This window comes from Symsagittifera roscoffensis, chromosome 5, assembly GCF_963678635.1.
Source record: "Symsagittifera roscoffensis chromosome 5, txSymRosc1.1, whole genome shotgun sequence".
In the NCBI taxonomy this organism is placed as follows: Eukaryota; Metazoa; Xenacoelomorpha; order Acoela; family Convolutidae; genus Symsagittifera; species Symsagittifera roscoffensis.
Window position 1 is genome coordinate 48,454,691 of NC_087066.1, and position 62,490 is coordinate 48,517,180.

Here is a 62,490-nt window from a genome sequence, read left to right on the forward strand (position 1 = left end):
TTGATGAATAATTTACTTATTCGTAAATTAAGTTTACAGCACTTTTAATCAATTATTGCTCTAATTATAATTTGACTTCACTGATATAGTTTATGGTTCATCGTCAGATGAAAGATCAAAAAGTCTAAATAGAGTTTAATTTTTATTTCTTCTTGTTTTATTTTATTCTTTTAAAGAAATGACTTGTGAAATCTTAAAGAAAAAGGTGAAACACAATTCTAGAAATGGTGGGTGATTTGTTTATTGGGGTTAGTGAGAAAATAAATTCATACTTACGAAGATTCTGGGTCGGCAAAAATTCAATGGGAAAGTTAGTTTTAATAATGTCGTAAATTGTTAAAAGCCTGGCAAGCATGCGTATTACACTTTTAGTGCGGAGCAGTGGCAAAAGAAGTTCAAGCGCTCTGATGATATTCACCTCTTTGAGGACAGCTGGAATTTTGCGGAGGGAATGTTGTATTAGATTGTATAAAATTTGGTTAAATTTACAGTTATGTATTTTTTCTTGTAGGGCTATTTCGATGGGATGTATATATTGGGATGATGATAGGCGGGAATCTCCGAGTAAGAAACTGTTAGTTAAGGGGCAAAAGATGTACATCTGACGGACAGGGTCGTACTTACGGAGAATGCCGTGTAAAATAGTGGATTTAATACAAAATGTGAAGTTTAAGAGGTAAGGAGATGTCTCTTTAGAATTAATGAACATGAAGCAATGATGTGGGTTGAGGGATATTGAACTGTGGAGAAAGTGTCGTTGGATGAAACAATAATTATATAATTGTGCAATAATTTAGTTTTCCACGTGAGTTCATGTGAACAGTGAATATATTTTTCTGTTGGTGTTAGAAAGTTAAATGTAAGTGCAAAGTGTTCAAAGTTACTGAAGAAGGGTTCGTAAGCTTTAGTGTTTGATATTGTGTGGTCTATAATATGGTCGATTTTTTCTCAGTCCTTTTTAGATGGAAAATATAATCTGAGCTGAATTATTTCCGCGTTGAATTTACGGTCAATGTCAAATGGTGAATCTTCCATTTATCCATTTATCTGACAACAATATAATTGTAATGATTAAGGTTATCTGTTAGCTTTTTTTGCAATGGATCTACTTAATGTTTGGTTTAGTCCTATTTGCATTCTGATTAACGCAAAGTTCGCTAGCTAATTGAAGAATGATAGAGTAAAAAAGTTCGTAATTGTCGGGAGTTTTTCTTATGGATTCTTTTAGTGGTTTAACAAAGTTATAGTAGAAAATCCTTGAAATTGTGGGGAGTAGGGAATGTTCATCTACACACTGTGCTCAATGGGCTGCGTTCTCTCCATTGTAGTAGGTATAGTGGAGGAAAAAAGGAAGGTTCTGTATTAAAAATTCAGGTGCATTCGTATGATATGGGTAGTGGGAATAAAATCGGGATGATTGTGGGCGGCCAATGAGCAGTTGTGGATTAGCGTCAGGGTATTTTGCGTTTCATAAAAATATGTGTGCACGCGTAGAGTAAAATAAAGACAGAGGGGAGAGAGGAGTCGGAGATTGAAGTTGAGTGGGTTAGTTGATGAATTGCTAATGAATTAATTTGGTAATGAATCTGCTGCTGCTGAGTAAAAAAGTAATCTAAATCATGCTCTAGTTGGTCGTCTGTGATTGGGCTGGTTGCAACGGGTGCATTACTTGAGAGATGTTAAAGAATAGCGGTAAAGTCAATGTGAGAGTAAGAAGAAAGAGAGGGTTTAACAGTTATAGGTGGAGTTCTGGGATCAAAAATTGCTTGAGAAAAATTAGTGGGACTGTTTCCAGAGTCGAGGAATTAATCGGTAGTTTCTATTAAAACTAGGTATGGTTTTGAAAACTGTTTGAAGTGAATCATCTGAGTCGATGCGTGCTGAATTACAAGAAAACTGGGTAAGGAGGTAGAGGTGAGGTCTGAAACTCTAATGAGGAAATTGTGGCGGTGGAGATTGGATGGATAGAAAAGGGAACGGGTGAGGGATCCCATTTGGCGACTCATCGTGGGCTAAAAAGATGATTGTTATGAGAACGAAATTTTCGGGTGTGCGGTTGTTCATCAATTTGTTCATATGTGTCGACAATTGTGGGTGGTTGGAGTGCTATATGAGATATGGGGCTTCGTTGTAAGTTACTAGAATGAAGTATCCGTTCGATGAACAAGAGTAATTTTCTATAACTTTGTTGGACTAGTGATAGAGGATGAATTTTTGTAAACTGTGTTGAAATTGATGGTGATATAGGTGTCGTATTTATATTTTCCTGCGGAGAGTCGTATGTCTTTAGTTTTGTAAAAAACATTTTTTTATATTCGCCAACTTTTGAGTCAAGAAGGATTTTGTTAATGAAGATGGAAAGTTTTCCTTAAAATCCTGCGAATAAAATGCGTTCTACGCTAGTTTCTCTATTGACTTGTGGATGTATTGAGCAAGTATTATAGATTTCTTTTATTAGTGAGAGGAGGATTTCTGTGGAATTAAACATTGGTATAATATAGTCAACCTTTCTAAGATATATTAGGGCCATCCTATAAATGCTAGGTTTTCATTTTTTCTTTTTAAGACACAAAAATTATTGATAGGTGAAACATCTTGTGGGCAAAATTATTCTCTGTTTAGGTATTCATAGTTTTTAATGTCTTAAAAATATCCACTGTAATCTTGTCGGTAGATGTCTGAAAAGAAGCTTGCTGTTTCATCGAGTTTTGTAATCAATGAAGTTAGAGCGGTTGCCTGATAAGTGGTATCCTGCATAAGGTAGTTTCAATCCAGCTAAAGCGAGATACTGTTGTAGTGTTTGTGTTCGCCATACACAATGTAGTTATTCTAATTCGGAAAGAGACTGTTCATTGTGTAATCTAATTTCACATCGAGGTGAATGTCGTAGTGAATTGCGCCAAAATATGTGTTATTCACTAGTGATAGTTCTTTTAGCCTGGCACCATCTTGATTTTTCCATGATTTTTTTAGTGTTAACGGGATGAAAGATGTTTTGTCTTCACTATTTCTAATTAGGTCGGTCAACCCTGCAATTAGTTTGCCTGTTTTAATGTCGAAACGTTTTTCTTAATCGACAAAAATTTCTGAGTATAGTGTTCGGAAAAATGGTTTGGATGCTACTTCAGTGTCAGGGTAAATTTTAAAACGTGTTTATTTATTTTCCATACCATGTATGTTTTCATACTGATTCGGGTTTGATCTTGTTCGGTCAGAGTTCATTTTATCAAAAAGTATGGATTCTATAAATTAGTTTTTTTTAAAATTTTTATCATTCTTGCGTGAATTAGAGCAACTTGAAATGTGGTACTTGTGTCATCAGGGAACCAAAATATGGTTGCCTGCGTTCGAGTGGTGGGATCGCAATATCCTTGATCATTTTTACAAGGCAAGCGAAGGCCTTGATATAATATTGTATCGTCTTTAAACCTCGTAATAATTTTACTTTTCTAGCTCCTATTGAAAAACAATATTACTTGGTAGCCTAAATTTTTTGCGTCTGCTTTACAGTTTTACGAATCATTTATTTCAAAAAGAGGTATCCATTTTTTATCATGTATATCGTAGGAACAAACGTTTGCATGAGCCAAAATAGGGTAAGTTTTTGTCTAGTTGGAAATGACCTTGGTGGTGTTCAATTTGTGCTTGATGTGCAGAGTCTGGAAAATTTTGAAAAGTTACTAACTTACGGTTTCCGTCTTTTTTTGTAATTACTTTAAAAAACTTTAGTTCAATTAAACAATCTTTCGGTTGAAGATGGGAAGTTATTTCTAGGTAAAAGATTCGTGATCGAGTCTATTCTTGTGTCTGTTTAAAACTTGTGAACAGTGTACTTTCTTTTCAGAGAATTTTCCTGTGAATTTATAGCCTGTTAGAATTGTGACTTGAGCTTTGGAATAAAGTGTAGCTACAACAGTTGTTGATTCATATGTTTTTGTTCAGATTCACATTGTGTGACCTGTTTAGTTGCGTATTTATGTAGTGTTTTTGTTGGGGCTCTTCACAATCATAATGTATAACTAGGAGATCTTGTAGTCTTGTTCGGGGGGAGGGGTTTTTGTGATTTGCGGATTCAGGGTTTACTAAAAGAAAAAGGGCTTCTATTGAAAAACCTAATAAGAGATACATGTGTATGATAGTCCTGAAAAGGGATTATCAACAGTTATATAACCTATACCCTTTTTTTAATATCTATCGTATCTTTATATAAGTTCTATTGTGATAAATGGAGGGAGTAAAGATTGAGCGGTGATGTCTAGTGGCGACAATGGTAATGAATGATGTACCAAATTGTTTGATTTTAAGTTTTGTTGTGAAAGTAATTGGATGTTATGTTCTTGAATGTCCTTGTGAATATCGTATTGGTAATGTAGTCTGTTTAGTGCCCAAGTATAGAGTCGACTACTATCAAGGTGTTGTTCAAAATGTGGAGGAGGTGCTACCAAGGAGTTCGAATATAAGCGTAAAGGTAATTTTGGACCTTGTAGTTTAAGGTATCTGTCGTCTAAGTGTCTTGTAGAGTCATAGGTAAATGTAGCAGATGATGTTTGACCGGTGACTGAAGAAATTGATGGAAGGGATAATGTTTAATGTTTCTGGTGATGATAAGGTGGTGTCTGAAGAATTGTCTATTGGATCATTCATAAAATTGTTTTCGCCTTGAGAAAAAGTTTGTGTCATCCACTTTGGAAGTCTTTGTGATGAAGTGGGGGGATTAAAGGATTAAAGGGCTTTTCACGAATTAGTTCAGAAGTAGGCGTTGAAACCAAGATAATTTGACGGAACATTCGGGCTATTTTGTTGGAAAATGAATTGAAGTAATGTAGGGGTGCTTTGTGTTGTACTACAGGAAAGGTCTAGAGTGGTCGATGATGGTAATGAGGGGATATTAAATTTAACTCTTGGTATTCTTAGGTTGCTATTGCGTCGGAGGTGAATAATTCGTCTATTTATTTTAGTTGCTAAGTTTTGGTTTTGGCTCAAATGTCTTGTTCTGTTAAGATCTTGTTGTAGTGAGGGTTAAATTGGTCCGCTTTGTGGTTCACTTAGCGGTGCTTGACGAATGGCTGGTATTAATGGTTCTGCTAATGATGCCTGTCTTTCTTCAAAAGTTTGGGGGTTTTCTACACACGAGATACGAGTAAATTGTTGGGGTTGATTTGTTTGACTGGATGTAGGTGTTATTGGGGATCCTGAGATGGGCTTTTAGGTGGTAAATCCTCAATAGGGTTTGAATGAGCAGCTTTGAAACTTACTGTATATAAATTTGTTTTACTTAAGTCTGAGTTCTTTATAATATACTTCAGCAAAAACAAAAATTAAAATTGTTGCTAATACAAAACCAATGACTGCTTTCTTTATATATTTATAAAGTGTCAAAATTAGAGAAGATAATTAGGCAAGAAAAATTACAAAAAAAAATTTAAAAAAAACTTTCTACTTAGCATGCTTCGTATCATTTATGAAGTTTTTAGTATCGTATGTAATTAGATCGTCAATGGTTTTGGAGGCAGATATATAAGTCTGGATGAGGGAAAAAATTATAGATAGTGTACTAAAAATTAGAAAAATGACTACGATGAATTCTAAAAAATTGGTTATGAAAAAACACAAAGTTGAAAAAGTGTGTAAAAGAATGGAAGAAAGTTTGAAAATGTTGTTTTAATAATTTGTTCAACTGATTTCGAAGGAAGCATTTGAAAAATGAGTTGCCTTGCCAAAATAATTTTTATTTTTTGGAGTTGAAATCAAGTGAGGTTGCGTTGTTTGTTTATTTTTGAGAAATGGGTTGGGTATGAAGAGTTTTTGGTGATGGTAATTCTGGGTTTTTAGTTATTAAGTTTTTAATTCTTGCTTTTACTTGTGAGATGATTAGGGGCTTTTAGGAGGTAGAGTGTCTACAGTCTAAGTGATCAGGCTAAGTTTTGTCTTTAGACTAATTTAACATTTTCCTTTTGGTGATATTTGGTGTACAAAGTGAGACAATATAGTTAATTTTTGTTTTGATCAATAGACGAGGGTTGTTACTTTCATACGGTATTTCTTTAAATTCACAAATATGAAGTTAGTGCTTATTTATGACCTGGAGGTTTTGGACTTAGAGATATAGATCTGGTTGAGGTTGGAGATATATCATCTATTAGTAGTGGTGGTGTTTGAACAAAAACTCTAATGATATCCAGTGACTTGATTAGTTTGAAAAGACAATGAGTATATGTGTGATGGAATTTTTTTTTTAGACGAATACAAATTATATTGATGTTAATCATTAATCGGAGAACTGTTGGAAATCTACTATTAAAAATTTTTAGGTTGTGGAAAAAAAACTTTATGATCTGTGCTCGATCAATTTCTGAGTCGAAATGATTAGCGTTGTTGTGATTTTTCTTTTATTTCAGAAATCAGAATTTTTTCTTGCGTTTTGCACTTAGTTTTTTGTTTTTGAACTATTTGTTTTGGAGATTTTCGAGACTTTTGTTTCGGAACTATTTGGGGTGATTGTAGTACGGGATGGAACTTTCAAGATGTTTTTTGATCATTAGTTTTCTTTGTTTTGTGAACATTGTGTAGTCCTGTAAAGGATTTTGATTGTATTAGTTCACGAAGGGCGTACTTTTTTGGATAGAATGATAAAAGATTATTTTTCTGCTATAATTTTTTTTATTGTGGTCTGTTAATTTATATGTGACGTTTGTGGGTTTTCAATAACTTGATACTGTCCGTTTTGAGTAGATTGTAACTGTGTTTGAGATTCTTTTTCCAATTATAAAATTTGGAGTCAAAACAAATGTTCTTTTTTTTAGGCTGGATGCTGGCGTAAAGCGTGAATTTATCTTGGATTGAATGATTTGTCTTTGTCAATTTTTATTTAGAACTTTATGATAAATTTCATTATGTTTTCATCTCTGTTTAGAATCCTTTCTGTGTGGGTTGCAGAGCTAATTTCTGTAATTGCTGACGGTGAAAATGATCTTCGTCATGATTGTGAGGTGGTAAGTTATGACAAATTGAATCTTTTGTTGGTTGAAAAAAAAACCATGTGCGTTTTTTGATGAATATGCTATGAACTTTATAGAATTCTGTGGTTTTTGGTTGAAAAATTTTTCATACAGTGTGTCCAAAATTTGTTGTAATATGAGAATTATATTCTAAAGGGAATAATTTTTATTGTTTCTGTTAATTTTAATTTTACTAGGGAATGGTTCATGGCGTCGACTAAACCGTTTGTCCATGGGGCATGTGATGTTTTATGTTTATGTCTGATACAAAGAAGATGGCATAATGTAATAGTTTTGTTGTTTTTAAATCCTGTTACATTGTCTGTGACAAGGATTTCAGTTGGTCCAGTTTTTGCTATCCAGTTTTCCTAAAGTGTCGTGTATGCATAATAAGCGTTACAATGGTGTACACGATTGAGTGCTACATAATGTGTAAATACATCTGCTTTTACCAATATACAGGAATGTTATTCTGAGGAGGGGGATATAGGTATTTTTGTATCAAACGAGATTCTATATTAAAGTATAAAATTTCTCCTCTAAAAGTTTTTTTTTTTGCAAATTGTTTTTGATGTGGAAAGGGTTTAAATACTCGGCAAGTAACACTGCCGTTGCAAGGTATTTTTATCCAAATTGGTGCAAAAATTTAAATTTTGAGTGAAATTGGAAAAAATCTTTTGTGATCCTACATGTCTTATTGTATTCAACGAAAGTGATATGTGAAGTGCTATGAAGATGAGACTAATGATAAACAGGGTAATTTTTTGTTTCAAGGTAATGGTATTCTAAGATGTCAGTATTTTCATATAGTGTCGTATACTTAAATTCGCGGAATTTTCGGAGTAGGATTTCGAAATCCTAAAAATGTGATATCGGCTTTAAAGTCTTTTGTTTTAAATTTCTGCCATGATTTAAGTTGTCTGATAACTAAAGTGTAATGCTTCTGGGGGAAAAATAGTTTGAATTTCGTTCTTTGATAGAGTTTCATTATCTAAAGGTTTTGTTGATTGTGTCTTTTTGACTTGATTTGGGAGGGTCGGACAAAATTATTCTGTCCGTGAGGTCTTCTTTTTCTACTAAAGGAAATTATTAATTTTGTTGTGTTTTTTGTTGATGAGTTTTCAGTTGTGTGTTATTTTTTATCAATGATGAAGATGGTATTGGTTTAAATACATCTTTATCTAATATATCTACTTCGTAGAGATTGTTTTGGCAATCTAGATATAGTGGAAATAGTTCTAACGTAATTCTCTGTTTGGTATCGAAGTCAATTTTTACTGCGTATTTACATTCTAATCGTGGTGATGTTCCCTTTTTTGCGAAAATTTTTCGTTTTTTTCTGTTAAAAGGATTCATGATCAAGTTAGTTTTTATTGCTGTTTGAAACTTGTGAACAACTTACTTTCTTTGCTGAAAAATTTTGGCGGTAAATATATTTCTAGTTACAGTTGTAGCTCGGGATTTTGAGTCAATTGTAGCTACTATAGTTGTTGATTCAAGGTCATGTGGTTCAGATTCGCATTGTGTTACTTGATTAATTCCTGTTTGATTTATCAAACAGGTATTATGAAAACGATTTTTTTTTCAGATGAGATCTGGTTTTTTTTTTTTTTTTTTTTTTTTGAGACGGTTTTCGAAAAATTCGCTTTCCCAAAAAACTACTCGTCAAATTCTCATAAAAGTGATACCAATGGATTCAGTAGCATTTCACCTACCTGCTTGCATAAAATTTAGGGCAATTTTTACCCTACCCCACCCCCTACGGTCTTAGAAAAGCTTCACAACTCGGTTCTTTTTTCACTTTTTGCCCATTTTTTCGGAAATTTTCAATTTCCTCAAAAACTACCCGTCCAGATTTGGGATTAAGAGTTTAATCGATAGACCAGGTTGTAGGAAACTCCCATGCACAAGCGGTTGGTCCCTAATTTGCTTAGGGGAAGAGCTATAGACTTAGGAAAAGTCACTTTTTTGATTTTTTTGCCTATTTTTTCGGAAATTATCGATTTTCTCAAAAACTACCCTTCCAGATTTGGAATTAAGGGTTTAATCGATAGACCAGGTTGTAGGAAACTCCCCCGCACAAGCGGCTGGTCCTTAACTTGCCTAGGGGAAGAGCTATAGACTTAGGAAAAGTCACTTTTTTGACTTTTTTGGCCTTTTTTCAAATCTTTCCGAGTTCCTCAAAAACTACCCATCCAGATTTGGGATTAAGGGTTTAATCGATAGACCATCGAAGGGCGCTATCGACTTGAGAAACCTGAAATTTTAAAACAATTTTAGAATAATCAATATTAAAATAATCAAACAGGTCTCTCCAGCTTTCAGCTGGGCCCCTAGTTTCGTATTTATGTAGTGTTTCTTGTTGATCAACTTCACAATCTAAAAATGTAACAAAGAAGTCTCGTGGTCCTGTTTGGGGGGAAGGGTTTGGATGCGGTATGGGTTCTAGAAAAACAAGTGAAGAATTGGTTTTGATTAGAAAAACTTTTAAAAGATTTATGTGTATGATAATCTTGAAAAACGATTATAGAATGTTATATGGCCTTTTGTCTTTTTTTTGTGTATCTATCGTATTTGAAGATAAGTTTTGTTATGATGAATGGAGGGGAGAAAGATTGAGCTGTTAATTTTGGTGGAGATAGTGGTAATGATTGATGTAATAAATTAATTAATTTCACTGTTATATCGATTTTATGGGCTTAGTTATGCTGGGTAGGATTTAGATATTTTGTTCTTGAATGGACTTGAGATTATCGCGACCATTTTGAAGTCTGTTGAGTTCCCAATTATGGAGTCGACTGCTATCGAGTTGTTGGCCAAAAAGGGGAAGAAGGTCCTACAAAGGAGTTCCAATCTAAGCGTAAGGTTGTAATTGTACCTTGCAGTTCACAATATCTATCCTCTAGTTGACTTGGAAATCTTGTAGGGAAGGTAGTTGATGGTATTGACCTGTGATTGAAGGTGTTAATGGTAGTGACATAGTTTCTGGCAATGATAAAGAGGTATCTGATGAAATGTCTTTTGGTTCATTAACTGAGTTTGGTTCAACTTGAGAAAATGTGTGTGTCATCCAATGTAGAGGCCTTTGTGATGAAGTAGGGAGGTTAAGAGGATTTTCACAATTTTTTTCAGAAGTAGCTGTTGAGCCTAAATAATCTGATGGAGTAATTGATGTGTTTTGATGGGAAATACAGGGCATTGTTTTGTATTTTAAAAATGTTGAGTGAATTTTGATCTTACATGTCCTTTTGTATGCAAGGAATGTGAAATAGGAAATGCAAGTGAAATTAAACTAAGTGGGAGATTGGGTAATTTTGTTTCAAGAGAGTGATATTCCAAGAGGTCACTGTTTTTTTTTTCGTCGTACTAAAAAAGTTCCGGAAGTATCGAAGTAACGATTTAGTTGCTACTATCAGGTCTTATTGGTATTGTTTCATATTTCTGCCATGATGTAAGTTGTCGGATAACAGGGTCAAAATTTTGGTATTCTTTTTTATATAACGGAAGTGTCATTGTTTCTGTGTTTGGGAGAAAAATATTTTGAATTTCCTTTTTTGAGAGAGGTATATTATCTAAAGCATCTTGTAAATTAAGTATCTTATTGGTTTTTTGATTATTGTATTTTTTGGTTCAAATGGGGGGGGGGGCTGGAAAATTTATCGTTTTTGTTAGGCTTTTGTTTTCCATTAATTGGAATCGGTTATTCCGGCGTGGTTTTGTTTAAATTTTTTTTGTTTTGTATTTTTTTATCCATGATGAGTATGGTATTGGTTCAAATGTTTTTTTTCCTAATAATTCTACTTCATAGTGGTTATTTTAGCAATCCAGATAAAGTGGGAAAAGTTCTAAGATATTTATTTGTTTAGTATTAGGGTCAGTTATGACTGCATATTTTACTTCACATTCTAGTCGTGGTGATGTTTCGTCTTTTGCGAGGAAGAAATTTAATTTTGTGGTGGTTTCTTTACAGTTGTTTTTCGTGTTACCAGCTCAGGTGGTGTGTTTAGGCTAAGTGTGTCTGGTAAAGCAAGTTTTTTGCCTGCTAATCAAGCTATATGTTTTTTTTGGAATTTTCATTAAAATGAGTTGAAATCTATATATTCTATGGTTAGGATAAGAGTACTGTGTAAATAGAAATATTTTTACTTCATGATCTGCAAATAAAACTGTTGGATCTTTTGATCCTTGATCCAATAATTAAGAATTCATATTCTGTTAATGTACATATGATGGCTGTTCATTCTTTCATAAAAGTAGAGAGTCTGAGTTCTGGTTGTGTGAAAAGTCTTGAGTTTGCTGATATAAGATTTATTTCATTAGTGCCTTGATGAGATTGTAAATGTGCTGCGCCCATTTCAAAATTGAAAACCTCGCCTATAGCGTAAAATGGTTGGAGTTTCATTTGACATTTGTTCTGTTAGAAAGGTTTTATTCTCATCGAAGGTCCATTCAAAACTTTTTTGACATTTGTTCTGTTAGAAAGGTTTTATTCTCATCGAAGGTCCATTCAAAACTTTAAATCTTTAAATGTTGTAGAATGGTCTGAGTTATAGTTACATTTTATAATTAAATTGAACTAAATGTAAAACATTCCAAGTAACTCTTAAATTTTTTTTAGATGGTGGTTGGAATTTCAAAATTGCATCGATTCGGGAATTGAAAAGTTTTATTTTTAGTGCCTTCAATTATATGACCAAGGAGTTTTTCACGAGTGAGATAAAAATATGATTTATCTGGGGCTGCTTTCTTGTTTTTTTAAAAAGGTTTGGTGGTTTTTTTCGAAACTTCAGAAAATTTTTGTTTTGGTTTGTGATTGTATGAAATTATCATCGAATTATGTAATGAAGTTCTTACTTAAAATAAATAGCCTAAAAACTTTACTCATAAAAGCCGAAGAGCTGCTGGTCCTATTGATATGTCGTAAAATAGTCTATTAAAATTGTATTGTTGATTTTCTATAAGAAATTGTGTCAGTTGACGGGGTTGTTTGTCTAATGGCATTTGATTATATGCACTATTCATATCTGCGGTGGTATAATAGTGTCCAATTAATTTCGCTAGTTTTATTTGCTTGGTTTTGTGGGGCCAATTGCATTTTGATTCGTCAATTAGAAAAATTAAATATCGTGAATCTAGAACGATTTTATGTGATTCTCCTTTACTCTTTTAGCGAGAATGAAAATTGGATTAATGAATATGTTTTCTTTGGGAGATATTTTGTCTTGCAAGTGTATTGACAGTTTAATTGTGCGTTATTTCTTGAAAACTGAATCGGTTTCAAGTGGAAAGTGTAGTGGTGAATGTACTTTCCATTTATTGAAAGTTAAAATAATTGAAAGTTAAAATGGTCAGAAATGGTTGTTGTTCATCTGTATCTTTTGAGATTTGAAATGATGGTTTAAATAAAAGCTCTTTGTGAAATAATCATCTGCGCTTCCTTTCAAATCTTTTGTATTATTAATTTATTAATAATCGATAGTTTTTCATAAATGGTTGTTGATTGACAAATATCTAGTAAATTTAAAACATTATTTACTCTATATGTTCCTTCTTGTGCAGAGTGAAATGATTGATTTGTTTGGCAACATCCTAGCACTCCTAAAGAATGTGTAATTTTGTATCGTAAATTATCAAAAACGTGTAATGTTATTATCTCTGTAATGAATTTTTATCATACTTTATAGAAAAAATCTTTACTCTAAATTTTTTTATGTATTGCTTTGAATTCAAGGTCAGACATATATAGTTTCTGTGTCTTCTGATTATTGGTTTTTTGATGATTTTGGTTGATGAAAAAGTCAAGTCCTGTGAGTGGTTTCAAATGTTTCCTTTGCTGATTATGTATATTTAAAAATTATAAAAAAATTGGGGTTTCTTATTTAATCTTTGAAAAAAATTAGAGATGTTTTATTGAGTTTTGTATTTTGTCTTTGATTTGCAGTTTAGTGTTTAGGATGTTCATAGTTGGCTTTGATATTGCAACAAACCTTATTCCAATTATATAGCGTTTAATATCTGTTATATGGAGTATTTGTTTGAAAAGTTTTAGTAAAATTTTAGTTTGTTCCATTGTTCGAGTTGATATAAGTAATAATTGGATCTTTCCATAGTTTGTATAGTTTGTTAAACATATGCCCTGTGCAGTGGCTAAAATAATGGAAGTTTTAGAGGGAAAAAGTTTTGTGTTTAGATTATGAATTTCATTCCATGTAGCATTTTATGAGGAGTGTAATTTGTGTTTTTTTGATTGTTTCTTGGCTGTTGAGGTTCTGAATTAAGATAATCAAACTGGTAAATATTCGATTCAATCAGTGTTACGTATTTATATTATATCCTAAGCATATTAATAATTAATGTGCTTTCTGTTTCACTTTCGTCATCTGTGCTTTCACAGTGTAAATGGTTTGGTTGAAGTTCTGAAGTTTCTGTATTGTCAAAACCTGAAGGGTCTGGGCTTGTTCCATTTAGAGATTGTACTTGATTGACATGTTTTTGCTTACTACTTCTTTAGTTTTGATTTCTTCGATTTGAATGTCTTGAATTTTTCGATATGGTGACTGAAAATAAGTTCTAAATCTGTTTAATAGTTTTTGTTTCTGTGTTAGAGTTATCACGGGATCTATTATTATAATTATGGTCTATTGTTAGAATAATTTTGTGATCTCTTATTAAACTAGTTTCTGTTTCGATTGTTAGAATGAATTCGATTGCGGTTGTTTGAAGAACTTCTTGTGGCTTTTTGACGATTGCGGTTTTTTGACGACTTTCTATTCCGAGGGTTTGGATATGAGCGATTTCTGTTATAGTTTGAGTAATTGCTCTATTAGAATTTGATCTAGAGTAATTATATCAATACTGATTTTTTGACTGTTTGATCTGCTATTTCGAGTTTGAGAATTTGTCGTCGATCTGATGAGTTTCCGCGAAAAATTATTAGAAAGAAGGGATTGTGAGCTGTTTTTACTATAGCTGTTTGGAAGTGGTTTTCCAGAGCTATTGTTACTCTGAAGGTTTTTACTCGGTTAAATCTGATCTTTTTCCATGTATTGGTAAAAAGATTTGTTTGGTTCTTTTTATTTTTGGTGGTTTCTTTGAGTTATACTGTTGTTCTTTGTCTGCATTCAGCAATGCTGTTTCCATATATGCGGCAGTAGAAACACCATTTTTCGAATGAAAAAATAATTTTCAAATTTGGTTCTTTTCATAGATGTTTAGATTTAGAGTCATTTTTTCTGCTAACTCATTGTCAGATTCTTGAATATTGTTTATATGTTAAGTTGTTGTTTAAACATTTTTTACGTTTTGTAGGTTTAATATTTCTGTTTCCTCTAGTTTCATTGTGATTTCAGCTTAGTCTGGAGTGTCCCCTAGTTTTTGAAAATCTATACCGGGTTCTCGTGTTGATGATGGATGTGATGCTCTCTTTTTTTGCAAGTTTTCGTAATTGTGGTGTTAAAGTAATCAAAAGGATTTCTGTCTTTTTCGTGTTTTGTAATCATGTTTACTGAGAGATTGAGGTTTTCGTTCTAAAGATCCGTTTTTTTGTGTCAGTTGTTTCATTTGGAAGTCTACAGTTTCTGTTGCACAAAATTCTTTGATGTTTTTTGTTTCCTTTAGGGTCAAAAAATTTAGAAAATTCGTTGTAATTCGTTTCCAATCGGATTTAATTTGTATGGGTAATATTGAAAACTTTTTTTAGTCTTCGCCATCGAGTGTGATGTTTTGTAGTATCGCTGTGCGCCTTTGAATCCAATTTTGATAAAGGTTGTACTTATAGGATCAGGGCTTATGTTTAAGTTTAATTGACTGTAATAGCCTTTAAGATGTCTTCTACTAAGTATTCAGGGTCTGTTGCCGTAAATAACATAAATGGTTCATTAGATGTTAAGTATGATTCACCCATAAGGTATGGCTTCATTGTCATTTGGAGTGATTTTGCTATGTTTGGTGTTTGTGCAAAGTTTGTATGTTGAATTTTTGTAATTTCTTGTTGTTGTAAATAGTGAAGTAACTTGATTTGGGTGTTTGTATAGATTTGCGATTGTGTGTTACTATAATTTGGTGCCAATTTATGTCGTTGAGGAGGTTGTTGTTACATTTGTCATGGTTGTTGAGAGTTTGTGTACGGTTAAAAAATATCTCGTTGAAGAATATCGTCTGGTTAATCTATATTGTTCCAGTGATTTTTTCGTTGATTTTTTTTGTTGTTGATAGTTTTGATGGAAAAAATTTTCATTTTTAGAATAGGGTGGTTGATTTCCTATTGAAGCAATAGTTAATTTTCAGTTCTGTCGGTCTCAGGCCTTTTTTGTCGTGAAACAACCACAGATTGAGATATTAGTTTTGGTGCCTGATGAGCAAAAATTGAGTTCTTAAGATTAATTTTGTGTCGTTTAGAGTAGTCTTGCTATCGGTATACTGAAACTGTTTTTAGCGAACAAATCATAGCTATGATTTGCAAAGTTATATCCAATTGAGTGTCTTTGCTTGTTAGATGGTTATTTTTTAGCTATTGGTGTATTTGTTTAATAATCCACATGTGAATATTTTGGAACGACTGATGGTCTGACTGTTGATTGTAATATCATTGGAGAAAAGGGAGTTTTTTTATTTTGTAGTGTTGTAAGTTTTGGATGAATAGGAAAACTTTTTGTTGTATTTTTATAGGTATTGTTTTAACCGTTTCCTCCTTTACGAATTGTGCTGGAGCTCGGATATCTTGTTGTATTAAGTTTCTAGTACCGTCAAGGGTTTCCTGTGTTTTGGTAGATGTGGAATTTAAACTATTGTTGCTTGTTTTTTCATTAATTTTTGCGTTATAATTTTTTGGTGTGGTGTCAGTTGTGAGTGAAGTTTTTCTTGAAGAATCTCTGTTGCGGTTGCTGCACTGGAAATTTAGTTTGGGATTTAAAGTAAAAAAACATGAGACCGTTCAGGGTCACATACATAATCTGTTTCGTATGCCGGTTTTGTTTCGTTGTTTTTTTGTAGTCTAAAATTGTTCATTTTTTTGAAAGTAGGACTAAATTGGGTAGGAAATAAATATGTAAGAACCATGAATTTTCTTTGTAGATCAACTCTAAATATTCGGTTCTCACTATCTTACTATCGATGCGTTAGTGATATCTCACTATCGGTTCGTGTCTCACTATTGCGTGTCGACGTGTTTGTGGTTGGGATAGATAAAAAGTTTCATATGCTTATGATATAGATACAAAACTATAAATGATGGCAAAAACCTCGTTTGTGAGATTTGAGTTTGCTCTTTGATGTTGATGTTGATTAGTTTTGAAATATTCCGTAAACACAATTTGAGAAATCCAATTATATATCATCTGCTTGTATTGGTTGTGGTGATTGATTTGATGGTTGCGGTGTTGGAACTTCCTGATAACTTATAGGCAGCGGTCAAGTGATTGTCTTACAATTTTTACATTGGAAATTCTTATTTATATCGACTTTTTCGTTTTTCAAATAAATTAACGATTAGATTGTGGCAACGTTGTGCTAGTCCTTTGAGGGGACCGCTTTGTGAAATAATAACAAAAAGAAGGATAGAGTCATGGTCAAAGTTATCATTGTAAGGAATCAATTTTCATGCGGAATTACTGTTAATGTGTAACTTTCACTATGTTTTATCGGTAGATTCCAATTGTAGAGTCTTACTGGCTTGCGAAGATTTAAATTTTTTGTTCTGCGCTTACTTTTTGTAAATAATGCTGTTGATGATTCTGGTTTTGTAATTTTTTTTTTAGTTTTTCACTGGTTTAATTTATTTTGGTACTTTTTTAATTAGATCTCGAATGTTTTGAAGTTCTTGTATTATTTTTGAGTCAGACTCCTATACTGCGTTTCGTGTCCTAAAAGTCATTGGGCTAATGGTTTGTATTTGTCTTGTGATTATTGCCTTTTTTCTTGTATGTTTTTTCGATCTAATGTATTCTATATTTTGTTTATGCGGTGTAAATAAAAGATCATCGTTTTTCTTCCTTAATTGGATGGGTGCAAAATCCAAGGGTTAGGTTTCCTATTTCTTAAACTGTTCGTCCTTACCGCTTTTATGAGGTTAACTTAACCCTGGGGCGAAAAACTGTCGAGTATAGATGGCTTGGAGACAGAGTATATCATTTCGCTAGATGGATTCGATACTTTCTCGAGAAAATAAACTCTATAAGAAGTTTAGTCTTTCTTAGGGTGTGATTTGTGATCAAGGGTTGGAGAATAGTAAATCAATCCACAAGGTTCTGTCATAATTCGAAACCAAGTAGATCGTGAGGTACTATTTTAAATCCTACTAATCTTAAGATTTGTTTTAGCCTAGGGTCGACTAAGAGGAGGGGCTCAAGTAAAAGATGAGTAACCGAAGTTCTTCATTGTTTACCCTAATTAAAATGGTTAATTATCTGAAAAATGTAAGTTAGTCCTGGGTCGCTGGTAGGTATTGGAGAGTGAACCGACGTTTGAGGTCGTTAGACACTTGAACTAAGAAGTGGGGAGAACAAAATTATTCTAATTGATCCAAGGAAAACTGATGATCAAGCAGTTTTAAATGATTCAAAAATAAAAATAAGTTGAAAAATAATGATCTAAGGATAGTTTTGATGATCTGTTTTTAAAAAATATTGGCTGTTTAAAACGAAGATAGGCCTTATTAAAGCTAAAGTTAAAGGTGAAAGATTAAGAAAAGATTAAAATTTTCAGAAAAAATTTGTTTAAAATTTATGATATAATTGATATTATTTTTTGAGTGATTTTGTTCATTATTTTAGATGAAGAAACGAAGAAGCACGATGGCTGAGAAGTTAAGGATATGTGTTTTTGAGAAGCAAGGAACTTTTTATAATTATGATACAATCAACTTTAATTGAGCTTATTAACTAAATTTTGTGTTTTTTTCTCAATTGTTTTTATTTTTACAAAAGTTTCAAAGTGTCTGCAGATTTGAAATAAACTTATTTATAGATTTAGATTAATCGTCTTGGTGTTATGTTCTAGCAGGCAAACATCACTGAAAGATATATGTCTGAAAAATGAATCTTACTGCTCCGAATCGTTTATTTCAAATTAGTGAATAAAAATGTACTGCATTGATAATCTTGTAGAGAAATAGTCGTTACAGTTTTTTTTTCACCGCGTAGAAGCTCGATCCGCTATTTGCGTTTTGACATGGTGTAAGCTTGAATACTCGTTGGTATTGATTAGACGTATTGAGACGTGGAGGTAAATTTTCAAAAATTAACATTTTTTGTTATGTGTTCGGATCTTAGGTCTCATGTCTATTTTGAATTTGCTAAAACTATTTTTTTTTCTAAAAATGTTGGGGTCTTGGTCGAGAATCTTGGTAGCCTCAGATGAGTTTAAGTCCGGGTTGGCTCACTCATAAAGTAACTTCAGATAAGATACACCAAAGGAGAACAACTGTCTTCTAAGTTATATTTAAATTAATCTGGTGCTGAAACTTCAAGTAATTTCAGCATTACAAACAATTTCTAGGTGTTAGTTATGGATCATGATTAGTTAGTAAGAAGTATTTTATAGAGATAGTTTGATCAATAACATAATTGGATCATGATACTAGTTTTAAACTAGTTTCAAAATTATTCCACTTATCAATTTTTGTAACAAACCGATAATATGAAAAAAATTTACACGTAAAATTTTGCAGGTGGGTGGAAAGGAAAAAAAGCCTACACTGTAATTTAAGAACAATTTGTTTTTTTCCTCAAGTTTTACTAAAAATCATCACAGTAGCGGATGTAGAGAAAGGGAGCTCCCGTTCTCTTCAGGGATTCCAGCCCTTGTCCACCCCAAAACTCCCCCTTTGTACTATTTTGAGATTTCCTTTTTGAATTAATTGTTGTCAAAAAAAACATTGAAAAAAATGACTCCCAGAATCAAAACAAAGAAAAAAGTTATTTTTTCCAATCTTTTATGCAAAGTTCTGGGAGTTCGAAAATAGCAAGTTTGGCGATAATCTGAACTACCTCATGCACACTTGCAAGATTTTATCCATACTGACGAAAGCGTAACGCAAATTTTTGAAGCGGAGTGAATTAACCCGCACAACAAAATCGTTCGAAATTGAATTGAGGCTAACTCGCAATTGGTTATAATAATTTCGTACGACTAATAGTTTGACACTTGACCAAAATTCACACTTTCCAAAATTAAAGTTTTCATAATTTACAATTGTCCAAATTTTATAGACCAATGAAAGGGCAGTCAGAACATTCAAAGCTTTGCCCTGATATATGAGTCTTGTTAGAGATCACTAAGCGGTTACCTAAAAAAAATTTGCACTACGCAACGAACAAGTAAATTAGGTTTGAACACACTTCTTCTTTGTGCCTTACATCGTAACGATTCTCACGGTTCTCTAGTAACCAGGCCCCGGATTTTAGTTGAATTACTATTTTTTGTAGTTAACCAACTATTTTTGAGAAAATAGAGGAAAAAAAAGCAAGGAGATGCCCTTTTTTAAAACTATTTCTGCTGAAATTCTCCAAAACCCAAAGTGTTTCGAAAATTATGCGCTAGCTTTGGCGTTTTCACCAAGGCCTTTGACCACATGCTGGGGTGGGGGAGGAGTTGGTTAGGTGCTGTAGATTACAAAACTCAGAACTTGAAAACTTCCCGGTAAATGTTATCAAAAAAGAAATACTCCCCAGACTCGCTACATTTTATAACAGAAAATTTGTTTAACTAGATATTTATGGCTGTTACTGCAGCAAATTTATGTCAAAACGGGAGTTTTAAATAAATTTTCTACATTTATTCCAATGGTATTTAAGGTATTTTTTAGTTAACTAAAACAATTCTTTTTACTTAATTAAAATCATGGGCCTGATCACAACCATGAAATAAGTTTTTTGGCTTTGATAAATTAAAAAACTTTGAACACAATTGAACAAAACTTGAAATTTGTTTCAGTTTTCAATTGAAAGCCTCCACGACCTCTATAATTTACAAAATGAGTTTTTATGATTTTTAGCATCTAGAAATACGATGACAATGAAACCAATCAAGTTTTCTTCATTCAAAAATCATCAAAACATTTATGGGCCTGATTAAATTGCTGCTTATACGTTAATAGTAAGAAATATATATCGCGTTAATTATCTCAAACTGACCAAATTATCAAATTCGCATACCATTTTTACAAAAAAAGGCAAGTAAAACATTGAGCTCAGTACATCCTTAATTTTCTGATGGCATACATTACGAGGTCAAACTGCGCACTGGAATTGTGCACAAGTGGTATCTGTAGGTATGTGGAATCAAGAGACAAGTCTTAAAAAAATTTAACATTTTGTCGCAATGATCAAGGAAAATGAAAGAACGAAAGAAGATCAAAGAGAACGTTTTTGATAGCGAATCCGTTTACAATTCACAAAAAAACACTGTTTGGCCTCGTATTATAAAAAACTCATTTTAGAAGAGACTAGTTTAAAAGTAGAAATTAATCTGAAGAAAAAATCCACAAAGCGAACATATATTCTGTTAAAAAAATTCTTAGAAAGTCGGAGCATGCCTGCAAAGAGAAGATTTTTTCGCAAATTACATTTTTGGTTACTAAAGCACGGCTGAAATTATTTGTTCATCAACATATTACAATCTGTGACTAGATCTTTTTACTTATAAGTTTTAAAACAAAACAAAATAAGATTTTGAAAAAATCGATAAATTTTTTTAATTAAAATTTATTGCTTTTTGAAATAATTACAAAAAAATTTAAAAATCGTTGTCGCTTGTTGCAAAGTGATTTCTTGTGTAGTCTTCAGTGACCTCATATTTTGGTTAGCAGAATGGCTCTTGGAAAAAGGTTGCAACATCCAAAGGTTCTAAGATGTCGATATTTAGGGGAAACTTCTTCGACTTTTTTTTAAAATTTCAATTCACTTCCTGTCCTTTCTGAAATATTGAAAAATCTGCACAACAATATTGCAAGAAGATACCAAATAGCCGACAAAAAAACTGTTGCTATTTGGCAAGAGGGTTTCAATTCGAGTTTGCAACGAGAAGATGTAACGATCTAGCAAAAATTTGGAAATTTATATTTATATCTTGATTTTTTTGAAAGATGAAAATCATTTCATTCAAATAGGAGAGTGAAAAACTTTATTCTTCCGATATTAAATTCTAAAATTTTTTCGCACGCAAAGTCAGGTAATCTGAATAATCTGGAGCGGCTCTTGGATTTTTTGGTCCAAAATTTTTGACCGAAAAAATTGCAATTTTTTGGCGCGCATTCTCTCAAACGTTGAGGTATATTGGCGCACAGGGTGCCTTAACAACATTTTTTGAGTTGGTCGGCGCAAAATAGATGTCATAAGTAAATACCAAAAAAGGGACCATTTGGTTGGTGAGTGGGTCGAATCCCTAATGAAAAAAAGTCCACCCCATCGCCAGGATCCGCTCCTGCAAAATCCATCAAATGGGTTGAAGGTATTTGCTTTAAAACATTTTAGGTTTAAGTCTTGATTCGAACAAAAAAAAAGTTTTTTCGTTTTAGTGTCGTTTTTTTACGTGTTGTGTTAGAAAAATGTGAACAAAAAAAATAGGACATACTCGACAGTCATTAAAAATAAGCCAATCGGAAAAGTTTTTATAGAAAAAACACTAGAAAAACGAAAAAAATCAAAAACTCAAACACTTTTCAAAAAAAGTTTCATTTTTTTGCTGAAAATTTTTGAACCTTGAAGTTTTTGATTCCCAAGTTTGCTCTAAAAACTCCAAAAGTTAATTTAATTAAGTGAAACTAAGTTTCTACGGCCTAAATTGAGCAGAAATATGCTTTTGTAAGCCTGCACACTAACCATATTAGGTTAAATTGAAATTAGAACAAAAGTCAAAAATTTTAAAATGTTATTTTTTTCTCGACACTAGAAAAAATTTTGAGGAAATTTTTAATGTTGTTCGAATCACGACATAAAAGGTTTTGTTACGATATATTACTGAACCCAGTCTGATCCTTTTTTGTGGTACCTGATTTAGCTTGGAAAACAAAAAGAAAAAAAACTAAAATACATCCGAATATAAAGTTCATCCCCCTTTTCAATGGTGGCATTAAAAACAAAAACTATCGCATGAAAAATAAAACTAAAACAATTATTTTCGTCGAGTGAAAAACTTATTCCACAAATACATTAGAAAACAATTTTATGCTTTCATAAAAGGTAGCAATACATTGGCAATCGCTATCCCCATTTTTCAGACAACAAAAGCAAAAAGAGGAAGAAACTGAGATACGAGATACTTTTCAAATCGAGGATGCATATATATTTTTTCGTTACAACTAGATATGAACACTATTCAAGTTCCTTTTCAAAAAAGGGCCTTTAATTTTGAGTATATCAGTTCAGGTTGGAAAAGAATTGTCTAAAACAAAACAAAAAATCGGAAACTTGGATGTAATTTCAAAAATAAAATCTGTGACGTGCAGCGTAAACAGATAAATGTTGAAAACCTAAGTTGGCTTCAAATGATTTGGCAACGGTGTGACAAGGAAGCTTTAAATGTTCAAAGGCTGAAGGAAATTTTTTGTTCCGACTTTCGATACGAAAGTAACGGAATATTTGTGCTCGGGGTGGGTTTTTTTTTCTTCGGACAATTTTCGACTTTGTAACTAGCCATTTTTGACGGAATTTTTTTATATCTTTCAAAAGGTATAGTTGTCTTGAGCTTAAATTTGAAAAGATATTTCACCTGTGATTATTTTTCGTAAAGTTATGGGGGTTTAAAGATTGCCGTTTTGGCCAATTTGGAACAATTAACGCGCGATATATTTCGCACTATTAACGCGTAAGCCGAGGTATAATCCGTCTTAGAAAACGTTCCAAATTGGTTGAAAGAAAGCTTATCTGCCATAATTGATTTGTTACAATGAGCGAAATCTATCCTTTTGTAATTTACATGGCGTTTGGCGGGATGATTTTCATAAAAAATTTCAAATTTTAGAAAAAAAATTTCATTTTATTTTTTTTACATTTAGTTTTTTAATCTTTTTACTGCTCCATAAAAGCTTAAAAAGCATTTGAAACATTCAGAGCTTCGCCCTGATACGAGCAGCCTTGTTTGGTTTTGGATTAGATTGAATTTAAATCACTGTATTTTCTCAAATTGTTTATCGTTCTGCATACAAGTTTTTGGTCCGACTTTTTTACTATAACAAATTGCCCGCAGTAGATAATTGATAAGAATTGGGAGAAAATAGAGCAATAACAAGACTGCTCGTATATCAGGACGAAGCCCTGAATGTTCTGACTGTCCCAGAAAAACTATGAAAAAATCATCCATTTTGTATACAATCAAACATGAAGTGTAAAACTTTGAGTAGTACTAGAGAATTCGATAGCTTCAATGGCCTATAAAAAATGTTTGGCAAAAACCATGATTTCAATCGCTCGCCCAAATTTGACTGTGAATCAAAAACCATCTCAAGCATAAATATTCCGCATTTCTTAAAAAATTGGACAAAAAAAATATAATCGACGCAAAAACTTACTAAGACTGTAACACCTATTATTCACTTAAAAAAGATGGCAGACGAAATATGTATTTATTCAATTTAGAGCTCAGGACAGCGATATCTTTAACATGGAATAGAACAAAACTCCGTTAAAAATGGCTATTAAAAATAGGAAAATTATTTGAAGGAACAAACCAAGCAACAACATTCCGTCAATTATCTCGAAAGCACAAACAACAGAAGACAACAAAATCAATTAAAAACACTTTAAAAAAACAGCCTTAAGCTTTTAAAATAGCATTAAAAATGTCATCAACTACGATAGTAAATGAAACCAAAATGTCAAGGAATAAGTTCAATAGTTTGAAGATAAAAGCTCTTCCCTTCCGCCTTATTTGTACACTAAAATCGGTTTATTAGATTTTGTTTGTTTTACATTTTTGTCGTTTTTGGTGCATAACTTGTTTTTAGAACATTTCCAGAATGATGTTTTTTCTGCTTTCTTCTGAATTTTGTGACGTGTTTCACATTTACTCCGCATTATTAGTCTGAATTTCATATGAGACTTCTGGTAACAACAAAACAGTAGAGGCAATCAGAAAAGGACTTATAATTTCAGCTCATAGCTAAAGCGGAAACTGGTTAAGGCCATAATTGTGTATTCAGATGGCGCTCTCTTTCGTATTACCACTTGCAGTGCTGGGGTTTGTTGACAATCGGGCTTTCTTTAATTGGCGAAATGCCTGTACCTGTTTTTAGAGACCAAAACTGAAAACACACTTTTCCACAGCATGTATTGTTATTCTAGGCGTTCGATATCCTAATAACATGTTTTCCCTTCTTACACAAATTGTATTTCTAAGTCATGAAGTTTCTTCAGTGTAGTTCGATTGGGGTTGCTAAGTTTGAATAAGGAACCGAATTAAGCGAAAATGAAACTTCTTAATCGCACTATTTAGTAATTTCTTCTGCCAAAACGAAGCAGACAGGTACTTACCAGACAAGTTATAATACTTATTATTGGGTCACTCTTCCAACCATAACCCTGCAAACATTCTCAGTTTCAATTCAAAACTCGAACGCAAAGCACCCTTAAGCTAAGCTCCGCTCAATAATTGTTTTATAGCTCCAGAACTAAATTTGGGTACTTGAATGAAACAATTTTGCCACACACTCCAATTAGATTTTTTGAATAAAAAACAAAATTAGTCGGATACGAAATTTACGCAAAATATTCGAAACTACGGAAAAAACACAATTATTCGACGGTGATTCATGTTGCTTTGTTAAATTTCTTTACCTATTGAAGTATCATAGTCATAATTTGATGATTTGACCTTTTTGAACAGGATGAGATAGTTTACTTTGTGGTATAGTTTGGTTAGCCCTCAACTTGCTTGCTAACCATTAACAAGACATGAAACCCGATTATCTTAGGCAAAGTATCAGTAATTTAACATACTAGATCCATTCGAAGCAAAATCCGACCATTTTGTGAATGTTTCGAGATTCGACGTTCTGAGAGCTCTTGCAAAACATTGACTTGAGCATCAGTTTTGCGTGGTGTTTTGACTTTGAAGTTCATTCACTTTCGCTCAATTCTTACTGTGGTTTGGTTTTGTGGTGGGTTTTGTTCAAATATTTGTTCGCAAACTCTGACTAAAACTAAACAAACTCCTAGAACGGAAAAGTATGCTTGGTAAAGTAGACCTTTTGTGTTTAGTGCCTTTATTATTCTGATGTTTACGATTTTATGGCCCATAATGGTCTTAGTTAGTTTACGATCTTTCACGAGTTTTGGACTGAATAAGTTGGCGATGTAAAGTATCGGCCATTTTGTTTATATTTTGAACAAACAAAAAATAAAAGTGTCTAAACAAAAACATCCGGAGTTAAGATACAGATACTTTCATTTCGAAAATATTGCCAGCATTTCATTTTATTATTCATCGCGTTTGTAAGAGTTTTCTTTCAAAAAAGAGCCAGAGTAGAGTTAAATTTGTCAACTACTTATTACACTTAACTCATCTTCAATTCGCTCCAGCAAAAAATCTGCGACTTTATCTACCTTTGGTGTTCAATCTAGCCAATAAAAAATAAGCTAGAAAAGTATATAATTGTGTCTTTTATATTTAAAATCGCATATATACTATCGAAATAGTGTCTTATGCCTTTTGTTTTGTTGCGGATTTGTTGAATTTTTGCATCCTTTCCCCTCTTATCATTTAATCCGTTTAATTCCGACGCACACTTTGCTGATAAAAATATTTATCTCTTTATCAACATAAACACTTTTCTCAATCCGGATAATCCTCAAAAAAAATCATTTTCATTTAAAATTCATCGCCTGAATTTCACACTCAATTTCCCTTGGCAATTTACCTTCATTTCGTTAAAACTGGAAGTTCAAGCAAACGTTGACCCTTCAGCGCATCAGAAAATCATTTTTGCTAGAATTTAATTATTTAAAATGAGTTGCAATTCTTATGCGTTATATTCGAATTTGCACCACTTTCCAATAACTTCAAAAATCCTAACTTAAAGTTGCCCGAAAATTTCAAACAAACATCCCTGTAAAAATCTGAAGTCACGATTGGGTCGCGTTAAAGTTTATCTGAACTATAATTTTAAAGACGAAAGAATTTGTGCAATATTTCTTCTGGTCAATTCTTTTGTGCACTAAAACAGCGAAATTCTTCTGAACAAAAACAAGCTCGCGTGGGAAACGAATACACCTCCCGGCAACATTTCAAACTCGACCATTCCAGCAAAGATAGCCGGAGGCACCGTGAACAAAAATAACGACCCAAACCGGATCCAAGAATTGCTCGCTTTTATTCCAGATCGACTACAGCTGACTGCGTAGTCGATAAAACACGCAAAATTCCCGAAATTTCGAATACCCCAAATTTCGCTACTAGTTACAATAACTTGGTTATAAAGTCAGAAGTGACTGATTTTTACTGTCCGACTGGAGACAGAAACGTGAACGAATTAGCTGACCCGAGGAACCTAGTTGACTCTCGGGAAGTTGTCGCGACACCTGAGCATCAATCATCAGAGCTGGATATTTCGGCATCAACCCTGTCGTCTCTCAGTGCCACCGCTGCGCCACTTCATCTTCATAACAATAACAATAGTCATAGCTCCGCGGGAACTTCAGTGCTACACTCGGGACAACAGCAGCACCAACAGAAGCAGGGTGGTAATAACAGTATCAACGCAGTGTTTTCAGCAGGAGGCGGAGCAGGAGTAGCAGGTGTGAACAACAGCAGGAAGAGACCCCTTCGCGAGTCTCCGGGGGTTGGAGGAGGAGTTTTGGACCAGCCGCACCAACACCACCCGTTGGCTGCAGCCGCAATCTCCGCCCACGAGGACCACCTGGACCAGAACAGTCCAAAACGACACAACATGGAGGGTGAGTGCCGAGCTTACGGTGTTAGAAATAGCAACGCAGTATCCTGCATATGACCCTGTACTGATAGGTAACAACTATTCACCAAGACACACAATTTGGCTATTTTTTCAATTATGTTTTTTAGGCAAATGAGAAAGGAAAAAAGTAGAATTGGCGCAATCACATTTTTTCAATCAGTTTCTCTAAACAAAGAGTTTTTGAGTGGCTCGAGCAATAGCCTAGCTTTTTTTTATAGCAAATGCAGTTTTTTATTCTTGAAATTTCTGCAGAATTCTTCTGAATTTCCTCAACAGAGTTCATATTGGTTCCCTAATTTGATAATATTTTCTTCTATATGAGTCCACTAAAAATTTATTTACACATATTTTGCTGCTATTTGTTTTACTATCTTCTCCAAATGACATACTCGGTGATATTTTATATGTAAATTTTCTTTCGCAAAGTATGAGTAATTTTTGGGCGGTGACCGGATACTAATCCATTAATTCATAAACAGCGCCAATATCAACTTATAAGAGTCGAGATAGTTTTGTTGGTCAGTTCAAATTTGACCAAAAATCGATTCCTATCTCCTCTTTGTCTCCCGGGCTATGAGAGCATCTCCTTTTGAAGTGACCCTTTCGCCCCTTTGAACAATGGGAAATCCATTAAAGTCCATCTTGACAAACGCTGGATATTAAACACGTGCTTATCATTACTTCAGTCGCTCTTTATTCGACCGTAGAACTTGTTGCATGGTCGATAAGCGTGTTCCCTCTTTCTCTGATTTAACTTCATCAGTCAATAACTCATTATAGACTCATTTAGTGCGAACCAACTACTTTTCGCGTGTTATTTTAAACTATTTTTTGTCGTTTTTCCTGTATCGTTTTCATGTAGCTTCCAACATGTAATGGTGTTGATCTTTAGTGATCTAAGTGGTATCACATTTAACATTACAAAATTAACAAACTCGGCATTTGTTTTTTTAACTTTTTTTTTTGATAAAAACAATACATCGATAAAACTAACAACTTCAAAGACGAAGTTTCAGACAAGTGATAGACGTAAATATAGTACAAAACGTGGCTTTTGATGCATGTACTCTTTTGATAAGTTGTTTTTAAATAGTAATCTTTGTTGTTTTTTGCGGTACCACCGACTGATGCTTGAAAATGGTTTACGATGGTGTCATTTAACACGATGATGATAGATTATTTGCGAATAGAGCTTTGAAGTTACCTTGTGTTGTGTTGTGTTGTGTTGTGTTGTGATAGTTTTGTGACCATTTGGAAAGCGAACATGGTAAAAAATATATAGTTAAGCATGGTATGAGCTCACAATGATTCACCACCGCTAACACCTCAACAAGACGGCACTCATCAGGGCAAATTTCTGAGTTTTTTCATGCCTCAAAACTCTCGAAGAGGGTTTGGGCAAAGCAAAATGACTAATATTAGAAATCAAAATTTAATTTCTAAAATACGTACGTCTCCGTGATGTAAACTTTTATGAAGTTAGTGGCATTTGTTTTTTTTTCTCCAGACCAATTGTGGTGATAAAAATTAGTTTTAGCGGATTTTTTAAACAAAATCAAAATAAATTTTTTTAAAAATTATTTCATTTGCAAAAACAATTGAGTAAACTTATTACGGCTGGAGTTTGAAAAGTTGAGTGCTGGAACTTAGCTGAAACACGATACGTAAACTGATACACGCTTGATATCAATTTATTGTTACGACTTTCGATCAAAGTGATGGGCTATTTGGGATCGGGTTGGTTTTCAGAAAATGTGGCTGACTTTTTAAAATCATGCGGAAGGTATTTAGGTCAAAACTTTGAAATCAAAAAGAAATTTCATCTGCAACCATTTGATTGAAAGTAATAGGGGATCAAGTTTGGGATTATTTAACCATTATAATTCAAGCTAACATTCGATTTATTTTGCCCTACAAAAGCGTAAGTAGCGACACAACTCATGCTATTTATTTTTAGTCTGAAACTTCGTCTTTGAGAATTAAAGCCGAATTAGGAAATAATTCCAATTTGAATCGATGCAAGCTACTTGGTCCAAATAACGCAAGCAATACTTAAAGTTCAGCAAATTTTCAAATGAAAAAGATATAAACTTTCCGGAGCGCGCTTGATTAAAAAAGTAGCGTCTAAAATTAGCACTCACAAGCCTTGTTACATAGCATGAGAGAGATAAAATGACAAAAAGTTTTTTATCAGTTTCTGTGATCGTAAAATTGTTCCTCCGGGCGTTAAAAGGCAGACGGATAATTCAAAGCTTCGCTCTGATACGAGCAAGTTTGTTCAGCCAAATGATGATACGAGCAAGTTCTCTTGATAGGAGTAAGCTCATTAACAGCTTAACCGAACGCACACCCTTATTGAGTTTTTCAAAAGATCTGAATCTTTGAGAAATGTATGACTCTATACTAATACTGTATATAATACTGTAATAACTAATTTTTTTATATCATTCGAAAACTATTGTTGTCTTGAGCTTAAATTTGAAAAGTTATTTCACCTGTGATCATTTTTCGTTAAAGTTATGGGGGTTTAATGATTTCCGTTTTGGCCAATTTGGGACAATTAATGCGCGATATATATTTCGCGCTATTAAGCGAGATTTAATCCGTCTTATAAATCGTTTCAAATTGGTTCAAGGAAGTTTATATGCCATAAATCTTTTGTTAATAGCAGCAAAATTTATAACTTTGTACTTGATATGACGAGCGGGGGATGTTTACACAAAAAATCTCAAATTTTCTCAGAAAACGTTCAGTTTTTTTCTTACATTTAAACCTTTCATGTTAAGACTGCTTCATAGACCTTAAAAGGCAGTTTGATTTGAGTTAACCTTCATGAACATGAAATTGTTTTTCTTCAAACTGACTTCAAAAGTATATCGCTTTTTGTTGCCCAATTTTTCCAAAGAAAAAGATCCAATGAAGCTCACAAAATGGCAGAGATTGTTGTTTTTTGCGTTGAGCTATTCAATTTACTCTAACAATGAAACATCATCAGAACAAATCAATTTTCAGATTTTCTAAATAATTTTGTACGCAATCCGAAAAAAAACAATTGAGAATCGTTCCTTAGATGAGTTTTTAAAAATAAGTCTTTATAGCCATGGCCTTTAATAATTTTCTTTAAAACCAAGCTTCAAAACTTGAATAATTCAAAATCTCATCAGAAACTATTTAACTAAAAATTTTTGAATTAAGTTCAACAATGTATATGGAACTTTTTTGATTCGAAAAACTTGTTTATATCTGCATTGGATGCCCTCATTATAACAACTTGCTGTTGATAAAAGAGCTCTGATACGCAGATCAAACTTTAAAAGTTATATCAATTGCTTTAAAATCAGTTTTGAAAATTTCAAACTTTTTCTCAGCAATTCATTAAGGTATTCAAAATTATTTAAACTGTGGGTAACTTTTTATGTTCAAAAAATAACTTTTAATAAAAGTTTTCCAACCAACGTTCATTTTTGAGCTAAGCAATCGGTTATAACTGATTGTTTTCAAGATTTTGTTGTGACTATGATTGAATTTGAAACCAAAATTTTAATTAATTAGAAAATTTGTAACCAATTGTTATAGTGACATTTTTCAAGGAATTATAACTTCTTACGATCAAAAAGAGTTAATTATAGTTTTTATTTAAAAATGTAAAATCGATCATTTTATTTTTTTTTTCTAAAATGCTTTTACTATAAAAAATATCTTATAATGGAATATAATGATTCAGTTTTGAACGAAAATTCTGAAAATAGGTTGCTTTTCATTTTTTGGTTCATCTGAACACAAAAATTTTCCAGGAAACAAAAATTCCTTGACAAAATTACATATTGTTTGAACTATTCCTGCGCTAAAAATAGTCAAGATACAAAAATCATCGAAACAAAACTATCTGCTCTTATTTTGACCGGAATAAAATAGAAAAAGTTGTATCAAATAGAAAAAATGAACAATTTTTATCGATTAAAATGTTCTATAAATGAATATAGTTTGTTCTAAAAAAAAAGAAAAAATATCATCGATTTACAATTGACTACAACAGATTTTTTCTCAACTTTAGAACGATTGATACTAAAATCCTTATATAACCGATCATCAACGTTCAAAACGGGGAAAAAATCTGCAAAATAATTGGCGAAATTCAGCAATCTCTCTCCCCCTCCCTGTAATGAAAAGTTGAGCTATCTCCCCCAGTGAAAAAAAAACTATAAGAGAATGCGAGCAGCTGGTTGAAGTTTGAAGTGTGAATAACTTGCAATCAACTGGCCGACCAAACTTTTTTAAATGAGTGTCGAGAAAAGTTTTAGGGAAAAATCTAAAAATTTCTCATATGTTATTCCTGCGTTCTTTTTTTTTTGGTTAATCCATGATTTGAGGTGAACAAGTTTTCAGAGTCGCTGTTTTGACTTCTATTTATGCCAGAAAAGCTTACAGCATTCTAATTTTGTATGCAATTGCGCGTTTTTCTTCATTCAAAAGATGAAAAAGCTTGTTTATTCTGCGACTTCGCCATTTTTCCCTCTGATTCTATATTTTCAGTTTTTTTAACGTGAATCATGGTTCACCGCGATGGGTTTTTCATTTTGGATTTCTTATGAGCCAATCAGAATTCAGTATCAATTGAGAATCAAATATCTCACAAAAATTTGCAATCCAGGCCATTGAAACTCAAATAGACTGAATGCATAATAATCAAAAAGTTAATTTTCAAAAATTGTCAGATGTAAACTGTATTGGAAAAATTTTACTTCTGAAAAGATAGCGGTCTTAAAACATTGAAAAACTAATAATTATTCGGTATATGCACGAATTGTGCAGCAAAACTTGCCCTAAATTCATTTTCTGCTTTTTTTGCGATTTTGTCAAGCCCCGTTTTCCGCGTTTGTTGGAGAATCTGGCGTATGATTTTATACAATTAAAAGTAGTTCTTCCGGGACAACATATCCAAATAGTTTGTTTTCTTACAGTTTCATATACAACTACTGCAATGTTTCCAGATGATTTTGCCAGTTCACATCACTGACCATATAGCCCCTGTAATTACTATTGCTTGACGAGGAAATGGTACCCTGTCGTTACAAATTGTGCTTTCCTTTTTGCACAAAATACTCGACATCTAGGCGCTTACAATTTTTTTTTCATCATTCATTTTCACTTAGTTCTCAACCAAGATGATCACCTGTAATTCAACGGAGCGGCAAAGCATAAATTCCCTTTTGTTTAAGATGTTTTAAATCATTTGTTGTTTTGCCATCTTTCTTTCAAACAAGTCGTAAATTTTGTGCATTTGAAAGGCCTCTCGAAGCAAATCTAAAATTGTTTTGTTTTTCTTCCTCGCCCGTAAACAGTTACCTGATGTCATACGGGACAAACAAAGCACAGGGAATAAGAAAGGCGACTGAAAAACTACAAAAAATTACTATCGCAGTGTGCTATCAGCTGCGCTTTAATTATTTACAACCTAATCAAAAATTAACAAATCATTTCAATTTATATCCCATACGCGCTCAACTGAGCTTTTGAAAATATTGCACTGTAATATGAAAATTACATCTTAATTTTTAAAGAAAGTGCTATTTTTTATTGCAATATTGGATCGATATGACGTAAAAAAATGTACTGAAAAGGCCATGAATAATTCCACCGATCATGTTTTAATGGTCATTTCGTCTCATGGGCCTATTTCAATTTTTAATTTCGAAAATTTTCTTTAGATAAAAATATTGCTTCTGAATTTAACGTTTTTTTTTTCGGTCGAAAAACAAACAGAACGATATTTCTGAAAAAGATGTTTGTCTTTGTTTTCCTATTAGTACTGGGAAAATGCAAACAAGTTTTGTTTACTTCAAAAAAAGCGGAGATGACATCGTTCTATTAATTTCTGGATCTCCTCTCTACTCTAAGACGAATGTATATATTTAAAATTGATTTTTGTAAACATTTCGGCCGACCGATTTCATAAAAAAAAAATTCGTAACAAAGGATAAAGATAAATATAGTTTGCGCAATCTGTTTAACTATTTATAGCTACATTAATTAATCGCTAAAGCGCCAGTTCTTTAAAAGTTACTTTAGAAATAGCAATGGCAAAAATAGATTGATGCAAAACTTTTTCATGGCTGGCTGAAAATGCATATCAACACTATACCCCTAAAACGATAAAAATCGAAGGGCAAAAAGGAAAAGTCATTTAGGAAAAGTGAAGTTTTTGATTTGAAGTTTTCTTTGCAGACGAGCAGCAAAGTGGTCTGCATATCGACTCTGGTTCGGCACCCCCTAGCGACTGCGACCTGGCACTGAACGCGTATCTTCATGACCCGAACGACGACAACAAATATCAGCTGAAAATGACAATCCCAGCATACGCTGCCGGGTGCATCATCGGCAAAGGCGGGTCCACCATTGTGGAAACTCAGAAAAACTTCCACGCTGTGATCAAGCTATCCAAAGCTAATGAATGCTATCCATGTAAGTACTTGGACAAACTGTGAATCAAAAATGTCGACGTCTGAAAATATTGTTTTTCACGCAAAACTATCGCCGTTGAACAAATGCTACTGTTTAGTTGCTTAACGTATTGCAAAACGTGTTGCTACTTGGCACGTTCTGAAGTATTTTTTGTGAGCGAATTGAATAGACTCTCGAACTGCAGATTTCGATAAGGGGATGGTCGTCAAGTGCCTAATTGTGGCAAATACGCATTGCATACCGTTTGTAATTGAAAAGATTTTTGAAAGAACAACTTAGTTTTCAGTTTTGTATTGAGGGATTTTTAATGAAGCTATGCTGTTGAAAAAGAACTAGATAACTGAAAATGGGTTTTGGTTTTAGCCTAAAAGCGCTTTTGAGAAACCAGCGCTGTGAAACTAGAAATGACTGATTGAGGTGAACAAATAATGAATTTGAGCTGTAATAAATGGTCATTAATCAGCGTTTATTAATTAATCAATTAATCAGCATTTTTCCTCTCTATACCATGTTCGCGTTTTCAACCACCTCCATGATTAAAACCTGAACACCTTATCGAAACATTGTAACTTCCATATCTCAAACGCAAGAAAAAACCCGGTCACTTGGTCACTATTGTTTTGGTCACAATAATAATTTACTCATGGTTTTGTAACAAAGATCTATTCCGACCTTAGTTATCATATCAATAACCAATCAAAATACCAAAACATTTCAAAGGAAAAGTTTTTTTTCCAATTTTTCTTTTGAAAGTTTTTGCTTTTTTTCAAGAGATGATAATTATAAACTTCTTCAATTATTAAAGGTGAGAAATCGTTATTGATGAAATGAAGAGTCTGCTCTTTTCACTGAATTCTTCCGCCAAAAGCGCAGACCAATTTTTCTTGTCACTGAGACAATTTTGAAAGAAACTTTTAACCTAAAATTAGACGAAAAGAAGCGACGTGGTTGTAACAAAAACGTTTGTCAATGAATCAAGACCTAACTAAATAGCTAAATGAAGAAAAATTTGGTTGAAATTGACTAGCAAGAAAACTGCCGACTGAAAACCTTTGGGCGAAGTGACTGGGTTTGTCCATAAGTGACCATTATGCTTCTATCGCCGTTCGTTTCTCAGTTGTTCTTTTGTGTACGTCAACATCTCGATAGAATCATCTCGGATTTTTCTGCTGGAACTGAGGCGGAATTATTGTTCATGTGATTTTCACGCTGTACCAAATCATACAAGGTCACTCATTAAGGATTTTTAGTTCTCCTCAATCATTCGTAAATGTCATATGCAATTACTTGGCCTTTGCTCTTTTCTATTGACTCACACTCTAATCGGGAATTATTTGCTTCTGAACAATTAGAACTAGGTTCGGTTTGGGCGAATGAGATTGGTGAATAAATTGCAAGGGTCAACTATTTGAACATCAATTTGTGTTGTGAAAAGGCGTTTCTCCATATTTACATTTACAGTGTGGATGTTTTCCAATCACTAAAACATTCATTTTTTAAGGGATTTATCAAAGGTTTTTGTTTTATGACAAGAAACTGGCTTATAATCTTCAGAAAAGTTGTTTTTTTTTAGGGAGAAATTGAAAGCATTACTGGTAAAATAAGTTTAATAAGTTTAATCTAGTGGATAACTTTGGTATCAAGTGAAAATAAGCCTTTAAATATGGTTTCCTCTAGCTCATTTTTACCTTTATCTTTACGACTAATCACGACATGAAACATCTGATCATTTTCAGTGGGTTAATTCCGAAACACAATCAAGTCCATAAACGCATATATCATTGAGGGTTTTGTTACTGTCATACGAACAGTTCTTTACACCATATACAACTAGTAAACAAATTGCTTACTTTTTAATTATCAGCCTCTTCTTTTTCAGTCACGAAAGAGAGAGTGGTGCTGATTGTGGGTTCTATGAAGGCACTCCAACAGTCGGGCAGGTTCATCCAGGAAAAAGTCAGAGAGGCGGTTGACCTCTTTGGACAGAAACTAACGGAAGAAAACCCCCCTGCAGATCAAAGAGCTAACATGGTTAGTGCGTTAATGCTTTACCTTATAGTATGAACTCAATGGCGGATTTAGGGGAGGGGCGTTGTGGGTTTGCTTTTTTTGCCCCCACCCCCAGCTATTCAAACCTTCACCAACCAGAGGGTCCTTTGGTCTTTTTATGAAACCAACCCTAATACTTTTCTAAAGCGCAATTAAATACTAATATTTGAAGGGGTGCACGCGCCAAAAAACGTCAAAAATTTCCAAAAAGTGCCCAAAAACGGCATTTTTGACCTTTTTTAAATTTGCTTGCAGTGCAAAAAATTTTGTCTAAAAAAGTTTTTTATAGTGTTCTGGAAGCGCTCGCAAAATCTATTTGGTCGACCTAAAAAAAGTCGACAAAATTTTTGAACATTTGTTTGAAATCCGCATTCCTCGAGAAAATTCTGGATCCGCCCCTGAGAACTGCTACCGAATCATTGTCATGGAAGAAGTTATTATTCAGGTTAATTTCAACCTGGTTTTTTTTCTAAAAAGAGATTATTTTTGTGCGGGAACTTAATCAAATTTGACTCCTATTCAACATTTCTCATATTGAGGCAAGGATCTAGGGTTTTCTCGATAGAGGGGGCTTTGATTTTTGAGCTTTTCCAAAACACTGCCCGAGCCCGATTTTGAAAAATTTGATTTTTTTTGAAAGAAAAAGCCAAAAAAGACGTTTTTAGGCTTTTTTGGTAGATTTTGATTTAAAAAAAGCGGTTTTATGGCTGAGAAAGAGCCCCCGCTCCTAAATCCGCTACTGCTTGTATTCATTGGTTGTTAGGAAACGAAGTGTTCATCTCGAAGAACTGGAACCTGATCTAAACTACATTTTATGATTGGATAAATTAAATGTTTTACCAATGTAAAGTATTTAATATTAACCAATCATGATCCATCTAACTAACAACCCACTTATTTGTAAGTGCTGAAGTTACTTGTAATTTCAGCACCAGAGAGATTTGAATTTAACTTAGAAATTAGTTGGACTCTCCCGAGCACTTCAGCAGCCGCAATAAACCAGTATACCCTAGATCTATTGAGCCTAGCAGAGACTAGTTAAACAACCTGAGACTAGATAGTATAAGAGTAAGATTAGGATCGGTATTAGACTAAGAAGTTGCACGAATCTATCCGGCCGAAAATAAGATAGCGTGACGAGCAGACGGTGTACCCTATCCGAAATTACTCTATGAGTTACACTTCGGTCATAACTCATCTGGTGCGACCACAAGTCTCGAACAAGACCTTAATAGATTAGAATTAACCAAAATAGATTAGAAATTAGACAAAAACGTTTACAAAATGTTATACGACAATAATTTAATCGAAATGTCTCTACGACTCAATAGATCAGAGCCAATATTCCGAACCATAACAGAACTACCCGGAATTGGAAGAAGACCTCGAACCAAAGACGACATACGACAAAGTAGAAACTTGCCGTATAGTTATATGATAGTTCGGCAAAAGCCAGAACAAACTTTTATATTTCGAATACTACTTGCAATGAATTTAGATTTCCATTTGCAAACATAAAACCTTGAAGTTACTCTTCAAAATCATTTCAGGCGCTAAACAAATTTATTAATATACAATAACGATTAATAAAAAGATCTTAGATCGTTTTCCTAAAACTCTGCAGTATTATACAAAACATGTTTGAAAAATATTTATTGAAAAATAAAAAATAAAAATTAGTAGCATGACAATAAATGGTTAGTAATCATAAATCATCCTGTTGTTCCAGCTTCATCATCTAAAACATAACAGCAATCATAAACCCACTAATATCATCAAAACACTAAATCTTTCCTTTACACACATTTAAAATTTTATTAAAACTTAAATTCACTTAATTTTAAAACCAGATCATCAAGGCTTATCCTTGGATCTTAAATCATTTTCTACTTAATTAAATTTCAAATTTGATCATCAAGGCTTATCCTTGGATCAAACAGAACAACTTTGTTCTCCCCCACCCACTTAATTAGTGTCTAACGACCTCAAACGTCGATTCACTACCCAACCCTTTCTAAAGACCTAAGACTAATAGAAATTTTTAAACAAAACTAATCATTCAAATTAGGATAAACAGTGAAGAACTTCGGTTATTCATCCTTCACTTGACCCCCCCTCTTACCAGACCCAGGATAAATCTTAGACTTAGTAAGTTTAAAATAGTATCTAACGAACTACTCGCGTTCTAATTATACCTGAACCTTGTGGATCGATTTACTATTCTCCAACCCTTGAACACAATCACTACCCCTAAGTAAGATTAAGTAAGTTAACACCTTAACTTATACTAGCCACGAGAAAGTAAAAAATCATTCTTCGGAATCGATATACTTTTCTCTCCAACCCTAAACAAATAGACCCAGGTTAAGCTAACCAAAAAATCGTAAGAACTAACAGTTTAGGAAAATAGAAATCATTTAACAACCTTTTGCATCCGTCATTCTAAACCTTATGTAATTTAAAAACCTAGGAAATAAACAAACAATCGTTTTACACAATTGTGAAATAGATAACAAAAAATACGACCTTGTAATCACACCTCATACACAAACAGTTGGATACATTCGAACAAAACGACAAACACTAAAAAGAAAAATAATAACGAAACAAAGACAAATAACACGAAAAAGATTTTCAAAAAATCGAAACGCATTTTCAGAATCAGAAACCAACAGTTTAGACGAACTTTACAAACTAAAAGAATCAATAGATAAAAATTGCCCAATTCACGATCAATTATATTTCTCTGACTCAGAAACAACTTCAAATTCATCACAAAGAGGAAAAAGAAGAATAAAAAAGCAGTACAAACACAAACCAGTACATTTATACAATTGGAATCAACCAATTCGACACATTAATAATTACATATTAACAGTAATCGAACGAAAAAATGAGTTCAACGCACACCCCAGGTGAAGAAACTCCAGATGATGATGAAATCTTTCCTTTTATAGTAGACGCAGATACTGATAGAGGACAACACATATTTTGTCAAAATTTACTCGTAAATTTATTTGAACCCGGAATCAGTCCATGTAAAACAGAGTTCCCCGATGTTAAAATCAAAAGACAAATCATAGATCACTATCTAAAAGATATATGCAACATAACACAACAGTATGGAATCTACTCTATAGAATTCACTTCCCCAAACCATAATAATAGAACATATACTATTCAAACAGACGATCTTGATTTAGAATTTTCAAAAGTTTTTTCAGAATATATAAAAAGCATCCAATACCATAACTCACAAAGAGCAAACTCCATTTTCACCAATGAAGTTTTCGCAATAATATATAGTTATATTTCGATATTAGAAAACGAAATCCCATTAACAAATGTCTCACCGACAGAAACATCTAAACATTTAAGAGTACGACATGAAATCACACTACTCTCTAGTTATTTAAACATCATTAAAGAAAATTTCACGAAAGACGACGTTTCACAACATACCAAACACGATTTACAAAAAATTTTGGCATGGTTCATAATAGATTATTTCACACACAATATTGATTTAATTGCACAAGCAAGAAAAAATTTTAGACCCCAAAATTCGAACGATGATACCGCTATCACAGAACAATCAGATTATGTTTGGGACCCCGAATGGTCTCATCCCGCATTTATAAGCTTTCCACAATCAATCTCAAGTCAAGCAATAGGTACAATATCTTACATAAGAGATTATGTAAGAGTAATACCATTAACAATTGATGCAACACCATTAAACTATAATACATTTTTACCCGATACACAAAATAATAGTTTAAACTCTACAGTTATACACAATGAAAACCTCAATGGAACTAGGAATCTTACTCAACAAGATATCCAGACACCATCACACTTCATAAATGAAGAAATTGTACACACAACAACTACACAACAAAGTATTTCACCAATACGCCCAAATTTAACAACACCAAGAAATACAAATCCTTCACAAACACAGGTAACCTTACAATCAACCGTTAAACCTTCGGTTGCCCCTAAATATTCACATATGGATTACCAAACATACAGACCCATGACAATACCATCAAAAACACGCAAAACATTCACTAGAAACAACTTTGCAGACCATAATTATAATTATACACATCCATCAAAAACATATAATCAACCACAAAGAAATTTTAACCAATATACAAGATCTCGAAATTGGGATAACCCAATGGCCCAACCTAATTCAACAAATTTCCAAACAAATCCTCCACGGGATCACAGTGAAAATTACCCATTTTTTCAACAAAATAAAAATAAAAAACAGACATCTTATCAAATGGATTATTTATCCTCAGATGATGATTTCTTACAACCAGATATATTTGCACAAAATACTCAAGAATATCGTAGACAAGGAATACAGAGAACACGTACAAATCATAGAAATTTTTCTCCACAACCAATAGATGCACAACATCAACAACCAATTCAACAACAAAATCCAATTAATACACAATCTTTTCAACCAATTCAACAACAAAATCCAATGACTGCACACTCGTATCAAGCATCACAAATGCAAAATGAAATACCACTCCCATATTATCTCCAACAACATGAAATAACAAGAAACCAACTTTCAAATTTTTCTCAAATGCCAAATGCAGCAGAATCATTACAAATGACAATGAATCCATACCTTATGGGTGGATCATCAATAACATCAAACAAACCTTTAATGGTTTTCACAGGAACAGACCCTGAATACTCTGTAGAAGATTATTTAAATGCAGTAACAGCAAACCTGATTTTAAATATTGGACCTGAACCAATTAATACGCCACTACATCAAAATTGGATACATCGACGCACAGCGTTAATACAAACAACCTTAGATGGCGCAGCCCAAAAATGGTTTTCAGTACTACCTCTAGAAATAAAATCAAACTGGAAAAGATTTACACAAGAATTTTCAAAAATGTTTGACTCCGAAAGAAACAAACAACAACAAAGAGTTTTATGTAATGAAATTCGCAGATTACCAAACGAAACCATCAAGCAAATAGCAGTACGAATCGAAACACTAGTTCGAAAAGCATATTCATTAAATACACATGACTATAAAAATACAAAGATGACAGAAATCTTAATGATGACCTTAACACCACAATTAAGGAAAATAGCAATAAAAAAGAGAGCATCCCATCCTTCTTCAATTCGAGAACCCGATTTAGATTTTCGAAAACTAGTAGACAAATTAGAACAAGCAGAAATCACGATGAAACTAGAAGAAACGGAAAATCTAAAATTACAATACGTTAACAGAATTGAAACGACTCCCACTAATATTAATAATATACAGGAATCAGAGACAGACCTCGTTGAAAAAATCACTGAAATACTCAATATCTACGAAAAGAACCCAAACTTTAAAGGCAAACCATCTTTCAAAAAATGGTGTAATTATTGCCGACGATACGGACATAGTATTTCCGAATGTAGACAAAAACAGCAAGACAATCAAAATAAACCTCAAAAATATAAAGAACCAAATAAATCATTCTATCAATACATGAAAAAAGATCAAAATCTACCGAACAAAACAGTCCACAGCAACAACAGTTCAGGAAAACCACTCCCGAACAATACAAATTATACAAGAAATCAATCACCATATAACTCAAGTTATAGAGGAAGATCACCAGAACGAAGAAACACGTATAATTCATCACAAAATCACTACAATAGACCAAATAGTCGAAATAACTACTCCAGATCAAATTCAAATACACAACGATTTGTTTCTAGATCTAATTCCCAATCAAGAAATAACTACTATCCAAACAACCAATCACGAAATTCATCATACAATAGGAATAGAAACTACTCCTATAATCGAAATAGAAGTTATTCAAACAACCGAAATCAGAATTACCCGAACAATCGATCAAGGAATAACTCATATAATAGATCGAACTATAACAGACCAAACAATAATTACCAAAACAGATCACGAAATAATTCACAAAATCGACACTCAAGTTATAATAATCGTTATAGAAATTATTCCCAATCACCACACCGGAATAATAATAACTATAATAATTCTAATAATCGCCACAGAAGTAGTACACCTAAACATCAAAGACAAATCAATCAAGTACAGTCAAATCCAGAAACAACATCAGACCTTCCAGGTATTGATGACACAGTAACTGATACGTTACAACTCAATCAAATAAACTGTACATCATCAGATTCAGAAAGTGATACAGAAAACACTCTTTCTATCAATATGATAAAAGTCGAAAATGACTATGAATCTGTCATATATGAACAACCCTTTCCATCACACATATATGAAAATCAATCAGAATTTCTTCAAAATTATTACACTACACCCATAAATTCCACACCAACGACGCAAGAAACAAACGAGATTAACACTACAGATCAAACCAATAAAAATACCAAAACAAAATGCTTGAATACAAACCACATTTATCAAAATATACAAAAAGAACAACCCAAAGAAAAAATTTGGACAATACCATTTCTCTTAGAAAGCCCAAGAAATAAAGAATTTCAACCACCAGACCTTGAAATAGATTTTTTAATTGATTCAGGAGCAGAATCAAACATAATAAACATCCCCACATGGAATGAAATAAAAACCTTACACCCAAAGCTAACACCTCTTGAAACCTCCAGCAAACTAGCAACAGCACAAGGATCAACATTGATAAACTACGGAAAAATCCAATTATTTCTCCTCCCCACCAGAACAATGGAGCAAAGCAAAATTTTAAATAAGCCATTTAAACAAATATTCCATATCACTGATATTAAATATAATATCATTGGAATACCATTTATTTCGAAGTATATACCAACAATTAACATCCTAAATAGTAAAATATTAATCAAAGATAAATATACAAAAACAAAAGAAACATCCTTAACATTTTTTCAAAGATTAAATAAACAACCACCATTCTTTTCAAAATTCTACCCGATATTTAACCAACAAAGAAAACACCTAAAACCACTATCAGGAAATATCTATAATTTTTCAATCAAACAAGTTCACCAATATGATAAAGAACAAAACAAACAAAAATTTTATATGTCAGATTTTGAATTCAAACCTATTCACAAATTTTTCAAAATCACAATCTCATCCATAAAATATTTGAAAAATTCGAATTCAGATATCATTTCCTTACATGTCTATAACAACACACCTTACCAAGTAACATTACCTTTAGGACTTTTAGGATATTGTGAAACCAACGCTACAATATCACCAATACACGAAAAAGCCTATCGCGTAAATAATATACTCCAATTACTAGATATTTGCCAATCTACAATTCTTAATGAAGAATTATCTATAAATAATATAATAAGTAACGAAAACAGAAATACGGATTATTTCACAAAAACTCCATATTTCAAACCTACATTCAACATAAGTAACTACACAGAGGACCAACAGAAATTTTTAACAATGTTTAATTTCCAACATTCACAAATAACACAAGACGAATTCGAAAAATTAGCCAAACAGCTAATTAAATATTCATCAGTCTATGCAACATCAAAATTCGATGTTGGAAAAATCAGTTCATCACTACATCTCCCGTTAAAACCAGACGCAGTTTTCAAAAAACAGAGACCAAGTAAAGTACCAATTCACTTACATGATAAAGTGAACAGATTACTCGATATTTTAGAACAATACAACATTATATCACCAGTAAACAAAGAAGAACAACCAAAAGGCAACACATTTATCAACCCCGTTATCATTCTAGCTAAAGGAGAATCATTAAAAATCGTTCTCGATGCTAGATACCTCAATTCACTTATAGATGAATCAAAATGTAATTGGCCCATTGAACCAATACAAGTTATTTTAACAAAAATAAACGGCAAATACTTTACAACCGCCGATATGAATAGTGCATACAATCAAATGCCACTAGATGAACAATCACGACGTTTAACACAATTTGTTATAGGAAACCAACAATATGAATTCAACCGCTTATTCTATGGAATATCCATAGGACCAGCAGCATTTTCAGCTTTTATGAGCAAAATTTTTAGACCACTAATACTCAAGAAAAACGCAATCACCTATTTAGACGATGTTTTTATGCAATCACAAACAAAAGACGAGATGTTCAATGTTTTAGAAAAATATCACCAAATACTTCAGAACGAAAATCTGAAGGCCGCCCCCGATAAATCACACTTCTTTTTGACAAGAGTTAAATTCTTAGGACATAATATAGAAAGAAAAACAATCACTCCATTGAAATCACGCATTGACGCTATTCAAAAACTTCAACCACCAACAAATAAAAAGAAAATCCAAGAATTTCTTGGAATGTTAAACTTTTTAAGTAAATATGTTTATAAAATGCAATTATATCTACGACCATTTTATAACATCCTTAGACAACAAAATAATTTTGAATGGAACACAGAACATCAAACACGATTTGAAGAAATAAAGAAACTTTTAACTGAACAAATTTCAAACACAATTCCAGACTCAAATCAACCATTTTATGCAATGTGCGATGCTTCGAACTTTGGCATCGGTGCAGCACTATTACAATCACATAATGGTACAAATAAAATGAACCTCATATCAGCAAATTCTCGACTATTCACTCAAGCAGAGCTACGACTCTCAACTCTAATGAGAGAATGCACAGCCATAATATATACACTGACAGAATATGAATTTCTGATACTTGGATCAAAACATCCAACAGTTCTATTCACAGACCATAAACCAATCATTTTTCTTTTTACACAAAAGTCTAATCCAAACCACCGAGTTTACAGATTTCAACTAATTCTAATGAAATTTCCAAACTTACATATAGTTTGGACTGCAGGAAAAAATCTTGCATTACCAGACACCTTAAGTCGAAATACACCACCTGAATTACTTACACGAAAAACAACAGTTGAAATACCCAAAAACATAAAATTCTACCTTGCAGAAAACGAAACATCACCCCGATTGGAATGCAAATATGCAGTAAAAACTGATATTGAACAATCACAAATAAATAATTTACAACATTTCCCACTTTATTTAGATTGTCAAAATAATCATTATGAAGTTGATCTACTTGGAACATCAACTTTCAAACCAATCCCATATTCTCAATGGATCAAAAATAACACCCAACAAAAACGAACAAAACAACACCCGCCTAAAAAAGACCATTTTCCACTAATTGAAAAAGAAGATTTAACTGATAAAATAAATTTATCAGGACCACAAACAAATGATTCAAAATACACAATAAATCAAGTTTTTGACCTTCACGACCCACTTGACACAATACCCTTATCTAAATTAGAAATCGAAAACATTTTTCTCCCCCCAACAGAAACAATTACAGTTTCAACACTGAAACAATATCAAAATCTTGACCCGATAATTCGACAACTAAAATCATGGCACAAATATAAAACTAAACCTATCAAAGCAGATTCAACCATTCTAGGAAACAAAACACTCCTCCGATACTTTCGCAAATTTAACAACACAACAATTAACGAAAATACAGACCTTTTAGAGTATAACCTAAATGAATCTACAGTTCCATGTCTCCCTTTAAGTATGATTCTTATAGCTTTTAATATTTCACATACACAAAATATTAAAGGACACTCTGGATCAGAAAAAACATATTCAAATTTTATACAAAACTTTTATTTCCCAAATGCACCAATTTGGATAAAAGTACTATGCAATGATTGTATAGTATGTCAACTAAATAAACCTTACCCGAATCAAAAACAAATAGCACAAAAACAAGATTTTAAAGGACAAAGCTTGTACTTTAACCATCGTATCTCATTTGATACTAAGGGACCAATTTCACCCTCATCAGAAGGAAACTCCTACATTATGGTAATTGTTGACGCATTTACACATTATGTAGCACTTAACCCAGTACCACATTGTAACGCTTATTACGCTTACACAACACTCTATGAACACTGGATAGCAAAATTCGGACTACCAGAAATTTTAGTTACAGACAACGGTACAGAATTCATAAATAATGAAATTATCACACTATGTCATTTATATAACATTAAACACAAACCACGTACATCTCATGCACCTTGGACAAACGGCTTAGTCGAAGGTATGAACCGTTCATTACAAGAATATCTTAGATGTATCATCAACGGAAATGATACAAAATATACCGAATGGTCAGCAGATGTAAAATTATTTCCCTTAGCATATAATTCACAAATTACGACAACCTTAGGAATGTCACCATACGAAATGGTTTTTAACCAAAAGCCACGCAAACCAATAATGTTTACAGCAAACTCTCATAAAAACGCACAAGGTTATTGTCAACCAAATAAAGACTCAATTTGTTATAACCTACCTTTACATACACACGATGAAGATCATTTTCATCACCCACAAATTCTTAAACTAGCCTCCGGTACACACACCGAATGGATTCTAAATAGAGATAAAAAACACAATGAAATTTATCAAAAAATAACAAAAAAGTTATTACAAAGACAAAACATTAATGAACAAATCAATTCACGTTTTACACCAGCCTCCGATTTAAAAATTGGAACATTTGTTTTAATACCTAATTTTAATACTCAAAAAGGAATTTCTAAAAAATTACAACCCCTTCGAAAAGGACCATACCAAATAATTGCAAAACCCACTGATGTCACATATAAAATTACCGACTCAAACAAAAAAGAAATCGTTCAACATCGAAACAACCTATTACCTTATTACCCAAAAGAATACGCACTCCGCGAATTAACTCAATTATATTCTTTCACAGGATTAAAAATCATTCAAAATGAACCACATCTGAAAAACACAGAACAAAATGATAACCCCACCGAACATCAAAACACAAAACCAACCGCCACCAAAAACAATACACAAAACCATAAAGAATCTCCAAAACAAAGAAAAAATAGAAAAATGACAGAACAAATAATACCCCAAGAAGAAATAGACAAATCTGAACATAGAAAAACAACAAGACTCCGAAATCAACCACGTAAAAACTACAAAATGTTCATCCCCCAATCTAAAATATTAAAGAAAGTAGAATTTAAAAAGTAATTTTAAGATTTCATACTTCACAATCTTGAAACCTCCGTAACATTTTTCTTTTCAATTTTTCAAAATAACATGCTCACAAGTACGCAATAATTCTAGTTCAAAATAGACGAATAGGATTCATCCAATCCGCCACTTTCTCTAACTCAAACTAAGATCAATTAAACGAATAATCTAGAACTCCAGGCACATCTCTAACTATAACTTTACAACCTCCAGGTCAAAAATAAGCAAATCACTCCAACTTGACAGCTAAAATAAATATCACCATAATACCGTACCCCTCCCTTATCTAATAACCCAAAGATCAACAATATTTCCCCAACTCAGACCACGAATACCCCCAAAAACAAATTTGATAACTTAGCCTAAAGTAACAAAATAAACATTTTAATTAGCCTAAAGTATAAAAATCTCACCATACCCCGGATCATTTGACAAACAAAAATAAAGAAAAAGACGACCTCCCAGTCACCATGAAAATTGCCCCCAACAATTTTTTACAAAACTCAACCCACTTGTCAAAAAACTAATAAATAATTCGACCACACTAGAAAATCGCCTCAAACAGCAAAAAATATTCGACCAAGAGATCATTTCTTAAATGCTCTTCTCTCAAACAGTTGCTCAAATACTTATAAATTTTAAACATTTTTTTTCAATACTTGAAGCCTTTATAATATTTCTTTTTGATATACTTGAATCTTTTCTAATAATCCTAATCATTTTTTGTAACATTTTTTTAATTTTCTACACTATTCTCGAACTATTCCTCCAACTTTCCAAAACCCTTGAATATATCCACAGGTACGATTTTAACAACTTGTCTAAATGATACGAACAATTTTCAGTAGAACCGATATTTTTTTATTGTTTGTAATTTTCATAACATTTTTATCATCCCTCATTTTGACCATCTGTAAATGTATAAAGAAAGCAATCCTCACATTTGCCCTAGCAACAGTCCTTCTAATTCTTTTTTTGGAAGAATATTATAATAAACACAAAATTTCTCACTAAAGTAATAATTCAAAAAACCATCAAAAATTGCTACCCAACAGTCACAGCATCAGTCTTCACCGACATCATCCCAAGATAACCAAACACCACCTTCAACTACTCAAAATCCTCAAACGTCTACACGAATTTCTTTTCAAGACAATCCATACACTTTTGAAGAACGACATACTCGTTTATCAGAACCACTAGAACCAGTCCAACGACAAGCACCTTTAAGCGAACCAACATATAACCTATATCCAACACTACCACAAGAACTAAGTAAAATAAAAAATTCTAGTCAAAACCAAAATACAGTCGAAATAAATAGACAAATTATACATCCTCGACGAAACAGAAATTTTCAAACTCCCCGAGTTCATTTTGATATACCTCAATCCCCATCACAAAACACTCCAGAAAACCCCACTGGTATATTACCAGAAACCCCTACGCTTCTTTCACAACGTAACACCTCAAGCCTACCATCAGATTACTTAGGTTCAACACCAACATCTGAGCAAATACGTGAAAATCCCTTTAACCCCCCAAACCAGGCATCGCGACTACCATATTGGACTACACATTCATTTACACAAGGTGAACCAAATTTAGTCAATGACCCCATAGATATTTCTACGGATACAACAACATCCTCATCACTACCAGAAACATTATCACTACCATCAACACCATCAATAAGCCAGTTTTCACCACCACCTTTTAACTTAAATTTTCCAAATAATCTCGACGCCAGATATCGAGAACAATCATCAATAAATATTCCTTTAAGACTAGATTGGAATACATTTACAGCACCTCCACCACTATTTGGACAACATCAAGAAAGTAACCGCCTTCATAACTGGGCACTTAATAGATTACAATATCGCCAAGATATTCACAACGATATCCGTGATCACAATATTCAAATACTCCAACAAAACAGTTTACAATTAAAGTTTGAAATCACAGTTAAGTTAAATAATATTACCCAACATCCCTACCCATTAAATCCACCTAACATAACAGCTCAATCACTACCACCACCGTTTATAACTACTGAAGTAATATACAAATACGACCGATATACCAAAAACACAATTGGCTACATTACATTTTATAATCCATACTCAGGATTATCATACACATGTATATTCTAAAATTATTAATTTTTCTCCAACTCCCTTTTCTAGTAATCTCAAATCAAAACATAAACCCTTCTCCTCGTACAGGACCACAAGATTTACTAGTAACACATTACGATTGTGAAGAAAATGAACAAAAAACACTACATAAATATGCAATAAATCAAGTATCACAATGTGAAACAGAACCACAAGCTATAGAAACCACAGATGTAATAGCAACACTCTATTCAAAAGCCCGAGCAACAACAGTTACAGGTTATAAATTCACAGCAACATTTTCCGAAAAGAAAGTACATTGTTCACAAGTCTCGAACGGAAACAAAAACCGACTTGACCATGAATCATTTTATCAAAGTAATATAGAACGTCTTTTACATCTCAATCCCGACGATTGTAAAAATGAATTACTTAGACTAAACATCACACAAAATAAAAACTCCCAAAGAAAGTTAGTAAATTTTCAAGTTTTTCCAGACTCTGTACATCAATCACAACTTGAAAGACACCAAGGACATATAAAACTAGACGAAAAATACCCGTATAACGGCGCACACGGACGATTAACCTATGACCTACACGATAAACATTGGATACCACACATTGGTATAAATGACCCATCAAACTGCAAAGCAGACACAAAAAATAAAGGATACCAAGAAATAATGTTTTTCGATTGGAAAATACAACTCGAAAAAATACAACTAACACGAGATTTATCAGATAATACAATGATCTATCAAGGAATCCGATTACCTTGTAAAAATGATCAAGGTTATTGCGACCCTACAACGAGAACACAAGCAACAATTGTTTGGTTCCCCGAAGATACATGTACAACATTTCAAGTAGCAAAAATACACGCTCGTATGATAAAATTTCACGAAAAATATTTTATACAATCCATTCCATATGAACAAGTCCATCCATCACGAAAACTAAGTTCTAATTTTAGAAACATAGACAATATAGAAAACAAATTGACACGTTTTCAAATATATCAAGAAACACAACTTGCATGTAAATACAGGAATCCACTTCACAGAACACAATACTCTGAAATATTAGTTGAATACGAAAAAGGATTCGACATGACCACTGGAAAAATAAAAATCGACCCATATGCCACAGGTCATCCTTTAAACGAAGGAACATCCTATATACCAGTTAATTTTGAAAAAAGCAACGGACAACCTGGTGGACATCTAAAACCCCATGACACCAGAAGCACACGCTTACAAGAATTATCACTAATGAACACTACATATTTCGGTAATATCCACTATGATATTCATTTAGATATGAAACTAGATTATACAATTAGCCGAATTTTTCAAGAAATGTCACTCTCCGAATTAGAAACACTACACCACCTATGCGAATTAGAACGAACACAAATATTACAATCACTTGCACTAGCAGTATTAAAAATACCCTATGCAGGATACTTATTATCTGGAAATAGATCAAATTTTTTAGACTATGAAGGAAACATCTTATGGTTTTATACTTGTACTAAAAAAGTATCACCACTATACGTTTTTGAAGATAAACGATGTTATAAAAGAATCCCTATCTTTTATAAGAATAAAGTACATTTCGAGGATACACTTTCACGAAGAACCTATTTCTGGGATACCGCAGTCCCATGTGGATCAGAAAACAGCCACAATGTAGTACAACTAAACCCTGATGAAAATAAATATTATCTTCTCACTCCATATCCCACATTAATGCAATCACTCAAAAAATTTTCACCAGAAAGCATTCGCGCTATTGCTCGAAACCCAAATATAGACTTACAATCAATAGGAATCTATTCAAAATCAGATATTCAACATCACATTAGAACACAACAATTCCAAGAATTATTAACACAAATGGACACTATACAAAGACAATCAATAGACCAAAATTTACGCAAACTTGCAGAAACCGCAGGATTTGCCGATATCTACACGCAAGACTATAGCGGATATTTTAAGGACATTAAAGATTACATATATCTAAACGGTGAAAAATACCGTCCCCAAGATATATCACCAATTAACATTTTTAGCTTTGTTACACTCAAAAATGAGATCCTCGATTTTCTAGGATGGCCCTACTACATCTTAGAAAAATTGACTATTTTATACGCAATGTTTAACTTTATTGGATTTCTTTTCTCACTTTTAAAAGGAATCTACAACACATGTGCTATACACACACAAGTAAACAGACAAGCAAGTGTAGCACGCATACTATTTGCAGGATTTTTTGGAATCTTTTCTACATCTATAAACAAAATTCTTTTAGACGCACAAATAAAAGAATATAACACAAAAATAACAACACGACAAAATACATACGACGAAGAACATAACAATGTAGACATAACGCCAACGGCACCACAATTACCAGCCCTACCAAATAACCATCCACTATCCCTAGTCCCACGAAATTTTCGAAACTTAGCCATCACACATAATCCAAATTTTCGACTCACCACATCACAAAGTCCCATTCAACATATAATGACACACCAGTCACAAGATGATAATACTTATGAACAAATTATTGAACAACCCCATACCACCGCTTTTCAGTCTCAAAATAATCATTTTTTTAGCCCACGATGAGCCGCCAACTTGGATCACTACACCGATCAAATTCCCACCCAACCAATCTTACCTCTCCAATCCCAATAATACCACTTTTTGCTTTTCCGCCACCCGATTTTCCATCTAGTAATGTAACATCAGGCATGAATTCCGACACTAATTCACACATCTCAGTTTTATATTCCATCTCACAACTCAATAACCCGAATATTGAAACCCCCGATGAATTTGCCGACTCAGAACCATCCCCATCCAATAATTTTCATAACTCTTCTAATTTTTCTCAACCCCCTTTTCAACCCATATTATCCAATAACCCTGACCCAATCACCCCCACACCCTCTTATGCTTCCCAAGTTACCCCAACCTACTCCTCATACCATTCTGACCAATCATCTCATTCTCCAGACACCCCCCGAATCTCCCCAGAGCTAGATAATTTTATTACCCTTCAACAACAACCCTACCACCTTAATACCCCAACCATAAACCAAATCTCCTCCACAATAAATTCATCCAACCCCCCTACCCCTACACCCTCTTCAAATTATACTGAATCATTAGCACCATCATCCACATCAACTGAATCTTCACTCAACACTAATAGAGCTTACCGCACTTTTAAAAGAAAGTTCCCCAACCATCCTTTCCCAGCAAAACCAGGAACAGCCCGTGAATACATCAACCACCCCAAGCATACTAACACAAAAGAATTTTTAGCCATCACCTTACCCTCATTCCCACAATACACCTTAAACACCCCCCACGACACTAACGAAACACGCAACTTCGTAGATGAATACGTTTTAATGCCCACTCTCTCTTGGACCTCATATTATCATTTCACTAACCCTCTTTGCTTACCTTTATCTAACACTCACATCGATATAGAGCGAAATACGGACATGCTATATCGACTCACTACACCACTAACACCTAGACAATTTACTTACGTTGGATATAAAAAATCACTAAAAACACACACTGCACCTAGAGCTAACGAATATACACTCGAATACTATGATCACAACATCATCAGAGCTAACCAAGATCAATTCTTAGACGACGATCGCTTCGCTAATCCACAAATTACCGAGAAATTTTTCATCAAGACACCATATACATTCACACTAAACATCTTCGACCGAAAGTTTGATCACATTATTTCAGAAGCACTAACAGACACACAAGCATACGAAAGTTTTAAAGAACGCTTCCAAATATTTTCACTAACCTTTCATTTCCTTGCACCACACGAAAGAGATTTACACTGCTCACACGATATTATGTTGCGCACTAAACAAACCCACACATATAGTTATTATCGTTTCATCCAAAATCACTTTGATCTACACACACCTTCTAGACAACCACACCATCGTTTTCAATTCATTAATTCCAAATACACTTCACCATTTTTCCTAAATTTCACATATTGTATTAAAGACACTAACCTCCATGGTATTCTTCGTAATTATGACCCCATAACCCAAATGTACATCTTCTGTCCCATTACCAAGACCTTCAACGCCGAAGAATCCCGACCCTTCCTTATCCCGCACGAGTTTGTACAACCCATAGAAATCCCAATTTTAGAATTCATCCACAACACTAAATTCAATCACAAATTATATAATCTAATCCAAAACACACCTTATGAGTTTGCAGTTGGCACTGAAGAACTAACCACTATTAAGGCACTTCAATTGCTTTGGCCACTGCTTCAAACTAAAAATATCATCCGCATCTTAGCTAAACTACTAACAACTTCAGAACTCATTCACGACATCTTCCCCCACGGTTTTTTCCCCGACGACTAACAGGTAAGTATGAATTAAATGAATATTACTAACTAATTAAGATATTAAAAAACTCACCATACTTTATTCATGTTTTCTTTAGATTTTTAGCCTTCATCCGACGATCACCTACAAAAACCACAAAAGACAAATAAAAATCGCAAATTTCATCAAACAGATTTCAAAAATTCTATTAATCTCTTACACTTATAAATTTATAAATTTAATACCAATGCAGTAAATTCATTTCTAAAATTTTCCCCCACAAGCAGTAAATCTAATTATGATGAAAATTTGTATCTTAATATTCCCCCATGACTAGCAGTAAATTTCTAAATTCTATGTAGTAAATTAAATAAATGCAAATGCAGTACTAACCTTTTGATATTTTCATTCATTCGCACAGAAATTCTATCCACACTCGCACAGCTCGCCCACGAAGAATTGTTTAAAATAATGAATTTCAGTTTCAAGTTTTCACACTCAACAACTCTAACATATAATAACATGTTTCAAACTTTCCTTTAACCCGGTTGGAAAGGAATCATATACTAAACAAAACTAACCAACGCAGCTTACTAAATACCACAAATCATAGAATAACAGCATGACTTAGAAAAAGAAACCAACGGTACCCAAACCGGATTAACCCAGTTTAAAACTGGATAATTTATTCTTTTGAAGACTATTATAAAGTCTAAGAAAGAAATAATAAAACACAAAAAAGTCGAAAGACAAACCCATACCACAAACAATTTGATTTTTGAAAAAAGGACACAACCAACAAAACATAAGTAAGACCACAACAAACCCAACATAAAACGTTGTCACATAACAGGACCCCTCACAAAAACCGCATGAAATCATACTCCCACTCCTGGCCTAATCCACCAGGAAGGACGTCCTGAGCATGCTCTATAGCCGGCCTAACCCACCGCGCTACATCCACGCTTTGTGACCACACCACTATTTTTAATAAGAGCTACTCAAGTGTGAGTAACTCTTCAAAATAACCGAACTAAAACAAAAAGCTTTTGTGAAAACAACTAACTAAAATCATTATTAAAAAATACTAAACTAATAAAAGTTTTATAAAATGTAAAATCACATGATGCAATATATAGATCAGAATACAACACCAAGGACGAACATCAAAAGACAAGACGACCCCACTACACTCGAGAGAGAATGACCAACTACAATCGATATGCCGCTCACAATCACAACTCAAAGGATTTAGAGTACGACTTGACCTCGCAGAAAAGGACTTCATTGAACTAGACCAATGACCACCTCGATGTTCAAGTATACGTACAGATCCGAGTAACCAGGCATCCCCTCCACGCACAATCTCCACGCCATTCCCAAACTAAATCAGACACAAAAGAAGTTCTCCACGAAGAACAGAAAAACCTGACATAGCCAACCATTCTGAAATCAGATTTGAATTTGTTGCGAAGACTTAGTCGTTGTCACAAGAAGAACACAACGTCTTATGTCTCTAACTCCAACTTCCTGGAACTTCCCTAACAAAAGAGGAAACGGAAGAAAATTATGATGTTCGCCAAACACCAACGTCCATCATCCATCCTTCGAATTGCAGAAGAACTATTCTAAAAAACTCTGTAAAACCCGGATGGGTGGAACCTGATCTAAACTACATTTTATGATTGGATAAATTAAATGTTTTACCAATGTAAAGTATTTAATATTAACCAATCATGATCCATCTAACTAACAACCCACTTATTTGTAAGTGCTGAAGTTACTTGTAATTTCAGCACCAGAGAGATTTGAATTTAACTTAGAAATTAGTTGGACTCTCCCGAGCACTTCAGCAGCCGCAATAAACCAGTATACCCTAGATCTATTGAGCCTAGCAGAGACTAGTTAAACAACCTGAGACTAGATAGTATAAGAGTAAGATTAGGATCGGTATTAGACTAAGAAGTTGCACGAATCTATCCGGCCGAAAATAAGATAGCGTGACGAGCAGACGGTGTACCCTATCCGAAATTACTCTATGAGTTACACTTCGGTCATAACTCAGAACTTTAAATGCTGGTATCCTAGATTAGCGCTATGATTTAGTTTTAGACCATTTGTAGAGGGTAAAAGACCAACATTCGAGCTGTTTACATTTTTATGAAGAAACGCTGTTGTACCCCTGGTTAAGAACTACATGCAAATTTTTTGTTTATTCTCAGAAAATTTCTTGGTTTCGTTTTCAGTTTATGTTTTAATTTCAAGTTTTTCTAGCAGTTTTGAGGTTAATAACAAAATGAAACGTTCGTTTTAATCAATTGCTAAAAGGCAGATTTTTACAAAAAGCGCTGTTTGAATATGAAAAGTTCCCTCAATCAAACAGTAACTACGTCAGAACGTGTTTGTCTTGGAATGGTAAACTGTTTACTTCGGTTGTTGACATTTCGAAACAGTCAGAACAAGTGAATGTGTGGGATAAATGAACAGGTCATTAAACAGCTAGTTTTGCAGCCCCCAGGAAAATATCACCGCCGGATTTTGCGTTTTATTTAGAAATATATGACACACCCGATATTCAGTTGTAAACAGGCATTTTTCTTTTATATTCGTTTATGGCTAAATTTTTCAAACAAGCAATTTTTTATAGCTCTTTTTTTTCACAGAAGCAAATTTTTATAGCGTAGTTTTTTAAAAGAAAAATTTTTATGGCTCTATGAAAAAGGAAGATTTTTATGCAGCTTTGGTTAACTTGTTTTTGGTTTAAATTTTTACGGCCCATTTTTGTTTCAAGATGAACTATAAAAATAGATACAGGATATGTGATTAGAGGTAAAAGATGATGAACAAGAAATGGTTCCCTAACCCGGCCTGGTGTTTTTTCCGGCCAGTTGCATCTTTCGCATCTGCCTTTTCTCTGTTCACGTGGTCTTGCTGTCTTTTCATGCTTGTAATGCGTGTCGCTGGCTGGGTTGTAAATGTCGTTACAAATTGATTTCTCAGGTGCCCTGCCAATTATCGTGTTTGATCGAGCGCAGGTGCATTTCACCGGACCTCTCCGGATGCTCAAATTATAGCCATGTCCATACCCCTCCTCTTTTTTGTTACCCTCGCTAATCACTACCATAATTTCTGGCTTAAGAAATATTTAGTGAAATCCTTCATGCTCAAAGGATCGAATGCCCGAAAAATATGCAGGCCAATCAGAATTAAGTATTCAAAAATTCGATAGAAAACAATGAGAATCAGTCAATTCAGACACAATTTAAAGGAAATTGACTGATTGAAAATTTTCGGTCATTCGGACCCTCTGTTGGCAAGCTCGCAACACGTTGGCGCGACTGCGGCGGTCACTATTATTGGCTGAATTGTCTCTGGCTGAATTGTCTGCATACTTTTTGCTGAATTGTCTGAGTTTCAAATCGGCTGAATTGACTTTGGCCAAATAATCTGGACGCGATTTTTTTTACCATGCAAGGAGTTCTTAAAAGAAACAGAGATCAACCAAATAAAGAAGTTCTTGAATATTGATACCTAAGAATAAAAAGGCAAAATTTACCTAAGAAGGGATTCAACTTCTTGTATTTTGCACCATGATCATTTGTAAGTTTTGCTTTTTCCCTATCTCCTACAAATGCTCGGTTCATTTTTGTTCCCAGGAGGAAAAGGTTATAAATAAAGAATGATTGAGTGTTCCAGAAATAGCCAAATTGGGAACTGTATTTTCATGTACAGTTTGGGTAATTAATTTATAGGTCTGACCGAACAGAATGGGAAAAAGAGCGCCGAGGGATCTTCAAGTTAAATTGTATTCTCTGTTCCTGTTTGTAGTAATCATCTTCATTGGGACCAGGTGCTTTTTAGTTCCTGATTATACGGCGCCTATAGTTTACTCAGGCTCGTATTTCAAAAAAATGACTATTTCAGAAGATAAATTATAAATGACACAATATTTGATTGCTCCTGAATTGAAAAGCAAATCACACAGAAAATCATGCTTTCTTTTTCGTATTTGTTTAACCGTTTTTCCTTTCGTAGTTTTATCTTCATAGTTGACAACAAGATGGTTTTCTTTTTTTTCAAATTTTAAATCAAAACAGTGCAATTAAATTTATCAAATAAATCTCAGTTTTGGATGCGGAACTTGTGATTCGCGATATGACAGTTGCTTAATTTTTACCCCTACCCCAACCCCCGGGAGAGTGAGGGCGAATTTGCGGCTGGCATGCGTACAAGGGCAATCGGGCTGAACAATGGCGGATAGCCGTGTCGTTAAATGGTAATTGTGTTTGTTATTCAGCGACTTCGGACCAAATTCCGGGGGAATAATAGCGCATAGAAGAGTCTTAATCCCAAGAGATCACCGGCTAAATTCTATCACTTAGGCTACCATGCGTGGATTGTCGCGTATCTTCACTTAGCCGGAAAAATCTCAAAGACTAGCCAGTTATATAAAAGATAGTAAAAGGGGGAACCCCAAAAAATGTGACTACTTTTTGGCTACTGGCTAACCTACTATAGTTAAAGCACCCAGAACCCACAGAGAAAATTTAATTCACTCTTTCATTTATTGGTTTCTTCAATACATAGACATCTTTTTTGTTCATTGCAGGGTTCTATTTTGTTATATTTTTTGCTAACTAAGTTGCTTTAATTCAATCATTCAATCATCTTTGCTGTGAATTGTCCTATTTTGCCCACCATTCTGCCCTATTTTATTTAGCAGCATCTCTTTTTTCTTTTTCCGTTACTGGCTTCATTTTGCTAAGTCTATTTAACTCCGAGCAACCATAGCTCTCTCTGAAAGTCTTTTCATCTTTACTACATGTAGCAGTTATGGGGTCAGGCCGGCTATGAGAAGAGTTTTATAGCCATGTTGAAAAGGACAAAAACGCACATGAAAAGGTCATTAATCAATTAATCAATGAAAAAAGTAAAGAACTATTACTAAAAAATGAGCGTCTGAAAAAGTGTCTAGTATCTAATGTCACAACTTTCAGTTAATTTTTTTTCACTCCTTGAAACCGAAAACTGTTGAAGAAGTAAAAGATAACTTTTAACCTGATATCTGTTGAGCTGTTAAGCTAATCAATAATCAAAGAAAATGTTAGAAGACTTGAATGAAAGCTGTAAAAATATGTCATTAAAAATGATTTTTTTTGTTTTAGGCTAAAATTCTAATCCCACACACGACTGTAGGAATGCTAATCGGGCGACAGGGTTGCAACCAACGGGCAATTCAAGCTGAAACCGGAGTTAGGATGGAGTTTTCACCAAAACCAGACTTCAGTCCAATCATGGAAAGATGTCTCACCCTCTCTGGCTCGGCTGTCCAGATAAACATGGCCATGGACAAAGTCCTGGAAAAGATCAAAGCCGATCCGCAAAGTGGAAGCTGCCCTAATTTAGTGTATAACATGGGTGGCAACATGTCAAGTGTGATGGGTGATCCCTCAGGTTACGCTATGGCGTCTGCTATGAATTTGGAACACCTTCTTAAACTTGCCTACGCGAATCCCTACGCTTTGCAAGCAGCGGCCGCCGGACAACCGACCGCCGCCTCTTTCGCATATCCCGGTGCCGCATATCTTGCAACCCCCGGAGGAGCCGGTGCTGCTTCTGGACTGTACCAGAGTGCTCTGGCCGCAAACCAAGCTATGCTGGACCAACAGACCGCAGCTTTGTATGCAAGCATGGGTCTCGCTGCGTCTCCTGGGTTCCACGGAGGTCTCGGATCCCAAGGAGCACCTGGACATCAACAGCAACAGCAGCATATGATGCCTGCAGTAACTTCTCAGCATCATGGATCCCAACATAACGCCGCACTCGCAGCCGCTCAAAGAGCAAACGCGCTTCAAAAAGAAGGACACACGTTAACAGCGTTGAACAGCAATGCGTTATTAGGGGGTAATTTGACCCAACAAAATCAACAGCTTTTGGCGGCAGCTGGACTTCTGCCAAACGGAAGCGGGACTCTAGGCGCAAGTGGAAACCAAAATGCGACCGGTCATTTTTTAGCCGATAACTCCAGTGGGGCAAACTCAGTATCGGGGGCTCTTAACAACCCCTCGAGTCTGACCTCGGCCCTGGAAGCACCTGGAGTGTACATGACAAGTCTTCCAAGCTCAATGAGCCAGTCATCTGGCGGCGGGTTCCAGAGCAGTTTCAACAACAACAGTTCAAGTGGCAGTCTACAGAACTTTTCAGGAATATCCGAGCAACAATTGAATCCGAATTTAACAGTCGAAACTTTACTGAGAAGTCAGCAGAACTCACAAAACAGTTTGATTGACAGTTCAAATCAAAATTTATTGAACCCTTTGAACACAAGTGCCTTGCAAAACGCAGTGAACCAAAACGGGCAGAACACTGGATCCACGAACAACCATCTTTTCCGAAATGGAATCCAAGATTCCCAGGTTCAGTCTGGACACGGCCCTGACAACCCGAACGCTATAATGTCTCACACTATGGAAGTGGAAGACAACATCGTGGGTGCAGTTTTGGGTGTAGCCGGGAAAACCTTAATTGAGATCCAGAACTTGTCCAATACAAGAATCCAAGTGTCGCCTAAAGGTGAACCGAGTTCGGAGCTGCGACGATTGACAATAATGGGATCTCCTAAGGCTGTGATGACTGCTGCTATGCTAATTGAACAGAGAATAAGAATGACGCAAGAAATAAGAGCTCTACAGGGAAAAGTAACAGTGTGAAATATTTAGATCTGAGATCAAAACTTTCACGTGGCTAATAACAAAAAAACATGTTCAGAGATCGTTTAGTGCTTACGACATGAATCGAATTCAAGCTCTTAACAGGTAAAAACTGAATAAACTAATCAAAATTTACTATTTGACTATTTATTTTTCTAGAAGTTATAAATTTTTGTGATTATTTGAAATGTCTTCCTGAAAAGTTATTGAGCAGTTTAGTGCAGTAGTAAAACTAGCGCATATTTATTGGATTATTACTTTGATAATTTCTCAATATTTACTTTTTATTCGTCTCTTTCGAAATTTCTCTAAAATTGTAGTTTTAAGTTTATATGGTGCTCTTTGGTATTTTGATGCCCACAGTCGTGGGCCTTCTTACCTCCTTTCCTAAGTGTAACTTATGCAGTTTAAAGTTGTTATAACTAATTATTGCTGGTTTATTAAAAACATTTCGGCTATTGATCTGATCTGCAGAACTGCGATTAGCTTAAAGTTATTATTTAGATTTTAGAAGTAGGATTCAAAGTTGCCTTACTTGTGACTAAAAATCAAAATTCTTGCTACTGCCTTATGTTTAAATTTTGCTTTTTAGAATAATTTTGGATTTTTCAATCCAAATTCAAAAAATTTCGAATATACTGAAATTTACAGCATTCCTCAAATGTCGAAACTTATCTTTTAGCCAAAATATCGCTAACAAGTGTTCCAAAGAAAAACCTACTTATGAGAATTTATCTTTAAAATGTAATTTGAATTTTTCTGCTTCATTTTTTAAGTTCGTACATGGTAGGATTAGCTTCCGAACAGAGAAGTTTTTCTGAGTATTAACTAAATCATTCATTACTGGAATTTAAAAAATCTCATTTTTTTGTTTTTACTAAGGAACTGAAAACAATCGTATCGTAGTTGTTGCCTTTTTCTCATCATTAGTCGTAATGAACTGTTGTCTTGTTTGGTTTGCCTATCATTTCATATTCATATTCGTTCATTGTAGAGAATGGGATCATAATTCATTTTCCTAATTAATCAGCCGACCAGGATCATTTCACTCAACTTCCCCATACTTATTTCACCCCTCATAATTTACCATTTCAAAACAAATCGTGATCATAATTCTCATCACTTAAGTAATCTCACAATTTTGAAAAAAAAATCAAAAATAATTTAAATTTGATTGTGATCATGATTCATTTCGGGCGGTTTCTGATCGTCAAGTGGTTTTTGATCGAACTTATTGGTACAATACAGCACCATGGTACAGCATAATTAGCACATTTGAGAACTTTTTGATCGATCGAAGCTCATTTTGACGAGATGATTTGAGCTTATTTTGTGCACCTTACGATCATTTCACATTTTCATTCACTTTCCCTTGTTACCCTGCTTTCTTTTGTAGCCGTATGAAACTTTCTTGATACTAGGAAATATAATCAAATATAACTTAAAAATCGTTTTGCAATTAGTCTTTGACATCCATGCAAAATTCATCAACTTAAAATAAAGTTTTAGCACCTCAGATAATGAATATTGTGAAGGTTGATGAATTTTACTGAAACGAATTTAATTATTCTGATCCTTGGATGCAAAAGTTTAAGCTTTAAAAAATAATCGCAAAAAGTTTCTGTTCTCAATAGCAATAAACTAAACAATATATTTTGTTAAATAGTTTCCCAATCGAAAAGATAGACCTTAAAATTTTTTATAGATGGCTGCTAAAATATGAAATATGTTTGAGTATTTATATCCTGACCCGTCTGATTGTCAAATTATAATCTGGATTGGTAAAAATTTCATAATTTAACTTTTTGATTGAAAATCATCGCATGTTTTCAATCTTTCGTTCGATCATTCATCAATTACATTGGGATCACTTCAAGTAGTTTTCCCCCTTTAGTACCTAGTAACGAACTGCTACCCCTATAAAAAACTAATTCAACGGTTAATCATAGGAGATTTATGTACCTAGTTTACGAACATGCCCCCTCCCTTGGGGGGAAATAGTTGAAGAGATCCCTACATTCCACATCACAGTAGTTTGTTGTCTCGTCATATACATCAGAAATATATTTTAAAGTCGCAGTGAAGGTTAAAAAAACAAACAATCGTCGAAAAAAGAAATTCTGAAATGCACAGGAGTTCTAAGTTTTGTTCCGACCTTGTCACTGAGAGTGACTAAAGAACTAAAGAACTATGGCGTATGGTTGCTTTGTACACACCATTTTCGGTATCTTACAAAAAACTTTTCCATAAAAAAGAGTTTGGACGAGTGATTTTATTTGCTTTGATATAAAGTCTTATCTCTGTGATTATCTTCTAATTCTTGAGCAATATGAAATTACCAAGCAAACCAAAATAATAAGTTTTTCTTTTAACGTCTGAAAATTATTCAAAAAAATCGTACTTAATTATTATCCGGAATAACAAACTATTCTTAAATCGTGTATGAAATGAAATCGACACCTTTGAATTAATCGAAGAAAAACTGCTTTTTTGGCCTGAGCTTACATCGAAACTAACAAGAAAGCCAAAATTCAACCAAACGCAATGTCTCTGTTGTACGATATAAAAAAATTTCTATGTAATAATGGTCAAAAACCACCCAAATAAAGCTCAAAACTTTCTGTGTGAACCGAGCGGCACTATTTAGGAACTTTCCGCTCATTTTGAGCTCTATTGAATGAATGCCTGACAACATTCAAATGATTTTGGTAAAGTTCAGAA

The 62,490-nt window shown here is 33.7% G+C and overlaps 1 protein-coding gene across 2 annotated transcripts; it reads left to right on the top strand.

Annotated features, from left to right (window-relative positions):
- Nucleotides 1–26,272: 26,272 nt before the first annotated feature.
- On the top strand, nt 26,273–60,635 carry LOC134846972 (RNA-binding protein Nova-2-like). Of its 2 annotated transcripts, none has more exons than XM_063864435.1 (4): nt 26,273–26,884; nt 33,127–33,363; nt 35,243–35,394; nt 58,225–60,635. In XM_063864435.1, exons 1-4 carry the CDS (start codon nt 26,878–26,880, stop codon nt 59,767–59,769), a joined length of 1,941 nt encoding a protein of 646 aa, XP_063720505.1. In that variant the 5' UTR covers nt 26,273–26,877; the 3' UTR covers nt 59,770–60,635. The 2 variants fall into 2 exon arrangements, with proteins under 2 accessions (XP_063720505.1, XP_063720507.1); XM_063864437.1 differs by lacking the exon at nt 26,273–26,884 and adding an exon at nt 33,727–33,780 and having other exon boundaries at nt 33,301–33,363.
- Nucleotides 60,636–62,490: the final 1,855 nt, after the last annotated feature.

What these genes read in the sequence shown, in the direction of transcription:
- LOC134846972 (XM_063864435.1), top strand. An exon ending in AGCTAATGAATGCTATCCAT is followed by an intron (nt 33,364 to 35,242) that starts GTAAGTACTTGG and finishes CTTCTTTTTCAG; the next exon opens with TCACGAAAGAGAGAGTGGTG. An exon ending in CAGATCAAAGAGCTAACATG is followed by an intron (nt 35,395 to 58,224) that starts GTTAGTGCGTTA and finishes TTTTTGTTTTAG; the next exon opens with GCTAAAATTCTAATCCCACA.